Below are 70,930 nucleotides of genomic sequence, written 5' to 3' on the forward strand. Positions count from 1 at the left end.
GGGAGTGCACAGATCCARTAATGAGCTAAGTAGAATGTATGCCAAGATGCTTCTTGTCCTTAAGTCTCACACGTCACCTTACTATTACTTATTCTTCCTCTGATGAATCATTACTCTGATATTTAATAGGAGTGGGCATGACTAAATAATTATAACAACAGGAAGCATGACAGCAAGTCCACACACAGAAGCTTTGCTCAAGAAATTAAAAGAGGAACACAGGTGAACTCTGCAGGAGCAAAAATACATTCACTAGTATCTAGTTTACATTCTCGTGTATGAATGCACCACAAAAGATTTCAGAGTATGCATTGGGACTTACACTGTTTAAAAAAATCATGTTAGGACTGCAGCAGTGGAATCAATTTCCATTATTTGTACTGCTTTTACACAGCCTTGAAAACTAGTATTTCAGATGGTATCTTATTCACAAGTGACTAATACTGCTGATGAAGCTAGGGTAAGATTGTGCTATTTGGAAAGATGCAAGTATTATCCATACTAAACAGGTTTCTGGCAGGGTAGCTGTACGTAAGGATTTCCCCAAATAAATGTGCATATAACTTATCTGTATTTGGTGATGACTCTCAGAAGGGAAATATTTCAAACAATGTCTCATGTAGATGTGACATCTACATATGCCAAACATAAGTCATTTGTTATTTCTTTACCCCACCAAAAGTAACTACCTAGCTTAAGGTTAAAACTTCACCCACTTGATGCATAGCTGTGCGTATAGACATATCAAYGTCTGAGATGCTCTCTGGCTCTGTAGCCTAGGTCACCTGAAAAGCAGCAGCTTTAAGCTAAAACTATAACCATGAAAACAAACAGTAAATACAGCTGATAAATGGGTAAGATGTATAGCTGAAAGTCAAGATAATTATTACCTTTTTAAAAAGTGCAAAGTTTCAGGATCCTAAAGAGAACAAGAAGACATTAGTTTTCAGAGAAATTTTGAAACAGTGCTAAAAGATAACTCTTCTCCCCCCCCCCACCTTCCTTCAATCCCATCTGTCTGTAAGACAAAAGACAGGACTAGTTTTTCTTTCTCCACCCATCAGTTTTTCAAGTTACAGGTAGCAAAGGAAGTTGCTTTCACTTCAGTCCTGAGGGCTATTTTGAGACACCAACTCCTTTTAACTTAAAGCTCTTGCTACCTATTACTTCCAATTATACAAAGAAGCAGAAAACAGGTTGTAGAAGAGTTAAGGGTGTAATGTTACTGTCTCTCCAATAAATACTCTGGAATTTGAGAGCATGGAATCTACAACCAAGCTCCAAAGTCTGCCATTTGAAGATGTGCTAAACAACCACCATGCAGTGTTCCTTGGCCTACAGTACACTGCTATTAAAGGACTCTGAAACAGTTGTTTAAAAATGGTTCCTACTCATAGCTGCGCCAACCAAAAATGGATAGCTCGAATAAAGCAGGAAGCAGCTTCTCATAGTTTATATTCCAAATGTACAAAAAAAACTTCCTGTACTCCAAATACTGTTTTAATTGACATAGCCAAATAAAAGTTTAAAAAAAACAGGCTGGTTCATTGCTGCAAGAACTTAGATATGATTTGAGATGACATCTATAGTCTGTATATCCACAAACACACTAGAATCATTCCAATTCTACTTTCAGCAGTAGATTTTACTAGTAGTATGTTAAATTATAGCAGTTACATGTGAAAATTGATACATGATTTTAAACAAGTCCAAATCTATCACCATAAAGTTCTTGAGAGTGAAGCTTATATTATTCAGAGGGCTTTTGGAAGAGGAAAAAAAAAAAAGGAATCTGTTACTATCATCATTTAGGGAAGGACAGAGACCCATGATGTTAGACAGCACTAACAGSTTTCAGGAGCAGCACAGGAAGTGCTGGATTACTTTAACAGAACACTATATAAATGTTAATTTCATTTTGGCATCTGACACACACTGCAAAGTATCACTTTGAGAGGCTAGCTCTCCCACATCCATTTCTACATACTTCAAAAATAAAAAATATTACATACTAGCAGAACTAAAGTGAAGCTTCTTTTTCTGCAAGGCAGAAAYAAGCTTAACAAGTTAACAAGCTTAACTCTTCCAGCCATGTTGTCTCTGCTAAGTAGAAATGTCACTGTACTGTGCTGCTTGCAAGGAGATTATAGGAGAGAACACACAAAAAGGTCACTTCTCGATCAGAAAGACATGTATTTTGTTCTTTTACAACTCCAAAGGTAAGAACACAGAATCTCAGTTTTTCTGTTTACAGTGCAGCTGTTGTGACACGCCTGAGGCGGCGTCAGGCTGCACAGAGCTGAAGTTCCTTACAGGAGAAGGGACATCCTGTTAATTTTCACAGTGATGACATRTGGAACAGCCACTCCCACAAATACGTAACTGTTGCATCCAAGCTTCACCACATGTGTTTGATTTAGATGGGAAGTGACTCAAAAACCAGCAGCTCTTAATCTTACTCTATTAAAAAGAACACAGAATATTTAGAGATTTAAATACAGAACCACAGAATGGTTCAGATTGGAAGGGACCTCTAGAGATCATCTAATCCAAATTCCTGCATACACAGGGACACTCAGAGCACAGGGTGGCATCCAGGCAGCTTTTGAAAATCTCCAGGGAAGGAGCCTCCRCTGCCTCCCTGGGCAGCCTGTTCTAGGGCTCTGTCACCCTCACAATAAAGAAGTTCTTTCTCACATGGAGATGGAACGGCCTGAGCTTCACAAAAAACAACAACAACAAAAAAAACCCACCAACACACAACTTTCAGCACAGGGATACTTAAGTCATATTTATTCTGTATACAGACTAACACTGCAGTTGAGATTTTGAAAGCAAGTAAACACATAGTTTTTTTTTTTTCTCAGAGTTTTTTAAAAATACTGAATGGCATATAAAATAACCCATGTGTGCATATACATTTCTAGTAYTAAATCATATCTTGTGCATAGGTAAAGCCTGAAAAAAAAGGTGATTAACCATTTACAATGGATACAGGTACACCTTTGTCTTTACTCTYGTCATTCACAAACTATTTTGAAAAAACACATACATGGATGTTCATATGAAGTACATCACCAGCCAGAATAACAACCAAATCATCTCAATTGACTTCAGCTATTTATTTAAAATTTAGAAGGATAGACTGATCACTTGTTTCCAGGTGGCTCTACCTGAGGCCCTATAGYAGGCTCAGGAAATCACTAGCAAACTTCAGGGGATATAAGGCTCTTTGGGCCTCTCGAGCACTACYACACATTGGGACTTCCGCCATCTGCGGCACATACAACAAAAACATGAGAAGTAGCATGCCTAATTAAACTTGATTCTGAATAACTAAGCATTTATTTTTGTGAACAAAGGGGCAGGAATATGCCAGAGCTGCAAAAACTATATTTAAGCATTCCACATTACAAAAATATATGAACACACATCTATTGATGTGTACATATACACATGTGTGGAACTTACTGCTGGTTGTTAAGAGTAGAGCACCCTTTTCCTCTCATAGCTAGAGAGAGTTGTTCACTTTCATAAACCAGATATGACTTACTGAACTTCCTGGYGTTAGCTTTCACATTTCTCAGTGTCCTTCCTCCCCACCCCCACCTTCATTTCCCCCAGCATGTATTTCTGCATACCAAATTATTAAGTTTTTGACACACTTCTTTCCAAGTATATTCAGACACTTCTTATATTCAGACAATGCAGCTCTGTGGCAAGCATGCAGCTGACATCTTCGTTTGCACAGAAACAGCAGTTTTGTGCAGATGTTTCTGAAGCTTAAGGCAGACACTTGTGCAACTACCAAGAGTATTACCTGTTTACTGACAGAACAGAAACMAAGGGGAAGAGTATTTAAAAGAATCAAACATTTGAAACAAAAATATGAAATAGCTAGAAGTCTAGAGATCTTCTGGACATCTATGTATATAAACACAGAGTAACATACCGTGTTATTACCTGTATCCACAGCCAAAATATTCTTAAGTAATAATTCTTGTTCTAACAGTGAGTTTCTTTGTATGTATATTCTGAGTTCTCGGATGTACACATAAAGGTAGTATGTCAAGAGCAATACTATTTTGAATAGAACTAAGACTTGCTTAGCCAAGAACTCCCTCTAATAATATTGCCTCTCCTCTCAAGGAAGCCACATGAGACCTTCAACAACTGCATTTGGCTGCCACTTGCATTCCAATAAGCAGCACTATGGTTAGATACAAGAGGTGCTGTACTTGCCTCTTGAGTGACAGATCTGGAGAAGGTTCTTTGAACAGTATTAAATATTTTTCTGTTAGATTATTTAGAGAGAGTAGATAATAAAAAGACTTACCATGATTCAGTCTTATTCTGTATCTTTTCCCAGTGTGTTAAGTTTGCATGATTAGTTAAGTTTGTGATAGGAAAACCTACTGTTTGTTTTTTCCTCCATTCATCCCAAATTTTCTCTTGGGGATGGTAAAGGAGATATAGGGGGAGAGAATTGAGATAAATTTAAGAAGCAGGATTTCATTAACATAATTCAACTTTGAGCCCTGAAATTCCTCTCTCAATTCAAAGCGACTTTAAAATCAGAGGTTTTCTGGCTTGCCAAAAGGATGGTGCTTCCATTTAATTACTGCAATATTTCATTCCATTCTACCAGACGTCATCCCCAAGTTGTGTCAGCATGTTTGGGCTATTTGGTGAGCTGCCTAGCTTGGCATTCTTAGGTGCTTTAAATACCATAAAAGAACAAGTCACCCTCCTGTTCAACAGCTACACAGGAAAAATAAAGTCCTCTTGCTCACAGTAGGTAAGTGACTGATGTGCCTAAACATTCCAGCTGCTACACATACACACAGGTGGCTGGGAATTTTTCTGCTAGAAATCAGAAACAAGACTAATCAGTTTCATCATAAACTGTTATTTATTGAGTATTGCTATTCTTAGTACAGAGATACAAATGAGCCCTCAAAATGCTCTCAAATTCTGACTTCTCCAATATATTTCATAGCTTACAGAGATCAACATTTCACATTTAAAGCAAACTAAGTTTTACTAAGAGTAGGAATTAATTTAACATAATTTAAACAATAACGTGCTCTTCATCTTACTACTTCAGAAAGCAGAATACACAAACTATAATATAGAAAGAAGTCCACTTAATCCCTCAACATTAAAATAAATCCCTCAAGCCTTTATACAGCTTCAAGCATCTTGGTATTTACAACTTAAAACCAAACTCTGGAAAGTTAACATTAACCCTCCCACATATTAAACATTTACTTTATAGTCAAACCTAAATATTCTCTATGTGCATTAACTCTTCCTGTATCTCCAAAGCTTACCGATCCTGCACCACACTGCTCTCAAAGTTCCCTYGAGAATTGTTCCTGTTCCCACTTTTTTTTTCCCCCCTCTTAAGTATCAGGTTTAATTAAAAATAAACAAGCACTGAAATCACTGCTGAAWTGGCCACTGACCCTTTGATAACAATCCATTTCTGTCAGCAACAGTCACAGAAGCCTCAGAACTTCATTGACAGGTCCCAAAATTGCTGTTTTAGGACATTCCAAGATACTGGGAATGAGAATGTCAAATATACAGTATATACTGCATAARAGACACTGAGCTTAGAGTACATTCAATCACAAATGGAGCTGCGGACAGAAAACTAAAGCATGAAACTGCTGTTACAACTCGAGCACGCTTCCTGCCTCGTACGACGGTACCTTTCCGGGAGTTTCCATCACAGACTCCGGAGGACTGGGCAGGACTCGGSCTTTTGTGGTTGGGGGGTTCTGCATGGCGAGCCCCAGCTCCCACTCCCGCCCCGCCGCTTCCTACGGAGAGATGAGCTGAGCGGCCTGGCCGCGCGCCGCCGCCTCCGCCGAGCCCTACCTGCAGCGCCGCCGGTGCCGCCGGGCGCGCGGGGAGAGCGGCCGCGCGGCCTGCGCCTCGCCGGGCCGGGCCGCCAGCAGCACTCACGCGGCTGCCGCTCCACTTCCGGGCGCCATGGCGGCGGCGGGAGGCGGCTCCCACCGGCAGCGCCCGGCCCAGGCCCCTCCTGCCGCCTTCCTCCCGCCGCCTAAAATGGGAAAGCGCCTCACACAAAATGGCGCCGGGAGGCCGGCCGCGGCGCATGCGCGCTGCGAGGCCCGCGGCCACCGCCGCCGAGGCGCCGGCCCCGCCCCCCGAGCCTTCCGCTGGGCCCCGCCCCGCCCCGTCTCCAAGAGACGGCGCGCGCCAATTGCATCGCGACGCTGCTCTTCCTCACCCCGGCTTCGGCCAATCGCCTCGCGCACAGCTACATCCGGATGCGGCCCGTACCAATGCGCACAGGGGGAAGGCCGACTTGGCTTCAATCGCAGCCAATCGCAGAGCTCTTCGGTAACGACCAATCAAAAGTCCTCGCAGCATTACCTGCGTCAGGGTTTSACCAATGCTTTTCTTCAGTTGCCCTGTGACCAATCCGGGCGCTGTCCGCGGCACCCAATCCGGGCGGGGCAGAGCCCCCCGGGGCGTCACGCGGGGCCAATGGGAGTTCGAGCAGGAGCGAGGCTGCTCAACAGCTTGTTATTCGGCTCCGCGCTGCTGATTCGGTGCGAGCCCGGGCCGGGGCGGGGAGGGGGGGGGGTGGAGCGGAGCCGGACGAGCCGCCGCCGCTCTCGGGGCTGCCGTGATCGCGGAGGGCGCCGTGGCGCTGGGCGCGCAGCGGGGCCGGCCCGGGCGCTGCCCGCACTTCGCAGCGAGTTTAAAGGTAGGAGGGAACCGGGAGCGGGGAGCGGGGGGCGCAACTCCCGCCGCCGTCCCGGTGTGTGCGGGGCGCCCCCCCCCCAACGCGGCCTCCCGTGAGGGCAGCCGCCTCTCCCGGCGGCGGCGGGGACTCCCTTCCCGCCGCTGCCCCGCCACTTCCCCGCCCGCGCCGCCCTCCATCCCGCCCGGGCCGCTCTCCCCGCTCCGTTCTCCGCGCTCCGAACGGGAGGCGCGGGGAGGGGGGGGTTGGGGGGCGCGGCGCCCCGGCGGGGGTGCGGGCGGGCGCGAGAAGTCTGGGCGGGCGGGCGGGAGGAGGGGCCCGGCGCGTCCCTCAGAAAGTTGCGCGGGCGGGCGGGAGGGAGGGAGGCGGCGGGGAGCTGCCCTCGTCCGGCCGCCGTTTCCCCCCCGCCGCCCGCGCGGACACGGCCGCAATGGCGACGTGACACGGCCGGGCGGGAAGCGGCGGCCGGGCCGGGCAGGGGCGAGGTGAGGCGGCTCCTTCCTCCTCCTCCACCCACCGCAGCTCTCCTGCTGCCCCTTCACCCGCTGCCTTTCCTTGTTTTCCAGCCTTCTCACCCTGCGCTTGCCGCCGAGAGGAGCCTCGGAGCTGGAATCCCTCAAATAACCCTCAAGATGAAGGTAGGGTGGCCTGCCCGCCGCCGGAGCGCCCTGCGCCCCGTCACGGCGGGATAACGGCGGGCCGAGCCGGAGCACGGAGCCCATCCCGGCTCCGCCGGGGTCTTTAAACGCTTCCTGCATCAGCAGCTGCTGCTGCTGCGAGTTTGCAAAAACCGCAGCTTTTGTCCCGCCTCAGCCGCTGTCCTCCCAGCGCACAGGCTGAACAATGCGGGGTAATGCACAAAAGAGGGCAAAAACTTTTCTCGCCTGCAGACACGGAGGAAGAGCGGGTCTTTTTTTAATTATTATTGAATGATCTCTGCTGGTCTTCCCACCAGTGGGCTGTTTCAGCAGCGTAACTTTGGCCTTGTTTATCAGTTCTTACGAGCCCAAATAAAGCGAAACATTAAGCAATAAAGTCCAGGTGAAATAATATATAATGGGAAATCTTTAATTTTTCTTCTATGTGCGTCTCTTTCTTAAAACTTATTAGCAGTTAAGCCTTTGCAAAGATATTAAGAAAAAAATTGTATGAAAGGCTCTAGCAAAATTCTCTAGAGGCCTCCTTGTCAGCAGAAAAGGAATCTGTATAAAATGCTGTGGACTTACCTGTAGATATTAGGACAGTAGCAATCTTAAGTGGTTTTAACAATCTCTATGACTACATTGCTTATAACTGATAAAACTGCAGCTATCTCTAATGCTGCCTTTTTAGATTTGAAATACTTCCCTTTTGTACATTGTATAAGAATGGCTTGAATTAACAGTCATTCCTCTATGTTCTTGCGCTCTTTGTAAGAAGTCTCAAATATCAGTTAAAACATTTCCAAAGATATTTTTGGGAGAACAATCAGGCTGACAGATTTGAGATTCAGCATCACTAGTGAAACAAAACTTGCCTMAACTTATCAGTGTAGAAACAGCTATTTAGCTAGCTTATTCTCTTTAAATTTTATAATAAAAATATCTATTTTGATGATAAAGTTTTCTGTATGATGCAAAATACTGCTTTTTTGGTATTTATTTCTTAAATAATTTCTCTACAAAGTTACTTTTTTTTTTTTTTTTTTGTAGTTCACAGTCAGTTGTTCCGTATGTCATTTTAGAGTAATTCTGTAGATAAAAAAAGTTTCGTAAATTATTTGAAAATGTTTGGTCAGAATTGCTTAGGTAAAAATATCTAATATCTGAGAAGATCACGAGTCCTTTCCTGATTCATTAATTCTATTGCAGAAGACTGATGGATCTTTGTTAAATTCAGTTAACACAATGTGGATTTTAATACATATCACTCTCCACTGTTTGTTTGTTTTTTAAGAGCAGGATAATTGCAGTTTTGAGTTGTGCAGACGTTCTTTATGGCTTAAGGATCAATAGCAATAAAAGTTGAGATATAAAATGAAATATAAGACCGTGTAGCTACTGAAGACAGTAAATTCTTTAAGCTTATTCTATAAAAACAAGTAAAAGGGACTAAACTTTCTTGATTTTTTTTTTCTTAATAGGCAGCAGATGAGCCTGCCTACCTGACAGTGGGAACTGATGTCAGTGCCAAGTACCGTGGTGCCTTTTGTGAGGCAAAGATTAAGACCGTGAAAAGACTTGTGAAAGTCAAGGTATTGTACTATGCTTGTTGATGGTTTTATCATAGCATTGCATTAAAAAGATTTGCAGAGAAGATTGTTAATACTAAACGTTAGAAAACTGTCATTGCTTTATGCTGTTAATTTTAAAGAATAGTTGAGTATTTTAGTCTATTTATGTTTTTTATGTTATTTTTAGTTTTCCTTACGTGGATACTGCTATAAGGATAGGTTTAAAAATTACCTGTGTTTGCTATTTATTTCCTGATCAGAGGTTCTTTCTATTTGTGAGTGCATGAGTCTCACAACAGTCAGTTTGAATGTCACAAACAAGAGGATTATGGCTTTACATGAGTAATAAGGAATAAGAGCAAATGCTTCAGAAGCAAAAATTCCATTTCATTATAGCTGACATTCTCAGTTCTATATTTTGGAAGTTGAGAAGCAATGCAAAAAAAAAAAAATCAATGTGTGAAGGAAAAAGATGTCTGTAATTAGTTTATTAATCCAGTTTTTAGAATTGTCCAGAAAAATATTTGCTGGGTTTGAGCACCTCACTTCTAGACAGTCTCACTTTGAAAGTGTGTTTCTTTGCTGTAACTGATTTCCTGCACGGACGTAATACTGGCACGTAGTTTTCATTCACACTTACTGGATTGAGGCCAAAACACTCCTCCCTGCTCCCCAAAGAAAACAGAACTTTGATATTGTATTATTATTGTTAATGTAGGAAAAGAAAGTATAAAACCTGGTTAAATGGAAGCTGAGAATGCAAAGTAAACACATGAAATGTTTTTGTACTTTGCTCTCTCAAAATCTTCCTACTTTTTAGTCTACTGTCCAGGATATGTAAATAAGACACTAGTGACCCCCAAACACCCAACAAATAAAAGAGATGAAAGTTTCTTTTTTGTAACTACACATCTAAGTTTTCATGTGCTTTAATGCTTAGATCAAGTAGAGAAGCTGTCAGCCTCTTCAGTTACATATGTGGATCCTATCACTTCATCAGAGTGCTTTTCTTAATAAAAACAAAACCAATCTAAATCCTTCAGACTTTTTTTTTTTTCACCATGTTATTAATGAATACTTCCAGAAATGTATGATGTTCTTGGAAATCTGTGTCAACAAGCTGCTCTGGAGGTAGCAGCGTTTTGCCCTTAGTCTGACATTGTTGATTTTGTAGCTGTAGTGGTCTGACATAGTATTTAGCCTGTTCAGAGGTGTGATTTTCTTCTTCTCTTGGAATCATATCTTTTATTACTCCATGATAAGACTTTAGTGTATTAGACTACTGCGACTTGGTGGAAATTCCTGTCGCCATATCTCGGTTATATTACAACAATTGAAGTGTTAACAAGCTATGCCTGATCTTGTAATTAAGAACATGTGGGCACACCCTGGCACGCTTGCCAAGTCTAGTGAATTCAGTAGTCTATTCCTGAGATTCCTCAGGAAGGAATTTTTAAGAAATTCCAGGCTTACCTGTATTCACTTCAGTGCTGATATAAAATTTAAATAACGATTACATGAGCTGTGTTGTTATTCTGAAGTCATATTAATATGAATAATACTTTGCTTTGTGTTTCAGTTTCATCATTTCACTAACACTGTGTTTAAAGTACGATTACAGTGTATTCTATGCTTGTGGAGGTTTTGCGGGGAGCTGGAGCAGTGGACAACTTAGGAGATAGAGTGAATGTTTTGGGATTCCTAGAACTGATTTTTATTTCGTTATACTTCAAGTGATTCACATCTTTACCATAGAAAGCACCCCTTGCTTAAGGTGGCAGATGGGGCAATTTTACAACCAGTTTAGTGGTTTTGATCCATGTTTAATATGTAGACCTTTACATTTTGTAGTTCTGTAGTAGAGAAAGAGCCTTAAACAATGTGTTGTTAATAAAGAATTGCAGTTAGTACAGACAGAGTTTAAAAGCCTCTTTACACTTCAAATCTGGAGTTCCAGGCGTATCCTGGATTGTGTCAAAATCTAACCTCACTTTAATCAAAAATGTGTGTTCTTTCCCTTGTAATGGCTGATGCTTGATTTGACTTTCTTCTTTAGTTAGAATGTTTCAGATTGACAAATAAATGTGATTCCTGGGCTTCCTGTTAGTAAAGTCATCCATGCTAAATGTTTTGCATTAAACAATGTTTGAGTCCGTGCGATGAACGAAGATTTTATTTTCCATGTTCTTGCCATAAAGACTCTTTAATATACTTTTTATGTGTTGTTTAGATAAGAATAAATATGTTGATGAATGTCTTTCCAGGTGGTCCTGAAGGGGGATAACTCAACTCAGTTAGTGCAAGATGACCAAGTGAAAGGACCTTTAAGAGTATGTATATTGCACGACTCTTGTTTATATGCATCTTCTAAAATGTTCAAAACAACAGGAGAAGACCTGTTGCTTTGGATCAGGTTRATTCTGAGTAAACTTTTGTGGTTTCTAAAAGCTGTTTCCATTTTTCCATATGGTATAATTCATATGCAAATAGTATGCACACAGTGCCGTCTGTTACCTTCTGTAACTTCTCATAACTAACGGAAAACTTGATTTTATGTGAAACAAAACTTGAMAATGGGAAATGAGTACTATATTCACCTTTTAATAGTTAATATACTTAACATAAAATATGAATTTGTTTGTTTTCAATATGCGGTGTTTATCTACTAAAAAAGATAGCTGCATTATGAAATGCTGAGTGCAAATTCAGCTCTTTAGTGAGGACTTTTTTTTTTTGTCTTTCTTTCCTCTGTATCTCCTACAAGATCACCAGTGTGCATTGTAGACTGTTACTGAAACTTTGGCCTACCTGACATTATAACAGTGAATAAAAATGTGTGAATTTATACAAGTTTATAGTGCTGAAAAAATATCAGAAATAATATAAACTATGTAAACTCAACAATAAAGGAATAGTTCCATTGACTGAATTTTTGAATATGTCTTTCAAGCTAACTTTCTATTTTTCTGAAGTCCTGCAGAATACTTTGAGATCCWTAACTGCTTTACTGTGTGCTCAGAATTTAACTCCTGTGCTTAAAGACCTTTGTTCTTACAAGCTATATAACTGGCGTTTATGTTTCACAAAGCAACGTGTAGCTACAATGAGTCTTTTTATATCTTTTTTTTTTCAATGAGTTTATTTTTATATCAAGTCCGCTGGAGGAATTAGTGTGAACGTCCGTGTTTCTTCCATTACTCGAGTTTGGGATTGCATGTAACCTCAAGGTACTCCCTTTTACAGGTTGGTGCAATGGTTGAAACCAAAATGCCTGACGGATCCTTTCAAGATGCTGTTATCAGCAAGTTGACAGATGCTAGTTGGTATACTGTAGGTGAGTAGCCACATGCTTTCACTCATCTCTTGAACAATAAATTTCTAGTTATAGGTAATAATGTAAGTAATTCTGTCTTGCATTTTAAAATCAGAGAGAGATTTTGGAAGATACATTTAATTGYAGGGCTGAGCAATCAARATTTATTTGACATAGTGTATGTATRTTGATGCTGGCTTCAGTCACTGAAATTCAAATAATGTATTTCCTGATTTTTAAAAGATAGCAAATTTTAAAGTTTTGCTTCTAGCTTAAAACTGCTAGCATATAATGAATGACTGAGATGCAGACATTCTTTCACCGTGTCCAATCTGTTGCTGTGCACAAGAACATCTCTAGTATCAATAGTTTCTTTGCATTCTGAATTTTTTTTTCTGTTTAGTGAAGAGTTGAGGGTCATGCTTTTGTATGAAGCAATAGGAAAAAGGATTTTTATTTTTTAAGGATTGGTACATCCTACCTTAAAAATAGGGAGCATTCTTTTATAGTTTTAAAATTAACTGTTGTTTTTAAAATCATTTTGAAGTAAAGATAGGTAAAGTGAAATAGAAGACTATTGTGATTCTTGTTTGGGGGGCTCGTATTTATTTTGGTTTACTAAAATAGAAACCATTGAATGAAGGTTCATTGTAATTTGGGTTGAACAAAGGTTCACTGCAAGATAAATTTCATTATTTTGAAKAATAAAAACTGCATATTTTCATCTTTATATCTTTTGACACAGCTTTAGAGATAGTGATAAAAATCAGCAACCCTCAGGTAGGTAGACCAATAAGAAAAAACAATTTTAGAATCAAGTAGCTTTGCAAACAACCATCCTTTTGTAGTGTGTAGTGGAGGGAACATTCTCCTCTTAACTGACCTATCCATRCTACTCCTCTGCATTGCTTTTGACTTTGTTATTTACAAGTTTTAGTTGCTGTTTGTTATTTCCTACTGACTGCCTTGTCTAGTGAATATATTCCACATTACATCATTTTCTTCAGTGTTCTGTTGAGTTCTGTATAGCATGAAGAGTCAATTATTTTGGTTTATTAATGTTTCCTTTAGGAGAGAAAGGAGCTGTTTTCGGCTGTCCAACTTCTTTTTTTTTTTTTTCCCATTGCAGTAGTTTAGCTTATGTTTTCTTTGGTGGGATCAGAATAAGGCTCTTCACAACTATTTTAGAAGGATTTATCACTACGTAGTTATTATCATTTCATACTTTAAATGCGAGCTTGTTGGCTTAGCAATTGATGAAGTTCACTGCTCTTTGGATTTTCCTTCAGGAGCATAAAATTACTGTAAAATTCTAGAGTAGCTGTAAAATTGTAGTGTGTCTAAGGCTGGAGGGAAAGGCAGGTGAATTTGCAGTGCGAAGGCTTAAAATCTGTCTCGTTTAATGCTATGATATGACATACTTGAAAAATACTGGACTTCCCAGGTTCATTTATGTTAACTTAGAAATTCACCATTCTGATACAAGAGAAATGAGTACTGTCTTGCACTAATAATTCTATGGTTAGTTAAGTTAGCATTTCCATTTTAAAACACTTTCTAATTTTTGTTTAAAATAGCTTTGGAGGATTCTTTTTGTTTGAAATTGGATCAGAAGATTTATACCAGTAAAATAACTACATATTCCTAGTGGTAAAAAGCTTAAAAGTTTTAAACTATTAATTAAGTTTGCAAGTTTCTTTGTGTTTTTACATTTGTCAGATAAATCTTAAAAACTTTTTTGTTTGCTTTTTAAATCAGGAGGACTTTTGGTTGTTTTTCTGCCTTTGCCTTTGAGCACAAAGTCAAAAATCTGCATTTAATGGTTGGATAACTTGGGCACAGTTGAATTGGTTCCTTTCCAGTAGATAGTGGGCCATATTCCTGGCAGCTATATTGACCGATGCAGGGAAGGTTAAGGGGCTGAAGGGGGAGTGGGTTGTGCAGCCCACTCTGGGATTTTTCTAGGATGTGTTTCTGAACATGGTCAGGCTCGAGTTGGAGAGCACAAGGGAAAGCTTGTGTTTCAGTAGTGTGTGCTTTTCTTGTCTAAGTTATTTTCTGTTTTACTTAACATCCTTTTCAGTGATCTAAAAGGAGACTAGTAAGAATAGGGAAAACAGTAATACATTTAAAAAAAATTCAAAATATTAACTACAAAAATCTGAAAAAAAATCMAACAAAACCCTACATGTGACCCATGTCTAATAAGAAATAATGATGAAGTGAGGTACTTAAAGAAAAAAAGCTTCTYGAAATAACTTTGTTTTGCTCAAGAGATGAGCCAGTACAAGTTCTGCATTTAATTTGCTGTAGTACCATTCTTTGTTGCCAACATAATGACAGAGACCCAGTGATGATCAGCTCAGTCTATTTTAATARTAGGCCTCTGGATTAATAGTGATAACGCTCTGCTCAAAATAACTAAGGTTTTATTTGATTGTTAGTGTCACAGAATCACTGCTTTACTTAGTTTTACGTAATAATGGTAGCACTAAAGACATTTAGTCATATTGGAGTTCTCAGCTGTGATTTGGAAATGCTTTTGAAATTCAGCTCTCTAAAAGTATAAGTGAAGAAATAAAAGCTATTTGGAACGAAATTTTAACAATGTCTGGAAACTGTTGTTGCAAAATTCAGCCATCTCGTCTACTCAACTGAAACAGGTGGGATGGCAGTAAGTACTCTTACTTCTGTAGGAGCAGGCTTGTCTTTCCTTTTTCAACATTATCTTAATATATCTTAATATCTTAATATTTTACTGTGAATAGAAAAGACTTTATTTTTGTCCTTTCCTACAACTCAGTACAGCCAGTGCAGAGAATTTTTCTTTCTGACTGTGATCTGGTCTTGTGCACCAGCTTGGCCCAASTTTGGTCTTTAGAGCAGACCTGCTTGTGCTGCTGTCCAGAGTCACACAGTGATAACTGTGTCCTCTCATGTGGCAGTTTGCTGGAAATGCTGCTGTCTGAGCAACTGTGCTGGGAGGGGTGTGATGCCTGAGTGACTGCTTGTCCTCGTGCAGGTGAAGGATGGGGTGGTCCAGTTGYTCTGCAGGTGAGGCACCAGTTGTGTCGTTCTGAGGTGCCATATTTAGGAGGGAGGGTGGCAGAAATAAAAGGTAGTAGATACTTGGTTTCAGTCTTCTGCATTTCATGTGTTCTGGAAAGTCATAGAATCATAGAATGCCCAAGGTTGGAAGGGACCTCAGAGGTCATCGAGTCCAACCCCCCTGCACACGCAGGGTCACCTAGAGCACATGGCACAGGGCCATTTCACAGTTCTGAGAACGATTATCAGAAAATGAACCAACAATGATGTTCTAGGATTTTTAGGAGCCGGATTGCAAACAGAAGTGATTTATAGAAACATTTTCCTATTTTTAAAAACAAAAACAATTTTCATCTTGTGAGGCTACCCAAACAGGAAAAAAATTGACTTAGTCCAAGTTGTACTACAGCTTCAGTTCTTAGCATGTCTYAATCCTATTTGCGGGACGGTAGTTACTAGTGCTACCTCAGTCGGTTGATTTAATCCATGCCAAAACTTTTTTTTTTTTTTTTAAATAACTTGTTTAACACACTTGTTGCAGTTTGTACAAGGCACTAGTCATGTGCGTGTGACTGGTTTGACCAGCTCTTCTTCACAACATCCTGTTGAGCTCAACATCTCAGAAGCATCGCTTCATCTGTAAATGTGTCATCCAGGAATCCTAAACCACAAATCTTGCAGGGGAGCTGGAGCTGTCCCCACAGAGCTCCTGCTCTGTGTCTCCCTACACACGTCTTGCCTCCAAAATGTTGTTTGGGTGAATCCTAAAGAAGCTCTGTATTTGTCTCAAGTCTTTGCAGAGGGCATATCATAATCAGAGTGTGTCTGTGACATGTATGTAACTGTACACTAGYTCTGTTCATTGCTTTCTGGACAACCTAGGAAAAGAAAAACAATAGCACTCTACTGAATTTAGGACAAATTAGGCAGCGTGCAGATAGAGATGTTGACGTGATGAGGAAACTACATAAACTGAACCTTGTTACTTGTTACAAGTCGAGTGGTTACTGCCTTAGGTTATAAAACCATTTTTGTTACAACGTGAACTGCACGTGGAAAAGTAATTGTATACAAATAACAGTACCTGGAAAGTACTTTCGCAGAAAGCACAGAGGTAGATTTCCCGCCCCCCCCCCATTTATTTATGTGTAATGATAATATGATTACTAGAACATCTGAAAAGGAGCAGTTTCAGACAAAATAGATTTTTGTTGTTAGGTAATAGTCCTTTATGAGTAGTCTCCAAGTTCACACTTTGGTGCTTTCAAGTTATATTCATCTTATAGTTCATATGGGTTCCTGTGGATGAACTGAAACTTATTTAAAATAATTTTAAAACCTCTTAATTTTATAGTCTCTTCTACAGCATGTTACACTGAAGCATGTTGAGCCCTGTCACCAGGATGAGTTGATAATGAGTACAGTGTTGCATGGCTCTTGTACTTCCCCTATTGCTTCTACAATTAGGAGAAAAAAAATGCAGAGAGTGCATATACATTCATACATGCACAAACTTGTGCAGTTTTAGTGTCTCTGACAACTTACAAACAACTACTTTGCTAGACAGCTAGCGGGAATAGGTGTACAGGGTGGTGCTGGAGCAGTTCTTACTTGTTGGTATGTATTTTCATTGTCTTGGTAACTTTGAAGGTTTTTGTTCGGCGGAGAAATGAGGTAAAAATGTTTACGTGGTGCCCAGTATAGAATGTTTGTTGGCGCAGTAGCAGCCACGTAACTTGTTGAAGTTACCACACAGGTTCAGCACCGAGGAGCGTTCTTGTCTAYGTATGTGTGTCTTATAGGACTGCCCTGCTCTGGTAAGGCTGGGGTTGCTCTCTGAATAGGTAATATTGTAATTATTAGGAGGCTCTTTTCATGAAAACTGATGGTGTGGCAGCATTTTTGTGAGGAAGGATCAGGATTGTTTTTGTTAGGACTTAAACAGTGTACATAGGCTTCATACAGCCAGACATGGAAGGTGCTTGTTCATCAATAGTGAGCTGGATGTTGCACCGTTTCACTCATTTTTGATGTATTCAGCTTCTAACCAGGGAGAAGTTTGGTTTTGGCTTTTCATAAGTATTGGATTGATTCCCTCTGGAAATTTCTCTATTGTAAATTTCTTTCCTAAACTTCCACACACCAAAACCTCTCAGTTCTGTTTTTTCCTGTTGTTATCAACAAGGTTGGGATGCAGTGACAGTTTGAAGATTTCCATTTTACTGAACTTTTTAAATGTGATCTATCTGGAGCATCTCTCCTTGGGAAGAGGACTAGAAAAGTGACTATAACACTGTAATGGAGACTGTTCTAGCCCGTGCTGTGTAGTCATCCTTTTTCTCTTGTCAGTGTTTTTCATTAAGCAGCATGCATGGGAAGAAAGGCCTGTGGTCAGTATAAATGTTGCTATTCTCATGGTAATTCCTACTTTGTTATATTGACTTTTAGCTAGCAGATTTAGGTCCCTGGCTAGCATGTATTCTTCTCTTTCCAGAAGTATTTACTGAAGTAGTCATATGGTTTACGGTATCTCTGCAACAATTACATGCCCCCTTGTTAAGATTAGGCAATGGTGATACTTAAAAAGCTTCTGCTTTTTCATATTTGTTGCTTTGGATGGACAGAGTCGGAAGTTCCTCTTAAGATAAACACTCTGTCACTACAGACATTTGTTTGGACAACTATGTTATGGGAGTATAGGGAGATACTTCACTCTCTTCTGTCCTTGCTTCCTTTCTTCCTTAGCACCACTATGTATGAATAATATTTTCTTAGGAAATTTTATTACGAAATATAATCCCTAGAATTTCCACTATCAGAAACTTTGGACTGGCAATGCCCTTTTATTTGAAAGATGATAAAGTAACAAATAAGTTCAACATTAACAGATTTTAATTTATCTTCGTAATACTAAGCATTTTAACTAGAATTAAGCAGTCTTACTTCTGTATGTGATTGAAAACAGGAATGAGCTTTTAATGGAGCAAATTATAACAGTGTATTAAGTTATTTTGCTATAGCTGTTATGGTAACATCAAACTATTGCATAGCTTGAAGAAAAAAAAAAAAAAAAGGCAGTCTGTCCTGCTGTCTGTATTTACGAAATCCTTAYTGTATGACAGAATACCTTGAAAAGATGCTCTTTTAAATCTCCTCGGACCTGTTTTAAACAGTCATGCATAGGGGGGCAGTAATATGAACAGTATTTTTTGTGAAGTAGATAAGTAGGTTTTTCTTAATGGATGAGATGGAAACCCTAGAAGTCTACATGTTCTTCAAAAAAATATGTTTTAAAGGAACTGAAAATAGGAATGCCTCCTTCTAATTAACCTTTKTAATAAGGCACAAACAAATTTCTTCACTAGAATCTTAAAGTAGCTACATTTGCAAAATATTTCATGTTTTGTGATTAATCTAAGAGTGTTCTTAGTCCCACTTTAATAACTAAAAATCATATTTTGTATGGAAAACCAGTTCTATCCTTTCTCTAGTGACATTTTATACAATAATTGCTCCTTCAAAGAAATTTTTATCTTTTTGCTTTTGTGTTATGTACATTGATCTGCAGAGATGTCTTCCTGTGAATCATGTAGTTGTAGTGTCGGCTGCAGTTGCTGTTGCACTTATGCACAAAGTAAATCTTTTTAGAGAGAACAGAAAATTTCTTGGATTTTTAGGTACTTTCACATGGTCAAGTAAAATTATGTTCTACCCTGAAGCAATTCAGTGTGACATGAAAAGATCAAAAATAAGGGGGCCTCTGTTTCTTCCCCTCATAATTCTTGGACCTCTTTGCCTCATGGTCCATATCAAAATACATAAACACAAAAAGAATTCCTGGCACTTTCCTGTTAATATGTTCATTCCTATTAATTCTTATTAATATTTGGCTTTTACAAAAGCCAAAACACTTTTAAATAATTATGTTATATTTTCTGCTTTGTAACTACCTTTTTAATCTTGTAAGTTTTTAAACTGAATAGATGATGTCTATAGGGACCACTRTATGTGCAAATAAGATAAGCACGATGAAAGTTCTTAAATTATGTAATTTGTATGTTTATATATGTATATATTTACATATACATATATGAAAATCTCGACGATTAAATGCCTTGATTCTATCCCTTAAATTATGCCAATTRCTTGACCTGCTGCAGTTTGGGAGGGAGGTCTGAAAATTTGTGTTTCATCTTCTTCCCTTCCTGAAGTTGTGTGTTAACTGCCTCTTGGGTGAAAGGAAGGAAAAGAAAATTTATTTCTTCAAAAGGAGTGCCTTTTTTTTTTTTTTTTTCTTTTTTTTCTTTCTTTTTCGAGCTCCACCTGTGTCAGTTTTACAAAATTCGGGACGGCCTTGCACTTTCCCCCTCTATGGAAAGGGCCCAGCAGCTGTCCTAGTACTGTAGCTACTGCTGGGGAAAGCAGAGAGAAGTGGCAGGAGAAAGCTTGCAAAAAGAGGCTTTTTTTGAGGCATGTGGTAGTTTCGTCTTCATTCAAGTGCAAGGCTGGGAATACAGGTGATGGCATAACTGTCTTGATTGAAAGCATGAGTATCTCTGGGTCAGAGGAGCAATTAAAAGGAAAAAACTTAGTTCTGTGATTTATTATTGATTCTTCTTTCCAAGAAGAGAAGAAGACTTTGCTCTTTTGCCCTTGAAAGTGAGATAGAAATTTATGAAACTGTTACTTCTGATAACATTTTTGCAGTCTGTGTCTGTCCTGCACTGGTTAGGAATATKTAATGATACGGCTTTCTAAGCACTTGTTGGGAATATAACATGSTATGGCTTTCTAAGCTGTGAGTTAACTTACATGCTTATTTAATTTGAGAAATGCAAAATATTTCACATTTTCTTACTTGTCATGATTTCTGTATGTGTCCTAGTTTAAGCTGTTTAAAGTATTTTAGTAATGCATTTCAATTAGTGCTCAGTATTTGTACAATGTTTAGCATCCCTAAAGAAGGAGAAATATGGAATTATGGAGGGATAAACATTTTGAGCATTTTATATGTCCCATACTATTATACAGCCGTGTTTTGCCAACTGGCTTGATTTGAAAAATGTTCTGGTTTATGAATGATTTGCCTGATTCCTCCTGTCCTGTGCTAGTATTAATTAAACAGATAAAACTTCAAAACTGGAGATAGATGAGACTGATCTCTTTGCTTTTAAGTGTCAGGTTCTGTTTGCTCTTTTCAATAAAGTTGCTTCTTGCTGATGACCAGCTTTTTGCCCCAGAAATAGTTATTTGTGTAAAATCCCTATTTTGACTTTAKTATTAAATGTGTTCAGCAAAAGAGAATGACAACAATGTGCCTTCAAGCCTTTATAAAGCAATGATAAATGACTACAATYGTGGGGTCCACAAAACAATTGAAAATTCAAAAATACGCTGAAAAAGATCTTATAACGCTGTATAAAAAGAGATGATGATTTAAACATTAAGAATGGGTAATGAAACTTCAAAGTGGTTGGCAGCTTTAATTTATTCTTTTTAATGAATAGTTAAAGTTACTGAACTTAGGAAGTTACTACTTCAGGATTATTCTGGGACCTTTGGCCCTTGTGCTTTGCTCATCAGTGGGTACCAATACTGAAGAATGGAGAGGGAAGAGCTTATAGTTTGCTTTACCCTTCAGTGCAAGGTGTAGCAGTAAATAAATAAATAAAAAGTTTTGAGAGTGATATTAGTGCTCCTGAATTTGGTTTGACTGGTTTTAATGTATAGTTTTTGGTTTATATACATACATACATATATATATATATAWAWATATATATAATATGCATGTATTACATGCATATATATACATTTGTTGTTATTAGGTTTTGGAAAGATTTGGTAGTATGGCTAATTAAATATATGGCTACCTGTTGGTTGGAAGTAGAAAAATCAGTAGTTTTTTATAGTCAGGTATCAACACCTAGGCCATTAAGATAACTCAATAGTGGAATATAGCACAGCAGTATCTCTAGTCTGATAATGTAAAACCCTTAAAAAGTTGTAAGTTGTAAGTATTGACAAGTGCGCAGTGTTCTGCACTTTGACCCATACAAATAATCTTTTACCTACCTGGAATGCCAGGCTGCAGTCACCTGGTCTCTGCTCTTTGCAAAGGACCTGTTCACATAGCTCAGGTAGTGGGATATGCACCAGAACATGGCAAAGTAAAGTGTCCATTGCCAAAACACACTTTTCCTAAAACACAAACTATTCCAATAACTAAACTTTTTGTCAATTAATATATATTCAGTGATTTGTAGATGCTGAACTGTTTTTTTTAAGAGGGGATAAAAAAATCCCTCTTTCCCTCTAAGGAGCTTTTCRTGTAAATGTATTATTTAAACTGACTAAAAAGTACATGTTCCATGGGCCAAATCTATAACTTCACCCTTCTTGGACTTCTTCAGCTGTATACTGCAGATAAAATTTATCCTTGGTTTGTGCGTGAGTTTTAAGAGAAGAGCACATTTATCAAGTATTCTTTCACAACTTGTTTCACGACTTTCAGCTTCAAACTTCCARTGCTCCTTGGTCTATTGACAACACACTGTAGATAATGTGCTGAAAACTTTCTGATTGTATTTCTTTCCATCATTTTGTATTTGGTCTCTTATCCGGATCATTTGTAGAAAGAGAAAAAGAATTAAAAGACAGCATAGGTAAGAAGTAAATGCATAGGTTAAACAGAAAATCCCTATGATTTAGATAACAGTAACTATGCAGCCAGGAGCTAGAGTTTGAAGCAGTGCAGTATATTGATAAGAGATGTGTCTAAATTGGACTGAGATGATTGCATCTGAAAGCTTTGCTTTGCATTGGCTTCAATCTCTGTAGGAAAATGTTTAACTGTTCTTGGGCAGGATCTTGAATGACAAACTTTGTTTTGCTTGTGTATCAAATTAAAATGAAGGTCTTGAAAGTCATGCTTTAGACAGTACTCTGAATTGTGAGATAAATAGCAAACTTGTTTAGTCAACTTGCAGGATAGATCTGATCACGTTGTGTGAATGTCTTTTCTTGACTTCATTCTAGTTTTTGATGACGGTGATGAAAGGACCTTGAGACGAACTTCGTTATGCTTGAAGGGAGAAAGGCACTTTGCAGAAAGTGAGGTAAAGCAGTGATGGGTGTGCGTTGGAAGCTGAAAGTTTCTTTATCATTTGAAAAATAAATAGAAAATAACTTTGTTTCTTCTTTTTCTCTCTAGACACTTGACCAACTGCCACTAACCAATCCAGAGCACTTTGGAACGCCAGTTATTGGGAAGAAATCCAATAGAGGAAGAAGATCATCTCTTCCTGTGTGAGTTTTCCTAGTTCTGTTTTATTTTTTCTTCATTGTCCTTTGCTAAAGCTTAGGCAGTGCCACAGAAGTCTATAATATGAGCTGTGTAGACAGGTAGTGAACTTAAGTAATTCATAGTACTGTTAATATATATAAACATTTCTGCATAAAAATGAGGTTTTTTTCTTGCAATAACCTTAAGAATCTTTATGCTTTCCTGATGTAATAGGAGCTGGGCATGTCAGAAAATAAAGGAATTTTAACCTCTTCCTACTATACAGGATAGGGGAAAAAAAAGTGKTTTTAAACTTCCATGGCAGAAGTTTTATCCTTTTGTTTCATATCTGTGCATAGTCAGATTCATGCCTCCAATTTCAGCATGATGCTGTTGCAATATTACTTATAATTGGAAAGGATTTCTGCAAAATTCCTCTAAATAAGTGCACTTAGTGTATGTCAAGTAAATATAGCTCCTCAAATTCTAATTKAGGTCTTTAAGTTTTACAGAATGGCAGGCAAGATTCGGTGATAAGCTGTATTTGCTTTCAAATATTTTCTTCAGTTAAAAATTGTAAAATACTGTATGTTTAAATAATTTAGCACAGAAGATGAAAAAGAAGAAGAAAGTAGCGAAGAAGAGGATGAAGATAAAAARCGTCTCAGTGATGAATTACTTGGCAAAGTTGTGAGCGTGACTTGCAGTTCTGAGAAGGCAGACTGGTATCCAGCTTTGGTGAGTCACTAAGTCATTGACAACTCTGATATGATATTACTATTTTTTAATTTTTATTATCTTTATTTTTAAGTGTTATATGACTAGTTTAAGAATTGCTTTTTTTTACACTGTTTTCCTGGCCAGGATGGTTTGCAAACTTCCCAACTTGTATAAGGAAGTTAAAGATGCAGCTTTGCAACTAAGCTTTGATACACAGATATGCTGTTTCATATTTTTATTTTTTACAAACATTTTTATCTATGAGCAGCAGAAGAGTTAAGAATGTAAGGAGTATTAGCATTTTTGTGTAGCTGTTATTGAGTTTTATGACTTGCTTCAGAACTGCCTTTAAAATGGTTGGTATGTAATGATGCTTTTCTTAAGAAATTGGGTATATTAGAACTTTAATTTTTTAAAATTTAAAAAGATCTAGGCTCATACATTTTAAATGCAGTGGAACATTTTGTAGGGTTTTTTTTTTTTTAATGATTGCCTTTTTCCTTACACTTGCAAGTTTATGAAGTACATTTTATGCGTACATTAACGTGAGCAGTCAATTACTCAAGCAATACAGATTAGTTATTATTTYTATTTGACTATAAATAGAGAATATAGATGTTTTTAGCCATAGCTAAATATTAATATATATGGAATGATTACAAGTGCCTAGACTTGCACCCTACAGGTAGATACCTTTGAGATTTTTAAACACCAAGTTTAAAACAAAAATTCTTCTCTTAAGTAAATTTTTTGCAGTATCATTGGGCAAGTTGAATATAAATCTTCTGTCATCATCCATCAGACATCTGTCAATTAAAGAACAGATTTCATTAAAACTGAACTGACAGGTTTTGTTCACTGATTATTGTAGATACCATTTACATAACTGACTATGTCCTACTTCGTTTACTGTGAGTGTTCAGGATAAGCTGGAAAGAGTTCAGATCTAGCAATTTTGTAACTTAACATTCTCCTTTCTGCTGTAAAAAAGTTGACTACGCTGCCTAGCTATATTCTACTTCCCTGAAAAAAACTTACTGATGCAGTAGGATGAACAGCTGATCCTGACTTTATTTTAGCATAAAATGGATATTCTTATGTGTGTCCTGATTGCTGTATATCCCTTTACTAAGGATAGGTTTTAAATTAATATGGTCCTAAATAGGAGATTAAGCTAACATAGGYCCTGTAACTGTTCTGTCCTCTTTTCACTGAGAAACAGGAATGTCTTTTTGTGATGTTGGGGTAAAATCCCGCTTCAGCTGAATAAGGTGGCACAACTTCTGCTGATCCTGGTATATCCAAGAGTATATCATGATGACTTTTTCTATTCATATATGGTCTAGAGCAAAAACATAACCTTATTCTATGTTTGTGGTAATTCAAATATTGCAAATATATTTTTTTCTTTTTTTTTTTTCCTCTTCTCCTGTGGAAAGATGTGGGGTTTTTTTCTTTCCACAACTCTAAAAATACTATTTATTCAGCAGTTTGGATGTCTAAGATCAAAAGTTAATATMAAATGAGTGGGCCATGTGACTTTTCTTTTTAAATGGATGCGTTGTACGGATTTCATATGAACAGTGTTGTTCATATAGAGTAGTTTTTATAAGTTTATAAATTAAATAGTACATGTTTTGAGCTTGCACATGGCAAGTAGTAGATTGAATAGTGAAGGATTAACTGCTTATTGAAATTTTTCACTGCTGGCCTTTTGCAATTTATATTGGAGTGCCTGCTGCTTCTCTCGGAATATAATAGAAAAATGACTTTTTTTCTGATACCTATCTTTCTTTCTTTGCTATCGAGATTAACCTTTTCTTTGCTTATAAAGTGTTTTATTTGAAACTTCAGGTTGTATCTCCCAGCTGTAATGATGATGTGACAGTGAAGAAGGACCAGTGCTTAGTTCGATCCTTTGCAGATTCAAAATTGTAAGTAGTAGCTTTATAAAGGAAAAAAATARGAAAAACTAATGAGATTTTCCCTTTGATGACATTAACCTTTTTTTTTTCTGTAAGTAAAGGRTACAATTTTGCGGAGTGTTGTTTGTTTGCAATAGCTTTTCCACTTTGGTTCTAAGTGAAAAAAACAAATGGGTTAGAATGTAGTGGAGTACCTAAAATCTTGCACAAGTTGAAAAACATGTGAGGTTAAGAGTTAMTTTCACCATAAGAATTTGAATCCTGATTTTTTTTTCTGTGTTTTTTAACAGTTTTTATTAATAATCCACTTCCAATTAAATTCTTCCCGCATGTGTGTTTTTTTTCCTSAATTACATCGTCTTTGTAGTGATGGATTTCATTGGGTTTCCAGAGATTTTTCTTGCCTTTTTTTTTTTTTAAGGAGTAGAACGAAAAACCCTTACAGTAGTTTGCTCTCTGATTGACTCATTCCTTCTAGTGCCCAGATACTCGTTGCTGATTTAAAATCAAGTTTCAAAGTCTTTAACCAACTTTTTAAAAAAAGAGAAGTGGATTTCAAGTATCTGTTGAATTAATTTTTACAAAAATCTGAACAAAGATGTCTGGGGAAAAAAAAGACAAATTATATAGTCCTAAACATTAAAAATGAGAGAAAGGGCGAGAGGGATGCCTATTATTTAAGGAATGATCYAGTCAAAAGCATATGAAACTACTTTTTGTGTTAAGCTGTTTCCCATTATTTCTGCTCATCCTTATAATGCATCTGTCTCAACATACTGTAACTGAAAACATCTTTGCAGAAGGCCAATTCTCATCCTCTTTCTCTTTGAAAGTGAGCAATCTGAGACCTTAACAGCCATGATTTTGAGCAGGATGCCACTCCTTGGTTATTGAAACACATTTAGGTACCTGGAAGCTTTATTCATTTTGGCCTCCTGATGTTGGCATGTGTCATCAGCAGGCTAGGTTGGTCTGGACAGTCGTACACTGAAGGTAGAGTGTTATTGGAAAAACATGCAGACTCCCTCTGTTTTTTTCTTTTTCTTTTTCTTTTCCTTTTTTTTTTTTTTTTTTTTTTTTTTTTCAGACAATGGCAGCCTCTAATTCCTGAAATTTTNTTTTTTTTTTTTTTTTTCCCCCATAGTATTGTTGCTTCAGACAATGGCAGCCTCTAATTCCTGAAATTTTATTCCAGTTTTTCTGGAATAAATAATAGAAAGAAGAAAAAAAATTATTAATTCACCTGTAAGTCTTTCCTTGCAGGTTGGTTAGCATTTCTATTGTAGTAATTCAGCCGCTGAGTACTCAGTAGAAGTTTAGAATAGAGCAACTTCAGTATGTGTTACAGTAGGAACACTTTTGCAATGTAAAAATAAATCAGTCATGTATTAATGCAGATAGCTGAACTTAACTGGATCGCTGTTCTGCACTAGTTAAAAAAACACTTACTTTGAAAATAGAGGTTTTGTTTCTTTTTAACTAGTTTGCTATTTTGGATGGCAACTGTTTGTTAGTTTACTGACAACGTAGAAATTTTTTTCTCCATGTTTGGAACATCTTTGCTTGTAAATTTGTGTAGCTCTAACACTTAAAACACAGAAACTTTACTCTCTTAATTACAAGAGTAATTTTAGTATCTGAATTTCAGGGGAAGATTGAGATTGGAAGTTTATTCTCCTTTTGAGTTTTATATTATGACCTTGAATAAAAATTGCCTTATTTCTTTAATACTTAGAAATGTCCTGGAAAATAAATGACAAATCTTGAATATGTAGCAATTTCTGTTTTTCTAAGGAGAGTACTTGCCCTGCTATTATTTTAAATTAATACAATTTTCTTTTTTTTTTTTTCAGTTACTCAGTAGCAAGAAAAGACATTAAAGAACTAGATTTTCTAAACTTACCAAAGTCTGAATCCTCTACTAAGAAAGGTAAATTAGAATAAGTTCTAGCCATTTAAAAATAGTTTTRTGTAATAATTTTTGTACTTTTTGTACTTTTTAAAGTAYGTGACCTAGTGTTTATTTGAAGTTAAAGCATTASGATTTTTGCAAGCAATTTAAATGTGCTGAGTTAGAACAGCTTGGGATACAACCTCCTTGTCTTTAAAATAGCACCTAGTAGAAGCTTCAGTCTTTTGATTTTTATTCTTGTTTTGTTTTGCTGTACATTCATGCAAAATGAATAGAGTATGTTCAAGGTAGAGTATATGAAATGTCATTTTGCAATGGAATATATATATTCACCTCCCATAAAGCCAAAGTTGCATGCTAGAGTTAAACATACTTCTCTTTATCTGAAAAATACAAGGAGAACAAGGAGAAAACTTTATTGAATATGCCTTCCTGCATAGTCTGTGATGAATATTCGATATAAAAGGCTAATAATAGAGTTTGATTTCTGGATGGATGATGTGACTACAATATCCATGTTTTAGTGTGTATGTGGAAGGCCAGATTCTCACCTGGATGTAAGTATTTATTTAAAACTTCTGGTGCTGCTTCTAAGTCAGACCTTGAGTTACAAAATTGATCAAAAAGCAAATTCTAAAATATTTATATTAAATACATATGTATATATTTATATCTTTAGAAGCAAGGATTAAACATGGTTCTCAGAGTATTAAGGCAGTTTTGATTATCACTTTTATAATAATTAATGATAATTAGAAGATATTTGGAAGTCATTATTAACTTTGAGTAGAAGACCTTTAGGAGAGCCAATAAAATAACCAGATATAAGGTATAAGCTGAAAAAGGGATGTGWATTTTTTCGCCCCTTTTTTTTTCCTCCCATGTAACATGTAATTGGACTGTGGGTTTCATTGCCGCAGAGGAGTCTTGCGGAGCCAAATACACAAATGGTTATATAAAGAGATTAGACAAATTTGTGGAGAATATCCATCAGCAGCTATTAAATCTGAGACTCTGGAGCCAATGCTTGGCTTGGGAAATATTTCAGCCATTGATTGTTGGAAGCTGGAAAGACATATTTGGGGAAGAAACACTCCATACATGCCCAGTGAAGGAGAGTTTTCTCTGAACAATATAGCCATAGAGCTCACACATGACTAAACAGTTCAGACAAACTTCTGTTTAACTGACTGAATATAGCAATTTGCCTTAGTAACTGAGCAAAGGGAATACTGATGATATTTTTTCTCCAGCAATATTGCAAGTAGCTTGTTGAAGGACAAACCTTTTTAATTTTTATCTGTTTTATGATTCCTCTTCGTTAAAGGCTTTTATTTTGTCAAGGGGGTGTGTTCTAGGGATTATCTGGGTTTGTCTTGCTTTGGTTTTTTTTTTTCCCCCCCATGGAGCACCTATTCAAGGAAAAGAATTTGAGGTATTCCCATTGTGGGAATGTGACTTCTCCCCTGCCCCCTCATTCCCTTACTCATTAGTGTATTTTTTTTCTCTCTCCCAAAACGTAATGTAACTTCTTAGCATATTCTTAATTTGTGTCTCAATCTAAATTTTCAACATGCATAYCTTTGGAAGAGAACGAATGAACTCATGCTACTTGATCCAACTTTGGTTTATTTTTTTTAAATAACTTTGTATCTCAGTATTTGTCTCATTCACACATACAGAAACAGAGCACAGTTGCACACAATTCTAGGCGTTTTTCTTTGATATGGTGCCTGTAAATAGGTGAAGATCCTAGTACTGCTCGTAAAGACATTTGCCCAGAAAATAATGTGGATGATGTATATGGGATAATCCAACAAACTTGACATGCAAAATAGGTAGACTGTTTAAAGCTGAAGTATGTTCCTTATCACCTTATGTTAACTTTATTCTGCATTTCGATTTTGGTTTATATTGGCATTGCAATTTATAACAATATAAAAAGGAAGTTAAAAATGCTTGTTAATTCTGAATATATTGGATGAGATTAAAAACAGGGAACTTTCTTCTGTAGGGTTTCAGGAAGCAAGCACATTCTTCAACGTCAAGGGTGTTCCTCGTAACTGGAAAATGGACATAAGTGAAATTCTGGAATCGTCCAGCAGTGACGAGGAAGAGGGGGCTGCTGCAGAAACTGATGAAGAAGAAGAAAAGCGAGAAGAAAAATCTGAAGAAGTAGCAGTAAGTCTGGGCAATTTCAGTCATACTTCAAAGATAACTGAATAACTTTATGCCTAAAGGGTGTTCCACTTGCCAAAGTTTCAGCTCAGATTTAGCTTCCTCCATTCAGTGACTTTGCAGACCTGTTTATCTCGCCTTTGCTACGAGCTTTCTGTGATGGGATTTGCATGCAATAGCAGGTAGCTTGCTATTATCCACTGCAGATATTGAAGACAAATCTCATAAATTAAGAATTCAAGGCAGAAAGGAGTGATGGAAAGAATCAGGGTCAAAGAGGAAGAAATATGGAGAGAACGGGAGCCAAAATGCAATGTTTAGCCAAATAGCAATAATCTAATGTTAAATAAAAGGAACTTGTTTCTGAAAACAAAGGTTTATTTAAAAAAACAAAACAAACTRCTAACACTAAATTACTAGGTTGAATAAAGGTGTGAGCTAATGTGTAGAGCCTCTAAAAGCTATTTGCTGCCCAAGACTAAAAGCAGTCCAGCTCTTTGAAAGGTGAGTCACAGTGTTAGTTTGTTCCTGAGCRCACTCACTGGAGATTAGAAAAGGTCGGAAATAGGTGCTGGGTTGGGGTAAAATGTTATGCTGCGTTAGAATATAGTAAAACATTTTGAGTGACTCTTTTCCCACATGGGTGGAAGGTAACGTGTCTTAATGTCTCGTGGAATGAATTTATAGAATTTGTTTTTATTTTTATTGCCTATATTTAAATCCTCAAACAAGTGGGAGGGGCCCTTTTTTTGTGTTGTGGATTTGTTTGCCCCTCTTTGAGGAGGGAAGGAGTACATCTTACCCCGCTCTTGGGAGCATTGGCTGCTTTCCCTCGGAAAATCAAGTGGAGCCTGGCTCCTGAGGAAGGTCAAACATCGTTTCCCTTTCGCTTCCCCTGTAGCGTGTGGTTTTGTCACTCGGAAAACAGAATGGCTGTTCATGCTTGGAGGCTGCCTACCGTGTTGCCACAGCAACGTCCTGTTGGTTTGGAGTGAGCATGCTCCCGAGGAGAGGAAGATTTAGCAGAGGCTTGGCCGCCTGCCAGCGGAGCCCTGCCAGATGCTTTGAAATGGGCTGTCTCTTTCTTTCCCTTTCATGTAATGTCTGATTTTTTTTTTTTTTTTTTATATGGAAGAGAATGTAAGTAATGCCGGATAACTGCGGATGCCGTGCAGGGAGAGAGGAAGGGAGCAAATATTTGCAAGGCAGGCTCAAATATGTCCGGGCAGTGGGCAGATTAGGTAGAAAGGAAGTCAAACCGTTTTACTTTTGAAAGAATGCAGCTCATAGGTAAGGATTTTGTGTTTTTCGTGTGTGGTACTGATATTTGTAGTGTGGATGTGGGTTTGAGGTAGAGATTTTTTTCTTCAGCTTTCTGGGGGGTGAACAGGCTGGTGGAGCATGCTACCAGGGTAGATGTTTCCACGTAAAAAAGACAATAAGGATCTATTTTTAGGTGTTAATTTTATGCCTTAGTAGCAGGGTTCTGCAAAATGGAGTCTATATGTCTCTGTGAAAGTGATGTCTGTGATTAGATAAATGTAACATTGCATGTGCATAGAATGTAAAAGCCTTGGGATTTTTTCCTCTGTTCGCAGGGAAAAGGACTGAATAGGCCACATTTGCAGGGTGTGAACTGTTGCAGTCTGTGTGGGTCTGTTTGCATGAACGCAGGGTAAAATTGCAGAATGTCGGTCGCTAAAAATCAAGAATTGCTATACTGATTTTCTCATGCCCATTTTTTAATATCATTTTGCATGGCTTTTGCAGAAAAATGCTGTGTGTTTCAAACAAAGAAGGGGGAGGAGGAAGCTTTGTGCTTATGAAGAAAAATGCAAAAGGAAAAAAAAAAAAAAGCCCTACAACATTCCTGCAAAAGAAATGGGGTTGTTTTTAAGGAATAATCTGAGTGTAGTTGATAAAGGAAAGGATGCCAGACAGGTCAGTTTGTTGGTAGGAAGAAATGTAGAATCCATTATTCCAGGTGACAAGCGAGCATCTTCCTGCAGAATCTACGTAGCAGAGCTCCTGTACTATCGTTTTGGATAATGTCAGAGCAGAACTGTCGTTCTGGCCCRCTGGGGTCAAGTGCTTTCAGTGTCTAATCTCTTTCATTTGGGGACCTAGCTAGATGTCACAGGTAAAAGGGACTCAGAGAATTTCTCTCTATATATGTATATATATATTTTTTTTCTTTAGGAGATCAGTAATATGGCTTGCAGAGAGAATCAATGAATGAAGAATGTTCTTGCCTTTATTTTTCCTGCAAACATTGAATTACTTAAATTTTGCCTGTGCATTTTGTAGTTTCTCCTCTGTTACTGAAGGTCAAAATACTCTCTGTCCATCTTATATCTGAATATTTTCTGTGAAGCTTTTGTTTTRGAGCTGCAAGTTATCATGTTACTGGATAGGAAGGGAGATTGGAAAGGATATATTTTTTCCTATTTCATTCTCCCCCGACCTTCCCCTCCCATCCAGCTTTTGAAATGCACAGGAGCTTTGAAGTCAAGGCCTGGCCACTGACCAGCCATGATGGTCCTTCATTAAATTAATTAAATGGACCTAGACCTATGTAGAATATAACGAGAGCATAAAGTCAATAAGAAGAGTCTAATTCTGTAATCCTGGGAAAGGGAAGGTTCTTATTTTTCTGCAGTAGGATMTTCTATAATGAAATGGAGCAGAGAGGCCTAGTGTAGTTGGTGATGACAGATCTACCATTTTTCCAGTAGCTGTATTAAGATCTGTAGCTTTGCTATGACAAAGATTGCCTTTCTAAGGCTGCCTTTTTTTTTTCTGAAATATGAAAAATATGTTAGCATTGGTCCAGCAGGCTATTTGGGCTTTATGTGGTTGTTCTTTGATATCCCTTGTATGCTAAGGARTGGGAACCAAATGGTGGTGGCGAGATGCTTGTCCTTCTTGCTGGTGGTTGCTGTTGTCTTGTGTGGTCTTGAGTTGATCGTGAAGGAGAAAAAGAGTGGAAATGGTTGTCATTGACTTTAAATAAGGATATTGTGGTGCATTGAGCRGCTCAGCACGTTCAAATTATTGGAGTTTTGGCAATAGTTGAAATATACGATGCTACTTGGGATTACTTTTGATTCATAATATGAGGTTTTAATAACAGAGCAGACTAACTGCATGTATCGCAGCAGGTGCAGAAAGAACAGGAGGTACCATAAAAAATCTGTTATCAAATTAAAGTGTGAAGAATCACTCAATTCTTTGGAATGCAGATAAAAATCTGGATGTCATTTTTGCTCTTTAGATGATATTCAGCATGTTAAGAGTAAGAGAATTGGCTGTGTCTTGAGAATGCAATAGAGACCAAAAGAATACATTGAAGTTAAAAGGAAAAAGAAAACCCGAAGAAATACAAGCTTTTGGAATATTATCTAATTTTTGTTAATAATAATGATAAAACAGGTTGCATAGGTACTACTACCTTTGCTTGTGCTTAAATTGGTCTTAAACCAGAAGGAATGATTTCTTTCTTATCAGCATCAAATAATCAAGTATCCTTCATATTTTACAGAGGATCATGCAGGTAGCATTCGTCTCCATTTTTGATTCAGAAAAAAATCAAGATTGCAGCATGTGGTTATTTGAAATTCATTTTTCAGTACACATTCTTAGTAGATGCATTCACATTGTATCAGAATGAAAATCAGGAAATTGTTCTGTGTAGTCTGAATCTTGCAAGTTTCAACGCTATCTTTTTATAACATCAACTTGATCAAGCACAGGGAACAAGGTCTGATCTATAGAAGTGCTCATGATGTTGATATTTGAAAGACATATCTAGCTAATCCTTCCCACTGTAATTGCAACTTCTTTTACTTTATTTTTTAATAAAATATGACCTGTTCAGAAAAAGAAAATCTAGCCAGCTTATCTACACACCTCTCAAGGCCATTGAAGAAAGAGCTGTAGCACCTCCATGTGCATGTTTGTAGGAATTTTCCATATTCTTTTGTCTGTCACCTGGAGCAACATATGTATAGTATGTTTAGTTGTGTGGATTCATTAAGCTTTTGGATTCTTATATYACAACAGGTATGTTGTCAATATACAACAGGATCAGGAAAATCTAAGGAGATCTAATTCACCTATTCTGCAAATAAGCAAAGGATTTCAGTCCTCATGATAGTTGTTGTCATATATTTCATCRGCACTAAGCTCATAAAAGAAAAATGAGCAGATGAGATGCACAGTGATGAGGCCAGAAAATCCTGTAAATGATGAGTAGTTATCTACTCATTTAAATATTTAATTTTTGCTTCAAAATAATTCTCCTTGCCCAGGTTCTCCTTTTGTGTCAGTGACTTAGACAAGGGAAAGGATTACCTGAATTGTTCAGTTCAGTTGAAATGAACCAGAACAGTTAAATAGCTGCTGAAATACCAGAGCATTCATTAGTTAATCATCCTTTTCATGCATGCATTTGTAGTTTTGACTACTGTGAAGCACGGTCTGTATGACACTGGGTACAAATGTTTATAAAGAATTTCCTGCTCATAGTTTTTTGTGCTGACAAGTGTCCTCAAAATATTCTCCAAAGCTAGACAGAGAGGTTACCAGGTGAGGGGCAGCTCTACACAAGGATGCTGAGAGTGGTTGGACTCTTGRTTCTTGTGGGTGGATGTGGAACATTTTAAGACCGCTCATCTTCATGTGGAGTGAAGCTGATAACCAGTTGAGATCAGTTTAATTCTTTTCATTTCCCTAATCAGTATTCAAGTGCAGCATCAGAAAGCAAATAAGCAAGTGCCAGAAATGTGTTGAAGTAATCCATGGCAACAAAAAATAGTAACCTATAACGCTTAACAGTTTGGCTTCATYATATGCTCCTCTGTACACACTGCCTTCTCTCTTAGATTGTATTTAGTTCAGATAAGAGTGTATGGTATTGTCAGCCTATCAATAACCTAGCTGTACAGGTTAGGATCCACAGGAGCTTTAACTACATTACGTAGAGCAAATGATGAGTCAGGATAGCAGAGCTCCATTCTTTAAAATCAAAGCAGTGCTAAAGTTAGAGGCAGTTAAAGTCCTGTTGAGGAAAAGGCTTCACCATCCGAAGTAAAGCCAGTTACAAGTTCCTCCATGGGGGCAGACAGACATGAGGAGACAGGACTCTGTTAAGAAAACAGAATTTGAAGATTTGTCACTATGAAGCTATTTGTGGCCAATTTAAAGGGAACCTCTGAAGCTCTTCAGTGAGAATGCCTGGACGGGGAAGTGAGTTTGGGAGTTGCAGAGTTTCCATAGTCTCTGCTGGAAAGAAATCCTGGGAGATTCAGCTTTCCAGTCACCACCAACACCAGTCACCACTTTCTTGTCTGTTTAGGTGAGATTTTTCCTTAAAAATGCTACTGAAATGCTGCTGCTTGGATACTGGAAGGGAGCTGATCCTGTTGCAGTAAAACCCAGTTTGAAATCAGAATAGTAGCCATGCCTGGGAACTCCTAGTCTCCGGTTGCAAATAGACAACCTTGATGAAACATGCCCTCTTCTGATAACCCACGTGCCTTAATATAACTGCAATAATCATATGAAGGGTTCTCCTTTTGCCTGTTGAGAAAGGAGTTTGAGGTGGTTGATGCACAGATTCATGGCTTAGTGCTCTTCATGTTCGTGTCACCCTTCAAAGCAGTTAGCATCTATCCTGGCACTGAGAACCTGTCACGATGCAGACTGTCCCTGCCAGAGGTGCCAGCTCTTACCTTGTATCCCATCAAAGAGAGGAATAGATGTGGTAGGTACAATACCTAAATGACTGAAGGTTGCAGTCAAGTTTTCTGCCCTAGTTCTGTAAATGTGTAAAATCTTTTCATCTTTCCTTTTTGCTTTCCTTCGGATGAAAGCATTTGATATCCATGAAATGGTTAACGTTCTGTTCTTAACAGTGTTGTTTCTAACCTACATTTCTGCTGTTCTAACCTACAATTCTGGAGCTGCCTTACCCACATAAAAAGAAATGGTCTGAATGCAACTGTTCAGAAATATTTCTGTTTTTCTTTTTTTAATGGCTTTTTAGATAGATATAGCTCRTACAGCTTGATTTGTAGTGCCTTTAACTGGTAAACATTGCAGTAGATGCTAGAAATGTCTCAACTGTGAAGTGGGTTCATAATCTAGATTGTTAGGAAAGAAAAGAGCTGTGGTTTCTATAGCAATAATTCATTTGCTAACCTTGAAGAACACAATGATTCCATAGATAGCTCTCTTTCTCTTTACATGGTCCCTATAATATGTAGCATGAGTAATGGCGATTTTTATGCAGTTCRCTGCTGTGATTATTTATTTAACTTCCTCGGATGATTTTCCAAGACAACAAGGGAGATAAGAGATGCTGTCTCTGCCTGATTTGGTAATCTTTAGGTAGTTCCTGTTGGGCTTTGAAGCACAGGATTCCTTGAAACGGGCAGGATTGGAATTCACACCAATGCTTGGCAGATTGCTTTTTTTGTTAGCAAGGAGCATATACATTTACATTTTCCTTGGCTACCTTCCCCCTTGCAGCTTAGAGCATGCGGAATGCAGAGAAAGCCAGAACTGCACCGGTCATTCTTGCTTCCTTTTGGAATTACTTGTGTTTTTTTCTGTTATTTTTAATAATATAACAGTAAGATTTTTGACATGTACTGTATGTCTTCCCTTCAAGACAGCTGCAGTCTCTCCTGTGCAAACTGCCTTACCAGCAGTCCCTGTGATTGCCAGGCTGGCAGGAAGAATGTGGCATGTGTAAAATGTTGCAGGGAATTTTTTTTTTTTTTTTGGTCTGTGCTAGAATCTCAGAATCCCATTAAGAATCCATAGAACTGATTTCCTCATCTCCTAAGTTTATTTTCTTTTCATGTTTTCCCCTTGGATAGTTTTCCTCTTTATTTTCCAATTGTGGACTGCATAACAAAAAGATCAGTTAATGTAAAGTTTACTAGTGTTTATCTGTAAGGAGGATAAAAAAAACTACATGTAAAATGTATGTTCAAGGAATTATGCAAGTGAATAAATGTTTCTGAGTATGAGCTGAGAGCAGTTATCAGAACTTAATCACTAAAGGAGTTATGTCTTGAGCATTAAAAATAAGAACAACTGGGGAAAGAACCATTTTGCAGCCTTAGCTGTAGTTGTGGGAGGAGGGATTAATCAAAATAAACCCTATATTTCCTGTGACTGCTTCAGCCCTGTAAGTAACACAGACTTTCTGTTTTCTCTGTATATCAAATATAGAGGTGTTTTCTTTTTGAGGATCTTGCCTGTTTTCTGTTGACTATTCTGATTTTTCCATGACCTGTATTTTTTTTTTCTTTTTTTTTTTTTTCTTCCCTCGTCAGATATTCAGTTTGTGAGGAAACAATTGTTGGCAGGGCAGCCAAGGCTGCCTTGACTGCTGTACTGGAATTTGCTTGATGACCTGATACCACAATTGGATTTTTTTTTTGTTTTTCAGATACCTCATCTCTATATGGGGTGAAGGGCCAAATGGGCAGTGGTTTGGGCTTAGATTTTACACTTTTGTACAAATAACCGGTTACTTTGCATGTTTTGTTTTTCATTGTGACTCCTTATGTTTTTATAGCCTGAGGAAGAGCTTGATCCTGAAGAGAGGGACAATTTCCTCCAACAGCTTTATAAGTTTATGGAAGACAGAGGTAACACAGAATTTATTTATTTATGTAGTCTACTTTTAAAAAATATTTTTTAGAAGTTGTTTTTAATGGATTTTATTACAGGCATACTGTCACATCAGTGGGCAAGGGTAACAGCTTGTCTAGTGCAAGGAAATACTTATATTTGTTTTCACATGTGGCAGATCCATTTCAGTTTACTTTGAAGCACAGTGCACAAAGGAAACCCAAATTCTCCCCGAGGTGTTTTGTTTTGTTTTTGTTTTACTTTTACAAAACTTTTTTTTTTTTTTTTTTTTTTTTTTTTTTTGTTAATACTCCCTTTTAAATAAGCTTTTGTTTGATTTCTTGTGACAGTCACAACTGGGAACTCTACTGTTAATCTCAGGCTGCAAACTGAGGAGGTTTTTGATAGAAGGTGAAGCTCCACCAGTAGGGAATGGGAGAGAGGCATCTCCACGTCTCCTTGCAGAAACATCTTAATAGTGCACAGATCCAGCACTGATGTTCACCTGAAGAGACAGCTCTACTTTGTCCAGTGTTTAGAACAAGAAAATAACACATTTAAAATGTTTTTCTTTGCAGAATTAGGTGAGACTGTTATAAACTGAAGTAGTTAAAGTCCTGGAGTAAGAAATACGTTGGCAATGCATGTGCTGCATATAGATAGAGAGCAGGCTACACCTGCTGACTTGGGAGAACTGCTCTTGCATAAGCTGTTCACATTGGTAGTTGTGAGGACACTGGCACTAAAAGGGAAGATTATCTATTCCTATTAACTTGACTTCCTCCCTTTCGCATTTTTCTTCCCCCAAGGACACTTGATGTTGGGAAGAATTTGTCTTTTACAGTATTTTTGTTTTATGCACTTTATTCTGGGAAGTGGCTGAATTCAGAAAGTGTTAATCCTGCAATAATGTAAGTGGAGGTCGATTATGATGCATAATGCAGCCTCTCCTCTCATCTCTTCCCTTCCGCCTCCCTGAAATTACCTGGATAACATTTCTACCACATCCTACAGCACAGCAATGGGCATATACTTTGATTTGAAATAACCAGAGCTGAGAGAAGTAATATATACAATCCATATAATGTTGGAATGTTTTCCTTTAAAAATACATTTATTCTTAGGCTTTAAAATAAGAAAAAGAGGCTCTTTTTTTTTGTTTTTATTTGTTAATGAGGCTCTGCATCCTTGTCATCCAAGTGTGTTCCACTAAAAGAATGGTTCCAAGCCTGTTCAGTCTTGCTGTTGCTTATCATAGGTTTAGAAGTAGATCCTGTATTATAGGAAACTGTGCTTGAGTTTGTGTAGCATTTTAAGCCATAGTGTCTAGAACTAGTTTCCAGAGAACAGCCTGCCTTGGTGGAGTAAGCAAAAATAAATAAGTASATGCAGAAGTAATTCCATTTTTTAATTTCTTTTCTAGTAGTCTGTTTCTTTCCCACTTTCTATTTTCCTGCCTCCTACCTCTTAAGCGTTCTTAATATAAGAAATAATTATATGGTGTCAGTGACTTGCAGGGACAGAGGCGAAAGAAGACAGTATTTGTGCACTAGATCTGAASTCTCCATCCAGAAATTTTCTTGACCAAATACTGATTGAGCCGTGTACTCTTTTTTCCCCCCGCCTTATAGCCACATCTTCATTTCCACTAGATTTGTTCTACACAGTCTTCTCTCAATATGATGGTTTTGATTCTTATAGTCTTGACAGTATTCCCAAAGTCCTATAAATTTACCTTCATGGTACCAGATGTAAATGCATGAAGATGAAGGGAGATGAGAAACARCAGGCAAAAAGTTTGATATTGATCCTTGCTGGGAGAAGCAGTGTCCGCATTACTTAGAGCCCTTTGCCCCAGGTCACTTCTGGTTACTTCTTTTGTAATTAGTTGTTGTTCTTGATATCATTACAACTCATCTGATTAGAGTTCTTTGGTTCCCCCCCCCCCACTGCCCCAAATAGCCATGACCCAGTGGGGCTTGAGCTGTTTCTGATCGTTCACCTGTGTATCATTTTCTGTTCCAGTGTTTCTGCTTCTTCCCAGTTCCTCTCAGACCAAAAATGTATGGGGTTAATCTTGTTGCAGATAACTATATTCCTGCATTCTTTAGATGTTCTGTAGTGTTTGTTCCAAGAGTATCTGCCCCCTCTTCAAGAGAGGAAAAGTGGGATGCAGCCAACTGGGTGGCTGATTATTACCCACATCTGAAAAGGAGTTGTAGAAATCATAAAGGAGCTGATGCCAGAATACTAATAAATCACCCAGAAATATATGACATAGTCCAAAAAAAAAAAAAAAAAAAAGACAAAGTTTTAATATTTGGTTGGAAACTACTGACTTACAACCTTTATTAAGACTGGTTAAGTAGCAGTGTTAAACTGTAAAAAGATATTAGCAATTAAATGCTAATTGCTACATGCTAAAGAAATGGAAGAATAGTTTGTTCTTCTGTATGGTAACTTTTTTATCACTGTTTTCTTTTATTTAGGTACTCCTATCAATAAACCACCTGTTCTGGGCTACAAGGACCTTAATCTCTTCAAGCTTTTTCGATTGGTGTATCAGCAGGGTGGGTGCGACAGTGTAAGTGTCAGATGTTTTCTAAGCCCAATATGTCTCATTATTCCTAAAGGTTGTGGCCTATGTCTGCATTAAATTCTTTCTTTCTTTATTTTTCTTGTTTAACAAAACATGAAAATGTTTTTTTTTCTCTTTTTCCTCTCCCTCTTCCCCCCTCCAGATTGAGAGTGGAGCTGTATGGAAGCAAATTTATATGGACCTTGGCATTCCTATTTTGAACTCGGCTGCTTCCTACAATGTAAAAACTGCTTATAGAAAGTAAGTTCTTCCGTTGTATAATGGTAATAAATTTTTAATAGCGTGAGTAATATTCAAGAAGTTTCTGATAGATTAATGGAGCAATAGTTGACATTCTTCACGCTTTATGATCAGTTCTGAGCATTTTCCAGTGCCACAGCTTGAGATACTTGGGAACGAAGGAGCGCTCAGGGCTGTGTAAGAGCCTGTTGTTGTATTAGATGAGCTCGGCTCATTYTCTTATCATGGGACCTTTGTTGTCGACAGGTGATCCTGCTGTTTTGGAGTATGACAATRCAATTTATTAAAAAACAGAAAACCCACAAAAAAACTTTGACAGATTTAGCTTTGCAGTTTATGGTGATTAACAAGAAGGGACTCRGTCCCTAGTTGCATGCTCATTAAAGACTGGGAATGCTGCATGCAGTGAGCAGAATTTTAATAGTTTCTTTAACTTCCTGTCAAATGTTGATAGATAGACATGTTTCAGATTGCATATCTAGACATTGTATCTATGTTGATTCTGTAAAGTAATGGCTTCAGGGCATAATAATSTACATTACTATCACAGATGTGACTAGACTGAGTAGTTATTACTACCATGACTGTGTAAAACTTTTCATTCTAACCCCTGGTTTTCAGTTGTGTTTTAACTTCCGAAATGGAAACCTTTTAGGGATGACATTTTTCAGGCTCATTTGCTAAATAAAGATTATTTTTATTATTTATTCTCCTGAAAGTCTGAACAAGAAACAATTGGGCTTTTTGAGTAAAAGGGAAGAATGAGGTTCTCTGACTCGAAACTAAGGAAATTTGATTGAATAGGGATGACTAATGACTCAACTCATGTTAATGTTGATGAAGATGAAAATATTCAGACTGTCTTCAGTGGGATTTGAACTGGGCACATATTTAAGGTCTGTATTTTACAGAGAAGAGTACGTATCATATAAAAGAGTAATTGGTAAATATGTGCTAGGTTAATGTTAGACACGTGTGGACACATGAACGTTTGTTGGAGTTYTGCATATCTGTTCTTTGTGGGTTGTATTATACAACCTACAATAAATATAAGCTAGTTGTATTGCTCTCACCTGTAACTGCAGTGTGCACACAGGCAGCGACCAGAGAAGAAGCTGATGCATGGCAACTTGTTACCATGAGGTAACTTGTTTGTTTGCCCATATTCTGATGGTTTTAGCTGTCATTGTGCATTTGAAAAACAGCATATATGTTCTTTTACTATCACAAATATTTAATTGGATGGGGATAAAGTTAAATTTGTGGACAGTGCTTGTGTGTACATGCAKTGTTTCCTTTCTCACGACTTGACTTGTGTGCTTCTCTGTTTCATTTCAAAACCTCTCTTCTTCCCTTTCCCTGATATTACTGATCCTCTTGCTTTTCTGTGAGCAGGAGAGTAAGCTTTATGCACTTCGTTAGATAAAAAAAAAAGTGAACATAAAAATGAAACTTTATTTGTGCATCTAGGTATCTTTATGGTTTTGAAGAGTACTGCCGTTCTGCAAACATTCAGTTTAGGACTATCCATCACAATGAACCAAAAGTGGTAGAAGTCGTCCAGAAGCACGAGGAGCCAATGGAGGAGAGTGTAAAAGAAGAACAAAAAATGCCCCCTACAGAAGTCAAGAAAGAAGCAGAAGAAAATTTTTCCAGCAGTGAAAGTGAGAAAGAAGAAATAGAACTAAGATCCCCAAGGGTAAGGAGCTTGAACTGCTTTCCTGCTCAGCACTTAACAGAACCCTTTTGTGCACAACACAGTCTACCTAATGAGTTTTCCTTTGTGCAGTGATTGTACATTGGAATTAGYGTACTTGTACAAGCGTAGGACAGGCTTCTCGAGCACAGGGTTGGTGTTTGCTTGTTAATTGTGTTCTACCTGTCAGCAGTTTTGATGATTTCCTCGCATCCTAAGCCCTTACGGGATTTGCTCAGGCCATGTTTTATATCAGATGCCTTTAGTTGGGGATAGTTTGAGAGCTGTTGAGAGCTATTTCAGCAGAGATAGAACTCACTCAGTGGGAGAATTTGGATTGAGGGTGAGCATTTCCTCTGACAGAAGGAACTTGGAGCTTTCCTGCAGAAAGCAGGAATGATCAAGGGGCTGCTACAAGCTTGAGAATCAAGAGGAGTGAGAGAATCAAGAGGAGTGGGGGTTTGTTGTTGTTTTCTGTCATAGTATTCCTTAATAAAAGGAACCCAGCATATAGGGAAAAGGAAAGAGTATACACACTTTTTTAAAACTTTTCCTGTCTTTGGATACTGTCAAGATGAGGGTTATGTTAGTATTGACATAGATAAGACTAGATCCAGCTAGTGCATATTTAGCCTGATGTAGTATACAAGAACAGTTTGAAGGTGTTTTCTTAGCTTTATGCAGAACAGRAACATGACTGGCTGAGTGCTCTGCAGTGCTCTTGCAAATTCTGTTAGCAAGATGTTGTGGATTCCTTATTAGAGCAAGATCATTGAAGGAAAAGGAAATGCTAGTTTTTAAATTGTTGAAATTAAAAAATCTGTTAAAGTAAAATAAGTAATTTTATTGAAGTACTTCTATATTTAAGTGTAAACGTAACTTTAGGTATGTATTGAGTGTGTCATTTCTACCTAACTAGCAGTGACTTTTCATAGGTGGATCAATCATAGGTGGACTTTTCATAGGTCTTCATTTTGTGACTTTAAAAAAAAAAAAAGAAAAAAAAAAAAAAAAGAGAGAGAGATTTTTTTGAGGAAACTATATGTAACTTTCTTATCATAGCTCTCAATTATTTAGTAATTAAATAATGTTTAAATATGTATTTTGTTACTTTATAAATCCAGTCACTACCTATCTGTTTATGAATGTTTACAATTTCCAAGGGTTTGTCATTATACTATTATAAATTTTCATTTGGATAGTGGCTTCATTATTGTCATTTTTGGATGGCTTCTGAATAATTTATAATGTATGTTATTTATAATAAAGGAACTTTTAAAACACATTGCTTAAAATGTGTTTTAGAAGAGATTATTACAAAGCAGTGACCCTATCCAAAAGGCTTTTATTAACAAAATGAGAAACTTGTAGTAGACCACTACAAGAAACAGGAAATAGTAGAGAGGARTTGTCCAGCTCCTTGAAATATCTTTTATACGTTAATGCACTGCAGCATTTKGGGTTTGTTTTTGTTCTGAAAGCTGACAAGTTTGTATTCTTTGAAATCAACAGATGGTTATTTGGCTTGAGGATGGTGGAAGTAAGATATCTTGTCTCAGTAGCCCAGTGCAAACATTTACTTGCTGTTATTGCTGTGGTCAACCAAAGAAGAATCTGACTCTATATCAGGGGCAACAGCCCTTATGGGTCTAATTAAATGTCTTAAAATCTCCTAGAAGCTAATTGGAAACGAATAGTCTTTATTTCAGACCATTGCTGTGTTTCCATTTTGCCTGTTCCTCAATAAGCAGACTTTTAAAGTTGCTAGCGTATAACTCAGAAAAAAAAAATCACTTTTTGGTGTTATCTTCAGCTTAGGTGAAGGTGAGTATATCAGTAATTTTTATTTCTACCCTAGGGCCGGAGAAGACTTGTCCGTGATACAACCCCTGCTAAAAAAGATAGCGAAGAGGATAAAACACAAGACAAATTAAAAGACAGTAACAAAGAAAATAAAGATCTGGAGGAAACAGCACCTGAAACTGCAGAAAAGAAAGAAAATGAAGCTTCCCTAGGGAGAAAAACTACACCAAAGCAAAAAGAGAAAAGAATGAAAAAACAGGAGGAATCTGACAAAGAGTCTGATGAAGAGGAAGAGCGGCAGAGGGAGAGGTAAACAGCAACTTGTATCACTTCACTTTAAGTATAGCTGTATTGTGATAGAGCCATACTCCAAACAAAGGGATACTTGGAACTCAAGATATGTCCAGATCCTAAGATGTGGAAGTCACAGACTTAATTTGCTCAGATGGGTAAAAAAGGCAAAATTGTGTTTCAAGAGCCCCCAGTACTTCCATAGAGGATAATTTCTGGCACATACCAGGCAGTATTTTCACTTCATTTTCCTTGAAGACCCTGCCAAGGGTAAAATGCTTAAATAACATTTTGGAGGCTGCTCAGAAGCTTTGCTTATAGGAATGTTGTCCTGAACAGCCCAAACACTATTTCAGCCCCATTGCAGAGACACGTCTGAGCCCATATCACTTGCCACATTGTCATTGCTCTGTGGAAGTGTGCAGGTGCATCATTCCTCTTTATGTATTCCTTAAGCATGTACAGACAAAGAGTAAGACAGAGTAGAAGGATGCAGGTGCTCTATGGATGGTGGGCAACTGTTTTGGGCACTTAAAATACAAATGGATGAGGTAGTTTCTTTTCCTCCGCTGTTTCTTCATCCATCCACTGTTCTGTGTTTGCTCTCTACGTCTCTTCATTGAATCCTTGTCAACCCAACTTTTGTCTTCTCTTTCTTTCTCTTTTGCTGAACTTCCTACACTATTTTTCTTGTTTTTGGTGGCTAGACACAAGTTGACACTAAAAAAGATGTGATAGGTGTGTTGCATATCTTCTTCTGAAGAGCTTTGACAAGTGGAAATGACACACAATTATTTTAGAGCGGCACCGTGGAGTCGAAAGGGAAATTTTGCAGTATATCATAGCATGCAGAAATTCACTCCAATGAAGGTACAATGTGGGTGTGCAGGGACTGCTGAGGAGTGTCAGGTAACTAAGATATCAAAGACTGTTGGTCTTTATCTACGTGGTGGGTACCTGTCATCTTTTTTCTTTTAGTTGWATGCTAAGATAGCTCTTACCATAAACTAGCAAATACATATATTTTTCTTAATTAAAAGCAAACTCCAATTATTATTTTACAATTTCTTTGTTTCCTCAGGACGTCTTTCTTTTTAAAAAAAAACTTTTTTTTTCAAGTTCATCCTAAAAATGGAGACAAATATATTAAATTGTTTAAAATATATTTTACAATTAGCTCTTCCTTTTAGGAGCAGGACAGTGAATTGACTTTGTCTTTTCTTATTCAAAATATCAATTCCCCAAAAAAAAGCCTTAGGCTTTGAAATAGCTATATRCATAATTAAGTTAAAATGTGATATGTTAATATTTCTAGATGTTATTGATAATTACCTCTGTTCTCTTTTGAATAAATCTTGCTTCTGACTGGAAAAGCTATGTCCAGCTAGCATCAGACAGTGCAGCATGCCGAAAATGAGAAAAAAATTACAGYCTTTTTCCTTCGTGATAGCTTGACTCTGCTAGTTAAATGTTATAACTTTGCTTGTTACTAATTAGTGGACATTTCAAATATATTTTACTGTAGAGAGGAAATTGAAAACAAAGGCGAGTCGGAAGGTGAAGAGGATGAGGAAGATGCCGAGCCCTGCCTGACTGGAACCAAAGTGAAAGTAAAATACGGGCGTGGAAAAACTCAGAAAATTTACGAAGCCAGTATTAAAAGCACAGAAATTGATGACGGAGAGGTTTTATATTTAGTTCATTACTATGGATGGAATGTAAGGTGAGAAGGACAAATTGCCATTTCTTTTCCTTTACTTTTTTTTTGAATATTAATATTTGCAAAAGTATCTTTGTTCTTGAGGAGGAAAAAAAGAGAAAGATAATTAGCAACTTGGCTGCAAACTGAATTAGTAGCTTGTGAGCTGGATCTGACTCTGTCACATTTTCCAGTGTTACTGATTTTGTTCGTGGTATGATCCTGTTCGGCTGAAATTTTCAAAAATGACTTGTTTGTGTATTTTCACATTTTCATCTTGCTTAAAGGSGAGGATCCCTGTAATTTGTGCTAACTGGTGTTGGCAACATCATAGTCATATTTCAAAGACTCACTGACAGCGGTGGAGACRTCTACAATGAGAAGAGTACCAATTTTGACAGTGAAAATTACTCTTGTATTGACTACTAACTGTGATTATAAAAGCAATTGTTGTATAGAGGAGATGGGACAGAGCTAAGCAGCAATGAACTATGAGAAGAAAGTCATCAGGTGCTTCTCTTGGCAGCCGTGCTTCTACTATTTGAATAGTGCTCTAGACATGGCTTTTTTTTTCCCCTTAAGAACACTGTGCTCATGTACACAAAAATATCATAAAATTGATTACATCGTCATTTTTAAAAGAATAAAACTTCTTTTTATATATAAGTTAAGACTTACCTAGTCCATAAGCTTCTAAGCAAACCAAGCAATTTTCTTTGTGGCAACATAATGCAAGTTTATAGGTCTCACCTGTCACCACTTCCCACCTCCCCCCCAATATTTGTCTAATCCTTTATCATGTTAATAACTCAGAAGATCTTTGAGGAGCATATTTGGTGGAGTGTTTGTGTTTTTTGGAATACAGTTTGTTGCCGTAATTTTAAAACTATATTTAAAAAATAAATGGGTATGTTTACTGCTGGGATATGAGAGACAGGGAGTGGTGATAACTGACTTTCTGTATATTGTGTGGAACTGGAAGAGAGGTTGTTAGCATGGGAATAGGCAGTTTGTACCTCCGGTCTCTCCTCCCTTTATTTTCCTAGCAGTTGTTTTAGGATCTTAGAGATAGATTTTTAATGGATTGGAAATTCAGTTTTTCTAATACCCACTACCATATCTTTTGATAAATACATGTTCTACATTCTTTCTTTAATAAAAATTTTCTGTAATTCAATTTCTTTATACCTGAAATAGCAAACAACTTTTTATATGAAATAACAACAATGCTATTTACCTTTTAGATACGATGAGTGGGTGAAAGCTGATCGGATTATCTGGCCTTTGGAGAAAGGAGGACCAAAGAAAAAACAGAAGAAAAAGGCAAAAGTAATATTTATGTATCAATTCTTATSGGACTGTGTGTGCTGATTCTGCCTGTTCCATTTTCCTTCATTTAAAAAAAAAAAATGAAGCAATTTCATATGGATGAAATATTTTTTTTCCCTCTCAGAATAAAGACGACAGTGAAAAGGATGAAAAGAAAGATGAGGAGAAGCAGAAGTCAAAGCGTGGGCGCCCCCCCCTGAAATCCACCCTTSCATCAAACACATCTTGCAGCTTGTCCAAAACGCCGACTAGCGAAGGTAAATCCGGAGCCAGAAGTGCATGGAACAGCCTGTCCGATTCCTCCCCGCTGCCAAACGGAACGGAAGGTACAGCTGCTGCCTCTGCCGTGGCCGTGCGTGTGAGCAGCGGCGTGTGAACAGCTCGGCAGTGACCTGGCAGCAAATCCACTGAGCACGGCGCTGGCAGCAGCTCCAGAGTCCTGCTCAATCAGCCCCTTTACTAGCAATATAACCAGAACACATTTTAGGTGCAGATTTTATAAAAAAATCAATTTTTGATTTGAGCAACACCTCACAGGCAGACGGGATGTAGCTCAGGAATGTTTGATTCTGATAGAGGATCAAATAGTGAGTGATCTCAGTCGTGCATATTGTTTTTTCTTTTGAGGATTTTTTAATACCAAAAGCAATTTAATTTTTCTCCCTGTGATTTTTATTGAGGTAGTTGCATTGGCRCTTGCTGGAGAGCAGAGTTTTCTCACCAAAGAGCAGTGGCATAGAAATGACTGAGAGAATGATCCCGTATTCTTTAGCCAGAACCCTTCAGTCCTTATCCTGAGCTGACCAAGTCTATAGCAGGACAGGGACAGACCTTACCGTGATAATTAAGTTCCCAACCTCAATACTGCATCATCCAGTGACGAAGTTAATTATGAGCAAATGACAGCAACATCTTCAGTATTTTTTGAACCTCTGTSAACAAGAACTCGTTAAATACTCTCCCTCAGTGCAGGTCCCTGAATAATCTTACGGCAACATGCTAATGCTTGCTCTGTATCAGGTGCATGATGTGTACAATAATTTAGCAATGAAACATCCAGCCCTCTGCTGCTGGTGTGTTTTGTTGTTGTTTTTGTCTTGTAATGCCAGACAAGGGAGACCGGATCTGTAGGTGGATAAAAACAACAGATGATAGAGATCTGTAAGGGCCTTTTTGCTTCTCTAAGCTGTTGATGTTGTCTTATGGGGAAATAGTAAACACTAGCAAAAATTGCTCTCTAATGAATGATTACTATGTAGGTTCATGGAGGTCTTAAAAGCAGCAATAAGAAATGTAGTCCATGTTGACCTACATGTGGTTTTTTTGTTTATTTACATTTTAAATAGTTCAACATCATTTTATAGAAAAGGAAAAAATAAAAAAGGAAAAATGTACTGTATTGGGAGAAAAAAGTTTTTGCGTGGTTGAAATACTAAATTTTACTTTAATAGTTGACTTAAGGTGCCGTTTTCTTTCTTTTTTTAAATCTTTTGCAGAATCTGGCTCATCTGACAGTGAAGCAGATGAGTCATCTGAGAAGATTTTGAATGAAGAATTTTCTCCAGAAACTTCAGAACTGGAAAAAAATGAAAAACTGAATGATGAAAAGCTAGACGAAGAAAACCCAAAGATTCCTCATGCATTGAAAGAAAATGACAGGACTCAAGTGCCACCATTAGAAACATTGAAACTGGAAGTTGAAGAAAATGAGCAAATCATTCAGATTTTTGGAAATAAAACAGAACAAATGGAAGAAATCAAAAGAGAAGCTGAAAAATCGCCTAAAGGGAAAGGCAGAAGGAGCAAGACAAAAGATCCTTGTCTAGAGAACACAAAGGTTTCGTCAGGAAGCCAAGAAGAGGTAGCAAAYGACTCTCTCGTAGAATCTGAAAGATTAGATGTGTCTTCCAGGGACTGTCGGGAGATTTCCAGCACTACTGAAAGTGAAACAGAACTCTGTACAAAAGATAAGAAACTTTTGAAAAGGAAAACTGTGGAACAAGCATCACCTGAGAAGAGAAATCGACGGGAGAGTGAGATGGAAGTGCCAAATATTGTCTCTGAAGAGAGGACCAATGAATGTACTGGGGCAGAGGAATGTAAAAGGTTGAATGCTGAAGAGTCGCTCGGGGCTGAGAATGAGGAAATGCCATCCTTGGTGGCAGAGCCCGTTCAGCACGGGCAGCAACTGAGGAGTGAAAGCTTCCAAKGTCCATCTGAAGAAAATGAGAACGTTCCCTTAAAAGATGAGGATGACTCAATGCCTCAGATTGGTCCTGAAACTTTACTCTGCCATGAGGTAGACTTGGATGACTTGGATGAAAAGGAGAAGAGCGGCAGTGAAGACACAATATCCGAAAAGCCAGACCCTCATACTTCAGCTCAGCCTGCCTTACCCSCCACTGTCCAGTCGAGCTTTTCGGTGGCCTCCCCTCTTGCCCTTAGTCAGGATGAATCACGCAGTATCAAAAGTGAGAGCGACGTGACTATCGAAGTGGACAGCGTGGCAGAAGAGTCCCAAGAAGGTCTCTGTGAAAGTGAGTCTGCAAATGGCTTTGAAGCCAGTACTACATCAAGCAGCTGCAGTATAGCAGTGCAAGAGAGAGAGATGGGAGAAAAGGGTGAGCACTTTTCTGTTGAAAACTCATTCTCTGTAATGATTTCCGAGGTGATTTTTGTCTGGTGTGGGCTTTTTTTTTTTTTTTTGCCTAAAAATATATATATATTTTTTCTCATTTCTCATCTAGTTTTAAATGTTTGCTGCTTGTAAATGAACTTGACAGTAGCATAAATATTGAGGCTTTTTTTTCTCCCCACCTTTAGGTCAAAAAAGACCCAGTGATAGCAACAGTGGAACACTGGCAAAAAAACAAAAGCGTACTCCAAAGCGAACAAGTGCTGCAGCCAAAAATGAGAAGAATGGAACAGGTACAGTCCTAGGAAATTACCTGTGCTGTCTTACAAATGTGTGTACGTAGCCACTGTTCTCACTGATGCTCACTGCTTTTGTGGGATTTGATCAAAATTTGAAGCTGAGTGAGTCATTATATTCGGTGCTTTCAAGAGTATTGCTGGAAATATAATATATTGCCTGCCATACAATGTTCAAACATAAATTTAAAAATATTTTTAAAAAAATTACTTAAAAAAATCTACCTGCAGTGATATTATTGTGATAATCCTGTTCTTATTCATATAAGAATCATAGCTTTAAAATTTCGGTTAATTGTTAGAGCTTTTCTGCTTCTGGTAATATTCCAGACCTAGTTTTTAGATGTTTAAAGCAGTTTAGTAAATACTGATGTAAGTAAAAAATCCTTTCTGAATGTTCTGTATCTCTTGCCTATTTTTGAAGTGGCTTGTGCCATCTACATGCACTAATGCAGTTTTATTTTTAGAAAAGTAACYCTACTGTCTTTTTATATAAAAAACTAAAAAACACTAAAAAAATTCTCTGACTTCAGACARTTTGGTTTGTTTGAAATAAGCTTTGTACTGCTTATGTAGAACTTTTTAACTTCAGCCCTTTAACTAAAGACCTAGTCAGCCTTGACTGCTCTTAGTTTTAATTACAAGCAGGATTGAAAATTCAGTGCATGCTTTATCAACTAAAGTTATGTATTATATCTGATCCAGTTTATTTTCTGTGTGTATTCCAGATTCTGGATAAGCAAGAGCACGTTTTATTTATACTTTTCTGAGTATAACAAACTTAAAAATGCCAGGGTTTTGTTTTGAAGTACAAACAATTTTTCTCACTGCAGGACAAAGTAGTGACAGTGAAGACCTTCCTGTCCTGGACAGTGCAAGTAAATGCACTCCTGTAAAACACATAGGTGCATCCAAACCACAGAAGATTTCTCGATCACCTGCAAGAGTGATTTCACCTCAYATCAAGGATGGAGAAAAGGACAAACACAGAGAGAAACACCACCACCAGAATGCTTCCCCTAGAGTGTACAAGTGGAGTTTTCAGCTCAGTAAGAACTCTTTAAAATCATCTTAAATTTTGAAGCATAAAAATGAAACTGTATTGATTCAAGATCTAGGACCTAGACGTTCTAGAGCAGGTTCATCAAAATGAAYAGCTCTAAAATGAACTGTTAATCCCATGTAAAGCTTCCCAGCTCACACGTTTAAAAAAAAATCATCATGACAGAGTCTGAGGGTTTGGTTTTTCTTTTTCTCTTTTTTTTTTCCTTTTCTCCAGTCAGTTACCCTAGGGACTCCTGTTCATCTTCAGCAAAGTTTGGGATATGAAACATTCATATGTCTCTAAAAACAAGCAAACAAAAAGTAGCATGAAGTCCCAGCTTTTAGTTGATTCAAGGCATTAAATTGCCATTCTGGAGTCAGTGAGCAGCACTAGCTGCTATGATTTTCTTTTATTGTTAAAAATACAGTGTAGAACTAGTATAAAGAACATAAAGACAATTTTTGGAATCCATCTGTYGAACTCTTACCTCCCCCAGTGATGCCTTCCTGTTCAGTAGCTTTCATTAAGAGTGGGTTGTGATCATAGAAAGAATAGTAGAGTATTATTATATCACTTCCTCACAGTCAGCATGATTCTTATTAATGTTTTTGCACTTTGAATTAGGAGGAATGTAATAAGAAAGTTTATGTTCTAAAGGAAAAATGTGAATTTATCTATTCTATGTTACATATATATATATATATATATATATATATGCGCCTTTTTGGTGTAGTGTTATGAAAATGTGTTCTCCTTCATATTACATCACATATAATCTGAGAACTGCACTCATTTGCTTAAAATTATCTTGCCAAAGGAACATCTATGTCTTCTTTCTCTTCTTCCCACTTTAAAGATGAGCTCGACAATATGAGCAGCACTGAAAGGATCTCCTTCTTACAAGAAAAACTACAGGAAATCCGAAAATATTAYATGTCCCTGAAGTCAGAAGTAGCAACCATAGACAGGAGAAGAAAACGATTAAAAAAGAAAGATAGAGAAGGTAACTTTCATATTTGCTTTATTCTTCCCATGAGATGCTTTTTAGAASTCAAAACAACTAGAACTTCATTGTCAATATTTTTTTAAAAATATATAGATTTATATAGTTTATCCTGTTTCTGACTGTATATATTTGAAGAGAACATTTATTCATGGCTTTTCAAAACTAGAAGCTATCCAAAAAAAAAAATCTTTTGCCTTTTTCCTAATTTTGCTTTAAGAAATTTAGTTAGTGCCAGCTAGATCTGGTTTTCAGTCAGTGTACAGGATTGTCTGATTTATCTTTTGAGTTTCTTTTCAATTGGTCTGTAATACAGAGATGGTGAAGTTAATAATCTGGTCTATGTAAATATAATGATGAAAGCCGTCGATCAAAAAAACCCTCCAGATGAGTTTTACACAACGTGCAAAGTCTTTGAGGTCTTTCTAAAATCTGATAACCAAGCAAACCTTCATTCTGCCATGTGCTTYGGTGGCCTGATGCTGATATGCTGTTCTATATCTTCAGTGTCACACACAGGAGCATCCATGTCCTCTGCTTCATCCGACACTGGAATGAGCCCATCATCATCTTCTCCTCCCCAAAACGTGCTTGCTGTAGAATGCAGGTGATACACGTTTCTCTGCCTTGCCAGCAGCTTGCTGCCATGGACATAAATCCTGAAATTCAACCACAGAAAGCACTCAGCTGGTTTGACATTGCCAAGTATATTCTGTACACACTTCCACTGCTGGACTGTATCTGTTCTCCCCTTCTCCCCTCTTTCTTTTTGTTTGTTCGTTTAATTTACTGTTCAGAGAAATTAAGCTCATTGCTAACTGAAGGTTTGTAGGCACAATGTGACATGCTTGTCATTGTGTTTGTTTTTGTTTTGTTTTTGTTAATACAGAGAAAGGGCACTTATCAAATTTGAAAAGTTATGTCCAATGAAGCATTCAGGTGTTCTAGGGAGATCATAGAAAAGCAAGTGCACCAAGCAGACATCAGAATATTATCCAAAAGAATTGAGTAACTGCTGCACTTTCACCGAGCTGTGTTGTTAACTCTTGGTGAGTAGTTCCTCTTTGTGGAAGCACTTGCTATACAGAACTGCCAAAGTACGTGTTCAGCAATGTGCCCAGTTTTAATGGTGTAAATGGGACAAAATAAATTGTGAAAGGAAGTGTAGTTGACTGAAAACTACAGTTGTAATAAGTCTTCCACTTTTTATAGGATTTTTGAGCACACAATTATGCAAATATTTTAATGTTTATTAATGTTTACAGTGGAATTGTGAATAGGTTTTCAGTGGACTATCTTATCCCTTGACAAAAATATTTTGTCTTTTTTCTATGTAATTTCAGAGTTTTTATTTTGTTACAAAAAGACGAAAAATGAAATATATAACAACAATGAAGTTATTTAACAAGATTTCTAAAGCTGAAATTTTTGTGTAAAATAAGGTATCTTGCAACTTGTTAAATATATTTATTCAGACATTGGATGTTGTATTTTTATGTATTTTTTAAAATATTAATAAAATTGGAGAAAAAAAAGAAAAACTAGGTTAGTTCACTCTTTCGATAAACCACACCTGTCAGTTATGGCTCTCGCAGAAGGTGTTAACCAGTAGCCAAGCCTATATTTGAGGTGGGTCTGTCTGTATATCCTCCACAACATAGATCTGTAACCGGGCATCTGGGTTAAATGACTTTATTTGGAAACTTTGGCAGTCCTAGTACTTATATTGTTTTGAGGAACAAAATTTATCGGGTTGCCCTTAAGATAACTTTATCACAAATTTTTATGTTTGCTATACTGCCGAATGAATTTATATCTCCCAAAGTTGAGATGCAACAATAAAGTAAAGCAACTGTGTATGCTTTGTCTGTGGATTGTCCCACAGACAGATACATTTTGTAAATAACTCCTCCAAAACCATGTATTTAAAGCAGTTTGCATATACATTATGTATAAAGGTGATTTTTTTATCAATTTTTTTATTCATGTTTGTACATTGAAAGGGGTTCTTAACCTCTTTTTTTTTTCGGTGTTTAATATGCTGTAGAGTAATAACATAGATGCTCTAGACTGTATATCAGGATATTCTGGTTCACACGGCAGAAGATCATAACAAAACACTAGTGATGGAGTAGCATTACTAAAATTGATGTTTCTTGAAACTTCATTTTACAACATTTGTCAACTTGTGATTCCAATTCCTTCCATTTTCGCAGAAAATTAAAGAAAAAGTACTCTTGTAAATGCACTTTTTCTGTCTTTTCTTAAGCAGAGCAGAACTATCTCAATGTAAGATAAATATGGAGCTCTTTAGGCAGCATTAATAAAGGCCTTGTTTTAAACGTAGGCTTTATATTCTATTTTTATTTAAACGATTGCTCTTGTAAATGTCCAGACTTACTTGCCTAAATAGGAAAATTAATCTTCAGAAGTTGTTGTAAAGACTTTTTTCAGAGCTGACTTTTACTGTTAATTTTACAATAGCTATGAATAAAAAGCAATACTCATTTTAAAGGAACTAACATGGGTCACATTTTCTCAGATTATCTTCCAGGTTTAATATTTGCAGAAGTACATTCTAATTTCCAAGGAAATGACAAGATTAATTTATCTATTACAGAGATTCCAAACCTCTGTCTACCAAGGCCATGAAATAAGCAGACCTATACACACATATGCAACGAGTACAGATGATGGACGAGCCCTTAACAGTCTTTACTTCAGCATAGATGTTTGAAGTGTGTTTACTGACTGCATCTGCTTGTCTTTTAGGAGTCTTTAAAATATTGCAAGGACATTGAAGGTATGGTTCCCTCAAAAATACAAGTACAGTTTGCCAGAGTTGCTCCTTGCAGTAAGAAAGACTCTCTCCTTTCTTCCCTGTTTCCATCTGCTTGCCTTGCACTGGTGCTCATCAGACACCTCCTGTCTCTTCACTTTCTTCCGTATTCTCCCTAATAACTAACATTATTATCCTGGCAGAAAACTRAGCCTAGAAAAAGGTCTTTCTGCTGAGCCCCTGGCAAAGCATCTAATGTTACTGCTTTCCTAGTTTTGTCTTTCTGGCAAGAAGTGCATCAGTTGGCCGGATTATTCAGCAGATGTTTGAACACTTAAAAAAAAATTTTTTTTTTTGTCATTAGAAACTATAAGGAAAGGAAAAATACGTATGTCACAGGAGATTATCCTATACTGAAAAGCATATCACAAGAAACCCTAATAGGTCTTTTATTTCTAGCTTCTGTTTTAATCCTTTCACTTCTGCTTTGGTGACATAAATTCTAAAGTTTCTTCCAATGCCTTGAATATTTATGCTGTTTATGACAGAGTAATTATTCAGATTATTCAGAGGGGGGAAAAAGAACTTTAATAAGAGATTAGATATAGTATTTGCAAGAGCAATTACAGATAAAACACCATGTTGGTAATCTTCCATCTTCTCTCACCTTCTGCTCTTCTACAGTTCCCTCAAAATTACATACCTTAACTCAGGGTAAGCTGGGAGAGGGGAAAATGCAAAGAATTGCAGGATCAAATTCTGCTGCTATATTAGTTAAATGAACAGTGCTGTAAGAGAATTCAGACCTGCCCCATCTTCTGCAGTCTCTATAGAGAGAGTTGTTGACTCTCTGGCAGATATACTGCATTAGATTGCATTAGTGCATATCTGAAATRTGGAAAATAAATTTAACAGTGTCACACAAGTAGTTGGCTATTTTTGTCCTTTGATACTACTCAAAATTACCTTATATTAGCAAAGCAAAAAGTTAATAAAGCCCTAACTAAAAGAGCTTGTGTGCAAGGACATAAGGTAAGAAAAATCATTCCTTTAGTGTTGGTTTTTCTTTCATAAATGTGTATACCAGCTACTTGTGTTCTATTGACCTTTTATTTTAACTCAAATGCATATTTGATTTCTCATTGATTTCCAGCTAAATTTCTCATTGCTTCTGTTTCTTCCATGAGATTGCTTGGATATGAGTAACTTTTATCTTACCTAGTCAGTCTGAATAGACAGTGCAGGAGAAGCAGAGATGTGGAAACAATAGTCATTATTTCAAGAGACTTAAATAGATTTACAGTAGCAGTAGTAAAAGAAGGTTAATGAGGCTAAATAAATTGTTTATCTTCATGAAGCAGAATATATTTGACTTTTGCAGGCAGAAACCTTTAATGTGAAGAACAGTGGTAGAGGAGAGAAAATGATTATTTCACTCTTCATGGTATTTTGTGCATGTTCTACTTAGATTCTTTTTCCTTTTTTGAGATGTAGTGATAGTATAGCCTAGCCAAGAAGATTTTRCCCACTTTTTAAAGGCAACTTAGGGTACATTTTCTTATTTTGCGTGTAGGGAGCTGTTCAGAACTGCATAGGAGAATCGGAGTCTGACTGAGAGGGACGAACCAGGAATGCTGAGGTTAACTCAGCTTTTGTCTTCAGCTGTGTTTGGATGAAACCTCACACACACCCTCCAAAATGCTTTTTAAAGTCTTCTRGTTAAATTGCTCTTCTTTTCACTGGTAAAGATATTCCTCCATCCCTTAGGATAGCTTTTCTGGAAAACATGTACTGGAATCCTTTGACAGTCACATGTCTTAGAAATGTTGCTCTTAAGAAGCCTTAGGACAGCTTGATTTGAAATCTATGAAAGCCAATTTGACCAACCAACAAGAAGACAGAGTTGAAAGCTGAAATAAAAGATGAGAGCATTAACCAAGTCTGTTGGGCTCTTTACTTCATTCTTGTATTTTACAGATTTTGGACACTAAAATTGTGGCTATTTTTAGTTCTCCCTCCTCAGGATTTTATTATTTGCTGCAATGTGGCAGGCAAGGATTACGTCTGGAGACGTGCAGAGCACGACAGAGCAGTGGAACCCACGGGATGCTGCCAGCCGCTGAGTCACCCAAATTCCAGCCCTTGGAAAACAGACGGCAACTCGCTCAGCTCCTGCCATGGGGCAAGCTTTTGCTCTCAGAATTTGAGAAAAATCTCTCGTTCCATCRTATTATCTTCCTTCAAACAGATTGTTTAGAAAAATAGTATCATTTAAATGTTCTGCCAGGAGAGCTTAAAATTATTCATCTTTATTAATTACAAAGAAAAAGCTGACATTTATGGGAACATATATGTACTTCCTTTGGAAATCTGTGAGTTTCTAAAATTCTGCAAGCACTTATTACACTCATCCATTGCTTTGGAAGAACATGGAAATTTTATTTTTTTCTTGTTGCAGTATTATTGGTTTGAATATGTATTTGTTTTCAAGTGGCTTGGTAGTGGATTTTATGATTAATCTTGGCTTGTTGGCAAAGTTATGCATTTGCAAGTCCTGAAGTTCGATCTTATAACTGGTTCTGCTTTATCTCTACCACGAGCTGCTATTTGTATTACTTAGTCCCCTTATCCAGTTGCTTGTCCTATAGTTACCAAGGTGGAAAAGGTCTTGCCTGGCTTTTACAACATTTGTGTTTAATCAACCAGCACAGATCACTATTTTTTTACATCACAAAAATAYTGTGACTGCTCTTTTCTTGATATTTCAATATTTACCAACACCAAACTCAACACAAACGGTGGGAAACCTGCAGGATGTTTATCAGCAGTGTGTTTGCTCATCTCATTCCGACTAAGCCTCGTGCTTGACAGACACAATTACTGGTTATTGGCTCCATGTCTCTATTTCCACGTTCTTCAAAGTAACCTAAYGATATCATTTCATTCCAGCTCTGGCAGTTGCTTATGCTACTTCTAAACTACTCCATTTCTAATCCCTCATCTGAGAACAGCTTGACCTAATTTGCCATGATCCTGCCAGCTCTGCCAGTTATGTAACGAGAGGGGTAAGATGTGGAATTTTTATGAAATATTTCTGTTACGTCACACAGGCAAGTTTTTCTGGTTGCTTTTTATTCTGTTTATTTAACAAGCCACTAGAGCTTTTTCTTGTATACACAGCTTAATCCTATATCCTGAGAATTATTCTCCTTAGGCAAAGCTTACAATTATACAGAAGAAAATTAAGAAAACCCCAGCTCTTGATGCCTTCTGTTTAACACTGCTCAGCCTAGGACAACTGAGGGGTTGGGCCAGGTTTTGTTGGTTAATTCACTCCTACGAGTAGCATTGCTTGCTATAGTCTAYGTGGAGTGTCTTTCATGACCATTTTGGCCACGTTTCTTGCTTTTTCTATCGCTCCTTCCTTTTCTCGTTTCAGCTTATTGCAGTGCAAGTGTAATGACTGGAGCTTTTCTGGCCTTGTGTGCCGAGGTCCCAGCCCTGCGGTGATGCTGCGGCAGCGCCCGCCTCCCTCGCTGCAGGTAAGGGGCCCTGCTGCCCTTGCCGTGGGGTGGGAGAGGAGCTGCCTTGGCCGGGCAAACACCCCGGCAGCTCCTCCAGGCTCTGGCCGTGCCAGGGTCACTGGTTCCCTCACACAGGGCACTAGTTCAGTTCCCTCTTAGAGGCATTTTCCCTGTATTTGTATCTTTAACGCAGTCAAAGGCTGTAATAAACCTGTGCATTGATGTGTTTTCTTCCTTCCCCCCTCACATATTACCTCAGAGCAAGGCTGAGGGAGCTGAGAGGAGGTTGTCCAGCACATGCAGCCCCAAGGTGGGTGGGAAAGCCCAAGGCCAAGATCAGTTTCTGTCCCCTCCAAAGGAGGTGGTTCTGTAGCCCGGTGGCATCAGGCCACGTTTAAATAGGCGCCCTGGGTGTTGCTGCCCCTTCTTATCCCCTTCTCTTCTGGACCACTTTTCAGCACCAGCCGTGGTGCGTTTCCATGCAGAACGTGGCTGCCTTTGGCACAGTCTCCATACGGCTGCTCTTGGAGTTGGGCRCATGGAGAGCAAAGCACCTACGGATGGAGCTTCAGCATCAACGTACGCTTGTTGTCACCTACAGCAGTGTCACAGTTAAGGGGCATTTTGTGAATACCAAAGGGGATGGGATGTTGGCTATACATGACATGCACATATGAAGCCATCCTTTTCTGGCTGGTACCTTTGAACAGCTCCTGCAAGAGACAGGCAGCAATTTAAATGAAGCATTAGTTAAAATTTGTTGTGTGTCCAGTTAATGTTTAAAAGTCATGCTTTTAATATACACTTCAGTCCAAAGATAGGGCTTGGATTTAGCAGAGTCAGAAGGATTCCAGGAGCTTGTGCTCAGGTTCACAGCGCTTTGACTGGGCAGAACTGGCAGACACGTTGATAGGTCAAGGTAATTGCACTATTAAATTAAAAATATTTTTCCACACCCAAAAGCTGGTGGGAAAAATTGTAACCTTGCCTGCTTGTGGATACTTTCCCAGCCTTACAGTGGGCACCCAGTCAGGCATTATCAAAATAGGGATTTTGCCTTTCCAATTAAATTTTTGAGAATTTAGTGCTGGAAGAAACCTTACCATGATGACAGGGCAGTGGTTCCCTTTGTGGCTACATGTTAACACACTTTTTATCAATGTAGCGAGTTAAGGATCATTCTCAACCCTCAAACCCTATTGACAGTTCATTATGAGTTGCTATTTGCTAAATAAGACACTCCGAGCCATCAGGGAACGTGATTACCAAAGCACTAAAGCTAAGCCAAAGCTCAGCAAAATAAATTAACCTTTTGATAGCTTCTTTTTTTCTGATGACATTCCCCTATGACATTTCGCATGAGCTCAAAGCTTCAGTTGCAGCTGAACCTCAGTTCAGTTCCGTGGGTGGCAAGGATGCACTCACCTCCGCTGTGAATGACTTGGTGAAGCAGGAGCCAGATCTGATGYGGGAGGAACAAGCAGCGGGGCTGCCTTCCCCAGACCTGAACTTATAGCAGCTGCCTCCTGTCACCCTTCTCGCTGCTGTTGTCACTGCTGCGCAGCACTGCAGGAGACCCAGAAGGAACACAAGGAGCTGAGAAAGCAGCTGATGGGGAAATAACTGAAACTCTTCCTAAATGAAGAGAAATGACCCATTCATACGGCCCCAGAGATGCTGAAACAAAGTCACTGAATTTGGTCTCTGAGTACCTTGACGCAGCAATGAACAAATAGAAGTTTGCACCAGGTGAGGACGAATGAGGCTTAGTTCTTCACTCTCAAGCTGTGTCCTAAAAATGAATCTTTGGAAAGAACATACAAACACTTGTATAGTTCTCATTTATTTCACTTGAGTTAAATAAAAAAAGTGTCAAGACATTTATGTATTTTCATTACACTTTTTTTTTTTTTTGTGTCCTCACCAGGACCTCAGAACCAGACTGCACTTCAGCCCCCATAACTCCTTGGGTAACTCTTCACGGTTTCCATCTTCCAAGCAGCATCTGTAACTCCCTTCTGAGCTGCTGGACACACATCCCGAAAGCTGAAAATCCAAAATGTGTTCTTGTCCAGTGAACATTGGCACTGCTTAAAAAGTCTGAACAGAGCACTCTTGTCTAACGCGGCTGGGCAAGCAATCCTGCTTTAGCTGCCAGAGCTTCGTTCTGCTGAATGTGGTACTCTTGAAATCGCATGGAGATCCTTTGTGTCATCTTCAAATACTTCTGTAGGCAGTGTTCTGAGCAGGTTATCTGCAGGGAAAGGGAGCAGAAGGCTGCAAATAGGCATTATAAACTCTAAARGTATGACCCAGAATATAATCCTATATGATGAGGTGACTGTCTCATGTTTTGTGCTTAGCCTAATTGTACAAAGCAATGGAAAACCTTAATTTCTGAGGAACCTGAGGTGTCTTTTTATAYTCACTCTCATAAAAAACTATTCATGGAAAAGAAGGTCTTAAAACCAGCATGTATTGCCATTTCATCCTTGGTCTCCTCCCACAAAAWACATGAAGTAAAAAAAAAAGCATTTTATTATTCAATAAATACTAACACYATTAAACTAGCTTCCATTTCCTCAAGTTACCTTTACAAACACCTACTACTTTTGACAGCCAGACATGGTCTACTGTCTGCTTGCTCCATTTACCCCTCTTCCGACCTAAGAACTCTGCCCATCCTGCTGTGCCTGTTGGGTTAACAAAGCAACCAGAAAATCCTGGGAAGTTCTACCACCCAGCTGGGCAGGCGGAGAAATACCTGGGCCTCCATCATAGGCTGCACTGGATTGGAAATTTAAGAAATTTAAGAGTAGATAAAAGTTATTAGAGCCATTTCTAAGCTACAATTCTGCCTATCGGCTATTCTACAGCATGGTTCCAAAGCTAGCTATTGCTATTACCATAAAGTTTCCAGATAGACACAGAAGAAAGAAAACCACTTTGCATGATTACTAGAAAACCAGGAATTGCTTTGATTCCTCTTAGCACTAAGGAATGTGAAAAGTAGAGGGACTGAAAGTAAACAAGGCAAAACCCCTGCAACTAACTGCTCCTCTGCTCCCCCTGTTCTCTCCCTGACCTGGCATCAGCTGCAGCAAAACCTGTTAAGCAGGAGGCGAGTCTGACTGGGAAGCAAAATCTGGTGAATTTTGGAACCATCTCAAGTGGCTTCTCCGGGAGGGTGCGGTATTCACAGCACAGAGCCTTGGGAAGTCTGGACTTGCAACGGAGACTGTTGCAAGGAAATAGGGCAGAAGCTGTTCTTACAAGTGTGGAATCTCACAGGAGATTCCTAGAGATATCTGTCTTAGTTATGTAGTAAGAAACTACAACTTTAAACAGGAATTTAGGTATTTCCATACCAGATCAGACCAGTGGTCCCTCTAATCCAGAATCTTGTTTCCAGCAGTGGCCAGAGCCGGATGCTTTGCAAAAAGCCTGAACCCATATTTTTAAAGAAATTAAAGTAACATTTAAAGTAGCAAAAGACAGAAGTACAATACTCTACTGAAAATCAGTGGACAGAAACACGTAACGAAAAGAAGACAARGACCAAAACCTCAAGAGGCCCATACTTTGTAACTGGTGACTTAAGATATGAAAAGCATGGGGAGGGAGGGGAGATTTAGAATGCTTTTGTTTGTTTGTTTGTGGCAAGCAGACTGTTTGGATCCAAAAATTCTATTATCACCTTTTGACATTTGCAGAATTGCAAAACAGATGAGCAATTTCCCTTTCTTCCTCTAATTCACTTTGTCTCTCACTTGGAAGCTTCATAGTGAACACACATGATCTACTTGAGATTGCTCCCTAGCTTTTTAACTAACTGAAAGTTTAAAAACTTCCAAAGTCACTTGATGAAATGAAATTTAAGTGCTATACAGCTATTCTATGACAGGGAAATCAAAAGCACAGGAAACAATTACGTACCTCTTCTGGTTTCACTTCTCTGCTTGTGAAATCCTTCACGCAATCCAGGAAGCAGTTTTCTGTGAGTTTATTGTATGTTCCCAGAAACTCTTTGAACTAAAAACACAAAGTGAAATCAATATATAAAAACTCTACATTTTTTTTTATTCCTGCATTGCTGCATATACCACCCAGTGAAACCAGGATCTAGGGAAGGAAAAATCTTAGGGAAGGAAAAATCCTCTATGTCTTTTAGTCTAGGGGACATGGTCTTCAAAGCCATCATCTGTGTATACAGCATCTTACCTGCTTAATCTGATCAGATTCCGATATTTGTCCAGCCATATTCTACTGTCTCCGGTTCAGTTGCCTATTCTGAAGGTTAAAAAAAGGCACAAAAAACATATATATTAACTACATTTTATAGCGGAATGGAACTGACATATTCTTTAATGTGTTTAAAAGCAACTTTGTTAGCAATCCCTCAAACTATCCACTTGAAGAAATTTATTAATTTGAAACATATGCAGATAACAGAGCACTTAGACACCTCCTGCCCAGATCTACCTGTAAACTGCCAGGCATTTATCATTGCTTTTAGGCATTTCAAGCAGATAAAATGACTATAAAAGGAGAGAAAAAAAAAAAAGAAAGAAGCATTTTATAAATCCGTTTAAAGGTATAAAATAAAATTGAAGGAAAAAAAAAGGAAGCAAGCAATAACATTCTCTAGCCTTCTAGTTACAGTGACTTTGGCAATCAACTGAAACAACAATAAGAAAAAAAAAAAAAAGTGTAAAACAGCAATTTTGAAAAGCTGAAGCATTATATAACCCAGCCTGGATGACCAAGAAAGCTAGGTAGCTGCTTTCTCAAAATGTGTTTAAAAATCTAGAGGAAACTAACTGCTGGTCTAGTGAATTAAATGTCATAAAGGAATGAGAATATCCTTAAAGGCAGAGAAAAAAAAAAAAAAAAAGACAAAGAAAAGGAACAAGCAGCCAGAAATCCAAGAAATTAAGCTAGTGCCTTAAAGAAATCCAATGCAGCAAAACAAGTTAAGACCTGAGGAGTAAACCAGAAGGCTTCTGACAGGAATGCTGAGAGCTGCTCTTCCTTTCCCCTTAATTTACGTTTTAGCCAAGCCCTATCACAGATAGTAACCCCATTTAATATTACACATGTGAAAGAAGAGATTCTAKCCCTTTCAATCACATCAACTTGTAAAAGAAAGATCAGCATTGGAGAGTAATCACTTTACAAAAAGCGACTCATAATTCTCACATTACGCTTTTGTCAGATTTTGAGCRAGATATTTATCTTTTAGAAAGCTCAGGAAACTATTCCAGCCTCATGGTGGTGTGCAGAGCATTAGCAAGTAACAGGAACAAAAAATAGTAATGGTTTTTACAGCAGAAGGAAATAAAGACACTAAAACTGCCCCTTAAAATTGCACTTAATGGCTATAAATAAGTCCAGGTAGGGGATGTAAAGAGCACATATGATTTTATGCATAAGATGCCTTCCTACCCCTTGATCAAGAATTCCTTATGGATACACAGATCACACAGCTCACTGCTTAAGGGAGAACTACATTCTGGGGGTTGCTCTGAGGAAATAAGGTGTAAGTCAGGCTAATATCAGCCTGACTTATAAAATAAGTGAACACTGGCGGCTGGGACAACAGCTGGGAAAATGGATGGCAGTGCCACTCTCATTCCTCACCCTGTTACAAGAAAAGCCAGCGACAATTCTACAAAGCCAGTTCAAACAAATGATTAAACAGTGTTAAAATCCACAAGGAATAAAAAACATTTTTGTCTTCTCGCAAGTATGAAAAGCTAAAAGAATCAACTCCCAGCAGTGCTGTTTGGTCACATACAGTGTTTTGTTTCATGGTTTTTCTTTATCACAAATCTGATTTTTYGTTCTTCTGCCACTAGTTTGCCAAGTTTAAAATTGCAGATTTATAGAACCAGTTTCACAGAGCTTTTGCACCTGCACTTGGGAAATAGCTCCAATCAAACCAGCCCAGTGGCACTATCAGATTGTAAGTGCCTGCAACAATTCCTGAGGCACTAGCTCCTCCCCGGGGGATGTACATTTTCCATACAGAAGGCTGTGAAATTACATGGCTCTATCACATATTTCCAGTAGCTACAAATCATCCCCAGTTGGCCTTAACTTCTAAAGTAAGCTAGTTGAGCATCCCCAGAAATGTGCAAATCCACTGCATTCTTAAAGCATGCTAAAAACAGATATTTTGAGTGCATTTTTTTTTGTCCTCCTTCCCTCAGCCTGTGAAATAAGAGAAAATAAGAAAAAGGGTAGAAGAACCCCTTACTTGGCTGACACCTGCACTATATGATGACAGAGCTTCAAATGCAGCAGCTCACACAACTCCAGCAGGTTCAAGCCTCAGCTGGACACAGCTTCAATTCTATTTTTCTCAGCCACAGTTGTAAGTTGCAATGCAATTACAATATAATTTGAAAGCTGGGCATTGCCTTTTTTAATGCAAGTCTCACTAAAGGAAGCAGAAAGTTCCAAATAAAGCTCAGCAGCAGCGAGGGCTGCGGMTGTTTGTGTGAGAATGGGCTGCATATGCTAGATCTCCAGGATTATCATTACTGTCCCCTTGGGCAGCTGCCTCCTTCTTATCKCTACAGAACAGCTGCAAGTTCCTACAGGTGAAACGTGCTCTGTAAATTGCAGGGAGGAAGTTCTCTTCAGTGAGGAAGTTCTTTTCACTGATGTAAAAAACATTAGTACCTATTACCTAATCTTAAGCTTGTGGTGTCTTTTCCCAYAAAAGCTAAGTTTTTTTTTTTTCTCCTCTCTGCACGAAGCCAAGGATGTTTTACACCTCCTGTCTCTGGAAGGGAGTGGAGGGGAAAACACACCACCCAAGTACTTCTGCACATGTGTGCCAGGAACAGAGAAGAAAAAGAAATGTGTTAAGATACAATAGCCATAGCTTGTAAAAAATTAGGGTTTTTTTTGGCACTAGTAGTAGGGATTTGCTAAGCTAGAACTTGATTAACCTCATATTAAAAACAAACAAACAAAAGAACAGCTCAACATTTGAAGCATTCTTTTACTGAAGTTAATTAAACTGCAAATATATGGGAAAGCAGCAGGCAGCTAAGCAGAACACCTAGAATTCAGGGCAAGGTGCAGGCAATAACCCCCTCGAGACGGGAAGTTCAGCACAGGTAGCACACAGTCCTGCTCTCGCCACGCGGCCGCCCTGCGCCCTCTCCTGGCTGCAAGGCTGARGGGAGCTCGTGAGACCCTCGAATCGGGTCGGACTGCTCTCCTTTGGACTGTACATTTGTGAGTACAAAGCTTCTCTTCCCAGGCCACAAGCTTACGCTAGTGGTTAGAGGAGAAAAAGATGAGTTAAAAAGTGACTTGGTAATAAAATGTGCTGGGAACGACTGGTTATGCTTTGTTATTTCAYGTTTGTGGGTTACACTGCTCTGGAGAAAAAAAATAATGGTAGAAAGGCCCACAAATGCCACAGAGGCCCTAGKAAGTTTGAAATGAGAGAACCTGAGAGTTTCTGGATAGACACACACAAGGAGGCATTCTACCTTGGGAGAATGCACATACTTTCTTTTTCCTATTAAAGTTACATCAGGCCTGGCCAACACTTGCGACCTCCTGAGGCCAAAGCCTGAGCCGCAGTGGCTGAAGGGGAGGACACTCCACTGCAGCTCTGTCTCCTTCTTTCTTTACCCCATCCTTCAGGTCCTGCCTTCAAGGGCACCTTGAGCCTCCTTGCTCGGGTCCAGCCCAGCAGAAGAGCGACACACACCAGGCCTGTGCCTCTCTGCCTCATCCCAAGTTACTCTGCACCCCGCGTTAAAGGGATTTGGGGGCAGAAATCTCGGATTTGAGCACAGCACCTTCTAGGCCTAACAGCGCGCACCTGCCCGCTGCTGGGAAAGGCTCCTTCGTCCAGCGAGACGTTCCCGGGGCCCTTCTCCCCTCCTCCCCGCGCCTGCAGCGAGCGGCCCGCCCTGAGCTGCTGCTCTCGGAGGCCGCGGGGCTGGAGGGCCGCGGGGCCCCCTCGCTGGTGCCGCCGCGCGACCGTTGGGCGACCGTTGGGCGACCGTTACCTCACGCTCTCACCCGCTCCGCGCCGCAACCTGCCTTGGCCACGCCGGGACCCTGCAGACAACTACGCGACCTTCAACCCCCGCCGATTCGCCACCCGACCCCCTTCACTTGCCACCGCCGGCTGCTCGGCGAATCAGCACGTGTAGAGACGCGCGATAGGTTTACTTTCCTAAGCGAGAGCAGCGCTTTAAAGCGCCCCCGYGCTCTTTTTTCCCGCCCGGACGCCGTTGAGGAGCGGACCGGGTGTTGTTATGGCAGCGGGCGACCCGGAGCGGTGCGAACCGGGCCGCGCGTGGGGCCGGGCGGCGGGAGCCCCTTCCCGGGGCTGGGCGGGCGGTGGGAGGCCTTTCCCCTCCTGCAGGCCGCGCGCTACGGGCGCGACTCCGCGGGGCCGCTGCCCGTAGCGCGCGGCCTGCAGGAGGGGTAGACCTGCTGCCCCCCATGGGATGTGGGGTAGACCTGCTGCCCCCCCTCGGGATGTGGGGTAGACCTGCTGCCCCCCTCGGGATGTGGGGTAGACCTGCTGCCCCTCTCGGATGTGGGGTAGACCTGCTGCCCCTCTCGGATGTGGGGTAGACCTGCTGCCCCGCTCGGGATGACGGGTAGACCTGCTGCCCCTCCTCTTAATGAGGGGTAGACCTGCTGCACTTCCCCGCGTCTTTCATCATAATTTGCAGCATTGCGGGCGACTTGTCCTCTGGCAGTTCAGGACCATTGATAAATGGCTATTTATTCATTGTCAAGCAGGTATTTTTTTATAACAGCACCGTTTCTAAACTCTGTTGCCAGGTTTAAATGCTGAGGCCTGTGTTTTGGGGCCCTCATGGAGGAGGACGATTCCAGCATTAGCCAGGATTCGCTGGCTAGTTTTACGGCTGGCGATGTGCTCATTCACTCCACCAGCCTCCACAAGCAGCAGCACCTTGAAGGCCCGGCGGGAGTTCAGAAAGTCAAGATTTCTGTAAAGAAGCTCCGTGAAGTTATCCCTCCCTGCCAAGCCTCTGATGCAGCCCTGGCTAGAGATGAAGCCTCACAAATTCCTCCAGCCTTGCCAGCAAACAGGGCGTTATCTGGTAGTTTAACTGAACCTTCCCCCTGCAGTACTGCCCCAGGTATGTGCTATTCAGATCAGATTTGAGGCAAAACCATTGTGTGTTGCTTTCAATCATGCATTAGTTATACAACTTAGGAAGTTACCTTTCTATTCTGATATCAAATATGTAAGCAATTTTGCAGAACTTTGTTTTCCAAGTTCCCCCTAATAGTGTATATACCTTTGTTCTCCATGTAGAAAATGACTTGGGGAGGGTCCAGAGGTCATGGACTAGATCAGCAGAAATCCACTCTTCAGAGTTCTTGGAGGGAGTTTTGAGTGTGTGTTTGTTTGTTTTATCAGAGGGTCAAACAACTTTAAGACATTATTTTCCTAACATTTGTGAGGATCAGACTGATGGTTGCTGTTATTTATGTTGTGAAGGTCATTATATTCAGATTTTCAAAGATACGCAGAGAGGAAAGATTAAGTTAGGCAAGGTACACTGCATCTGCCTTACAAATAATTAAAATTGCTTTTATTTTAGGAGTCCAGACTACTGAAGGACATCCAGAACATCAGCTTTCATTTGAAAATTCTACAGAAGCTATGTTTTTATCACAAATGGTAAGAAAATTTGCTTTCTGCAATCCTAGACCAAGAGAAACATGTTTGTCTCAGGAAATTACACTGTCAACTTTTGTAGAAGAGTATCAAATTGTTTCACTCTAGTAGTCAGMTGAGTATTTGGCTCTGCTCCTGCAAAATAACCATGAAGATACGTGCTTTTATGAGTTGCTCCAAGTGTGATATAGCCTTTGRTTGTATGTGGATTCCTGTTTAAGGAAATTTGTCTCTGTCTCTTCAGTTCTGTGGTCGCTGGCCTATCTGTTTAATTTGGCAGGTGTGAGTGATGCTGGATTCTCTGAGGGTAGTTACATCTATTAACTTTAATGTGTGTGATTTTGCTTCTTTGGCTGTAAATGAGGAAAATATAYTTCTTAATCAGTATTTGGAACTCATATTTTGAACATGTATTGTGATTTTTAGTTTATGTTCCCAAATATCATGTTAGTTCTTGACTAGAAAGTCTAGATAATTCTGCAGTAGAGATAAGTCTTAGCATGTCTTATTGTAAAACCTTGTGTTACTACAGTGGGGAGATGCTTACACTTGTGTTTTCAGGAATTCTATCTGCTTCTGAAATTTTGGCTACTGATACCAAAGGCTTTGACATTTGTTTTTCTGTTTTTCTTGTTCTGAAGGATTATCCTAAAGAAGTTGCAGTACAAGTTCCTTCACTGTCGGAAGTGAGTAGGAGACATGAAAGTAAGACACATTTATGTACTGTTGTGGTCATTTTTCTCCTTAAGAAAACTGTTTCATTGCAGAAAGACCTGTGATTTCTGTTTTGCGTCTTTTTTTCTTCAATATGGAAAATCACTGAAAATGATGTTCATGTCTGTGAAGCAAGAAATTTTGGGTTCATTTTTCTGAAAGGCAGGGTGCTCCTTTGGCTATATTTTTTTCTGAAGTGGATAATAACAGTACAAATAAATTCTTTCTGCAAGCAACCTACAGCAAAAAAAGTACATTTTTAACCTTAGGAATGCAGGCAATCACATCTATCATTTTCAATCAAATTTGGCAGACGTGAAGAGCTTTTAAGGAAAATAGTTTTCTGCAACTTTCTTGAAAATCTGTGACTGGTTAGAGAAAAGGGAACACAATTTAACATCCTCCCATTTAAGAGGAATTTTCTTTCCTCTTAGCTGCTGTCTCTGTGATGGCTGATCAGCATATGGGTACTAACTGCATTAGCAGTGGTGAAACTGAATCCTCCACAGTTTCCATTCTCATCTCTGCCCATTGAATAGTGGATACAGGAGGGACTACCAACTTTTTATTTTTTTCAAATTAGAATTTGCAGAATTTTTGAATGGGCTCCSTAAGTTGCAGTTATTATTTCTATAGCAGCTTTTCTCAAATTTTCTGAGGATAAAATACAGTCGTTGTCCTAATTGGAGGATAAAAGAATGCATTCTGTTTGTAATAACACTCAGTATTAGATGAAGTTGTATAAACTGGTTGTCTTATTTTAAAGGCTGCTCATTGTTTTATTTAAAAGTCTTCTGATTTGTGAAAGAAACAATTTGATACTTGCAGTAGAAGATGTCTTTTTGGGCAACAGTGGTTTTTTTTTTCTTTTTTCTTTTGTAGTGAAATTTTACATCTTATTGAAATCACATTTCAACCTCTAAATTAAGATTGAATGTCAACCTGACAGAGCGTATTTGATATCCTTCCCCACAGATGATGTGTTCATTTCTCAGTATGCTGCTGGCCAGAAAGAGGCTTTGCGAGTGGCATTAAAACAAAAGTAAGTGCATGTTGTTGATGTTCTCAGCTAATCTACTTTTGTACATCTGCTAGATACTTCTACAGTTTCTTCCAAAAACTGGTAAGGTGAAAATCTTATTGTCATCTGTGATTGATCTTTCACTATCTATGAGTGTGTTTTCAATTTATTTTATCAGTAAAATTTATTGGAATATCTTATTTGTTCTGCACATTTTTAAACTAGAAGAATTAATGATTTTATGATACAAAATTTAGTCAGGATTTGCTCTGATAAGTTATTTGTTGCCAAACACATGTATGATCTTTTTAAAGACCAATAAAGAGGTATGCAACGTATCCACAGGCTGCAAATCTTGGAAAAACTTGCAAATCTAAAGTGATATAGTAGCATTTTGGTAGTGATACAATGAACTTTGCAAAAACCAACTTGTAATCGTACTCTTTGTTACGATTGCATTCACTGTCTGGAAATGCCTTTTATATTAGAAAGTAATAYAGAAATAACACTAGAAATGTAGCTTTCAGAAATCTCTGTTATCATACTAAAAAATGAAAGTTTGTTTGAAAAGGTGATACAAGTGGGAAATCATTTTCTTGGATGTGATTTGAACTAAAGAGTGATATTTACAAAAGCTTTTTTGTATTTGTAGAACCCAAAATAATCCTGGACTTAAGGAGGTGAAGGTACAGCTCTTAGGAAAATCCCCCACAGAAAAACAGGAAAGTGTTGGTCAAAACACTGGCTCAGCGAACAGGGAAGTTGATTCCACTACAACCATTGCAGCAGCAACTGCAGCTGCCATTGCTACTACGGCTCCACTTTTTAAAGTGAGTGATCTGCCTCTTTATATGAGTCGWTAGTGATAATTTAGTTTTGGTCACTTAAAATCACGTGTGGTTTAAGCAAAGAGATAAACTAGTGTTGCATCTTCTGACTGAACTTGAGAAGAGACTATTCAGTTCCATGTGGAAAAAATAACGCATCTGATTCTGAAAGATTTCTGCAGAGCACGAGTTTCTAAATGGCATTTCAAAAAGATGGGATCAGTTGTCTCCTGGTAATTTGTTTAAATATAGCATTAATTTACCGGCTTCTGCAAACAAACTGGAAATTTTGTGCTGGCTTAAACCAGAGGTTCTTATTTCAAATAGAATGTTTCCACTAATGAATGTGTCTACTAACTTTTGCTGTTAGTGATTAAATAACTTACTGACCATTACACTAGAGAGAACTGATTTGCATTTGTCTCGGTGGGGTTTGACTGGTCATAGACCAGAACATCCAATTTGTCTTTTAGTAGAGCTTCATAATATTGCCAAGCCTTTTGCTTTCTTTCACCCACCCCTTTTATTTATTTACTGATTGCTCTCCAGGTTCAAAATGATTTGGAAGCCAAAGTTAGCACAGTTTCAGCATTAATTGATAAACTACAGGAGACAGATAAACAGCTACAACGTGTGGCTGAACAGCAAACAAATATGAAAACTCAAAATGAGAAGCTGCACTGTCATGAGCGAGTCAGCGAGCTTGAAAAACAAATGAATTCTTTCCTTGCACAGAGGATCGAGCATTTGGAA

General features: G+C 38.4%; 4 protein-coding genes across 9 annotated transcripts in view; 3 read left to right on the forward strand and 1 right to left on the reverse strand.

The window, feature by feature from the left end:
* The window catches only part of PSMA3 (proteasome subunit alpha 3), a 10,923-nt gene extending 9,533 nt beyond the window's left edge, over positions 1-1,390 (forward strand). Inside the window, exon 11 of the mRNA XM_026053753.1 lies at positions 1-1,390. This exon is cut by the window's left edge and continues 1,267 nt beyond it. The gene's annotated coding sequence lies outside the window, so the exon portion shown is untranslated.
* Positions 1,391-7,335: 5,945 nt separating this feature from the next.
* Positions 7,336-53,714, forward strand: ARID4A (AT-rich interaction domain 4A). 2 transcript variants are annotated; one of them, XM_026053736.1, is made up of 23 exons: positions 7,336-7,380; positions 8,865-8,975; positions 11,219-11,284; positions 12,198-12,288; positions 22,351-22,430; positions 22,526-22,620; positions 23,203-23,335; positions 25,172-25,251; positions 27,096-27,172; positions 29,169-29,335; positions 36,924-36,996; positions 39,469-39,563; positions 39,721-39,818; positions 41,289-41,517; positions 43,373-43,626; positions 45,134-45,331; positions 46,552-46,636; positions 46,761-46,893; positions 48,133-49,257; positions 49,460-49,564; positions 50,401-50,616; positions 51,469-51,615; positions 52,123-53,714. In XM_026053736.1, exons 1-23 carry the CDS (start codon positions 7,375-7,377, stop codon positions 52,224-52,226), a joined length of 3,768 nt encoding a protein of 1,255 aa, XP_025909521.1. In that variant the 5' UTR covers positions 7,336-7,374; the 3' UTR covers positions 52,227-53,714. The 2 variants fall into 2 exon arrangements, with proteins under 2 accessions (XP_025909521.1, XP_025909520.1); XM_026053735.1 differs by having other exon boundaries at positions 7,340-7,380; positions 46,761-46,962.
* A 6,104-nt stretch (positions 53,715-59,818) lies between these two features.
* Positions 59,819-66,048, reverse strand: TIMM9 (translocase of inner mitochondrial membrane 9). Of its 5 annotated transcripts, none has more exons than XM_026053759.1 (4): positions 65,992-66,048; positions 62,140-62,208; positions 61,855-61,950; positions 59,819-60,172 (listed from the first exon to the last, which is right to left on the reverse strand). In XM_026053759.1, exons 2-4 carry the CDS (start codon positions 62,176-62,178, stop codon positions 60,038-60,040), a joined length of 270 nt encoding a protein of 89 aa, XP_025909544.1. In that variant the 5' UTR covers positions 62,179-62,208; positions 65,992-66,048; the 3' UTR covers positions 59,819-60,037. The 5 variants fall into 5 exon arrangements, with proteins under 5 accessions (XP_025909544.1, XP_025909546.1, XP_025909542.1 ...); XM_026053761.1 differs by having other exon boundaries at positions 65,958-66,010; XM_026053757.1 differs by lacking the exon at positions 65,992-66,048 and adding an exon at positions 65,768-65,838.
* A 1,497-nt stretch (positions 66,049-67,545) lies between these two features.
* The window catches only part of KIAA0586 (KIAA0586 ortholog), a 56,597-nt gene continuing 53,212 nt past the window's right edge, over positions 67,546-70,930 (forward strand). Inside the window, exons 1-5 of the mRNA XM_026053756.1 lie at positions 67,546-67,618; positions 68,257-68,320; positions 69,305-69,371; positions 70,003-70,180; positions 70,727-70,930. The exon at positions 70,727-70,930 is cut by the window's right edge and continues 30 nt beyond it. Of these exons, the coding sequence (XP_025909541.1) occupies positions 67,601-67,618; positions 68,257-68,320; positions 69,305-69,371; positions 70,003-70,180; positions 70,727-70,930 (531 nt within the window). The 5' untranslated portion in view covers positions 67,546-67,600. The remainder of the gene's footprint in view (positions 67,619-68,256; positions 68,321-69,304; positions 69,372-70,002; positions 70,181-70,726) is intronic.

Source organism: Nothoprocta perdicaria, unplaced genomic scaffold, assembly GCF_003342845.1.
Source record: "Nothoprocta perdicaria isolate Ctin4 unplaced genomic scaffold, notPer1 scaffold_118, whole genome shotgun sequence".
Taxonomy (NCBI): domain Eukaryota; kingdom Metazoa; phylum Chordata; class Aves; order Tinamiformes; family Tinamidae; genus Nothoprocta; species Nothoprocta perdicaria.

Excerpts from the sequence above, each read along its gene's own strand:
- TIMM9 (XM_026053759.1), bottom strand. The coding sequence starts at position 62,178 with ATGGCTGGACAAATATCGGAATCTGATCAGATTAAGCAG. Across the intron at positions 61,951-62,139 it reads AATCTGATCAGATTAAGCAG|TTCAAAGAGTTTCTGGGAAC; the intron begins GTAAGATGCTGT and ends TTGTGTTTTTAG. Across the intron at positions 60,173-61,854 it reads GAGAAGTGAAACCAGAAGAG|ATAACCTGCTCAGAACACTG; the intron begins GTACGTAATTGT and ends CTTTCCCTGCAG.